We start from the raw sequence: 72,089 nt of genomic DNA, 5'->3' as shown, positions 1-72,089 counted from the left end.
AGAACCCTGTGTTCTAACAGTTGTTTTTTGTAAAATGACTTTTTGTCATCTATTCCTTTGAAAAAGAGGAGTTCTCTCTCACTTCAATTAGGGCAGAGGTGTGGGCTTTATAAGAAAGAATATAATGTTCTGAAGAAGTACTTCATCAAACAAAAGAAAGCTGTACTGAGGCAATGAATTTCGTTCTACTAAACCTAGCTGCCTTCGATGCTGTATCCTGCAATTACCAGAATGCTGCATGGAGAACACTACATTCTTAAAATCTGTGCTTATCTCTAGAAGAGTTATGTGCATAATGACCTTTCAATTTTCTCCTCAGTAAAAGTGCTCTAAAATTTAAACCAACTGAGTAGACTTTGGGTTGTTGAATGTATATTGTGGTCTCATTGTCATATTTAAGGCTGCTGCTGTTCTGATTGCAGATAACAAGAATATCACTCAAAAAATATTTCAATCAAAACAACAATATCAAGTTTTGAAAAGTATCATTTCATAGTCTTGAAAATAAACTGATTTCTAGCACTCTAAGTGAAAGACTTCCTTCCCAGTAGAGAGCTGGTTTTCTGAGTCTAAATCTGGCCTTGGTTTTTGCCTACCTCTCGCTTTAAAGCGCACTAACCAGTCAACCAGGGCTGCATTGGCCATTATGTCTACTTGCAAACTAGCAAATTCAACCTTTAACATAACAACACAGAGGAAAATGAAGTGGCATGCTGTGATTTTAAGGGGCTTTGGCCTCTTTTGTTCTGTGACCTTTGCCAGCTTTCACACCATAGAAGCCCCAACAGCCCTTTGTTCAAAGTCACATCAAATGTACAGAATGGCTTTACATTGTGATTTCCTTACCAGAGGAATCCAAAGGCATCAAGAAAAATGCTCATCGAGGCTTGGAACAGAAAGAAGTATTTATTTTTCCTGTGCCCTCATTTTGTGCAACTCAGCATCATGACAGGCGGGTTGGGCTTGCATAGGAAAGTCTCTGCTCTCTCTTGTCTCTATGAATCAAGAAGCCCAAACACACACCTAATACTTATCCTATTAAATATCAGCTACTTGTGGGAGGGGACACTGAAGATCACCTTTCTCACACACCTGACTAGCGCCAGACATGCAGGAGATACCACGAAATGCATCCTTGGCTCCCATGGGTGTCAGTTTTACACAAGGCTGTGGTCGCTGCAGATTATCCCATTACAGACACGGATACAAAATCTCTCAGGGAAGCCACAGGGCAAGGTGGAGAAAGCTCAGGGTGGACTAAAGAAACTTACATGACCTAATTTTCAGGAACGTGAGTGACAAAGTCAAACAGATTCAGACTGAGTTCACATCAGCTCAGCTAGCTCCTGCCTAGTGGATTCTGAGTAAATTCTTCATGAGTCTTTGTTTGTTGAAAAGGATTAAATTGAAAAACAGAGTTGGATGTGATAGGTGTGTTAGATGACTTAATCTACTCATTCTATATTATATTTTAAAAACACATTTCTTTGTACTATTAGTATATGTAGGGTTTTTTTTAATAAATTTTGAAAAGAAGACAGTGTTTTTGAAGAGCATGGTACCATGTTGCTTTCATTATAGGAAGAATCTGACACTATTCAAGTGACTATTATTATTAGAAGGGATATCTGCATTGTTTTTTTCATGCTACAACTCTCCATAGTTTGTATGAAATCATCTTCATATGAAAATGAAAAAAAAAATGTATGGCGTAAGGGACCCAATAACCCAACCAAGTTTCCAGTGTGTCAACTTGACTGTTAAGTTTTCCACTGTGTGCCTCTTTGCTCCTTGCATTCATTTAATGACATCCAATGTCCTTATAGATTTGGAAGCACAAAAAGGCAAACACCAGACATAATAGTATACACATGTTAATACCAACACTCAGGAGGCTGAGGCAGGAGGATCCTAGAGATCAGTCAGGGCCAGCACACTAATACAGAGATCCTGTCTCCATGAAACAACACACACACACATACACATAGAATATCTATGAAAATAATGAAGCCAAGATTGTCATTTCCCTCCGTGGTAGAAGCAAGGTTGTATATCTGCTTGAGACACTGACCTAGAAGAAACACTGCCCACGTGTTAAGCCTGGGAATGGCAGGATGTCAAAGGCTACACCTCTGTGGCCCACCAAAGAAGAGGGCAGCATTAGTGAAAAAGAGGAAGAAACACTAGAATTGGGACAAAGATGAAGTGTCCAGACAGCGCAGAGAAATTACTTCAATAAGCAGAAATTACACTGAGGAGTCTTCTAGAAAAAAAAAATGATGAAATGAAGGTAGCAATTTTGCAATGTACTTAGACACAAAATATAAGGGTTTCTGGCAACAGGGAAACTCTAAGGGCAGGGTGCAGCTCACGGAGGACAGCTCTTGAACTTGACTGTCCTGCCATTAGTCTTCCTCTTCACAGATACCATCCATTTCATTCAGAGCAGAACATCTTGCCAAGTATGCTCTTTAAATATTGATTTTTTTTTAGAACATTTCCTTGATTTGAAAGTTCACTACCGAGCCTGGCAGCAATCCAAATTCCTTCTTTCTGTGGTCGTTGTGGTGATTTATAGGGAGCTCTTCCTCCCAAAGACCAAGTAGAAGAAGACCAGATGGTAGAACGGTGCAAAGCTCACCACTGCTGACAGACAGGAAAGTGCCTTGGGGAGAGCCGTCCTGAACATTTGGTTTGACCCAAGAGATCCTCGTTGTGTACACAAAGACGTCTGGACATTTATGTTTCCTCTCCTTGTAGGGACCTTTGAAGACTAAGAAGAGAAAGCTAAGTGAACGCTGCATGAAATTAGTCTTCATGATGTGTGCACAGTTTAGAATGAATGCTTCTTATTTCTCTTGTCACACAGATGCACTGGTGTTAGCTTGAAGAAAATAAACCGCCAATGAGGAAGGCCCTAACTGCCTGCTTCCTGCCTTCTCGGTGGACTGAACGCAATCCTGACACATAACTAACACTAAATAAACACTGGCTATATGAATGAATACATACAGCACTAGAGAAATCACCTTAGCAAATGAATCAACTTCTTTTATCATCACCACCTGAGAGGCCCCTGGGTCAGAAGCCCTGAGAAATCTGAGGAGTAAGTTGTAACTCCTGTTTTCTGGCACCTCAACCTGAGTTCACAGCTCCAGCCAGAAGCAGGTGAATAAGCTGGTTTGTGATCAACCATGAAGAGAAATCAGGATTTCTGTGTGTGTGTGTGTGTGTGTGTGTGTGTGTGTGTGTGTGTGTGTGTGTGTGTGTGTGTGTGTGTGTATGCATGAGCACACACATGTGTTTGCGCAGGTGCATGTCCTTCTGAGTCTTTCCCTTTGATGTGGCCTCAGTGACCTTCCTGGTTTACATAATTCTCTTTAAAGACTACTGATGTGACAGCTGAGGAAAATATATCTAAAGCCTGAAGCAGTCTCCTTTTACCCGTGTTTCTAAAATATCTTTTGAAGTTTCATCTCATAACAGCGTTTTCCTCAGAAGTTGGTACATTTCCTATGGATTTTGAAATGACCCACAATTACATATGAAAGACTCTGGAAGACTACAGCTGTCATACCTCTTCCCTTGATCATCCCTTGTCTAAAAGTCCTCTACGGCCTGCAAAATTACTTCCCCGCATTGCCCACCATCCCTTCCTGCTGGGTGCCCCAGTTCCCTGGAACACAGGCCCATCCCGTGGTAGCTCTTCTGAAAAACACATTGGAGCCCCTCAATAAAACATGACAAGAAAATAGAACATTTAGTGGGAACCTGGGCAGGGTGGACAGACAGGTACATTTATGGGGACATGGAAAGCGAAGAGAGCCCTCACTCCAGAGTTGGATTGAAGCCAACTGAGAAACAAGAATTCCAGTACAGTGAACATTTGCTGACATGGAGTTGATATTCCTCTAATGTTTATGGACATTTTATGTTAAAGTAATAGTGAACAGGCTTAAGAACTGGTTGTACATGACCTTGGGTAAGGCCTCAGTCCCTTCCCCAGACCACACCTGAGGATCCCAAATAAGATATTAACTTTGCTTACGGTAAGATGTCCTACCTTGTTACATCCCTAGATTTTTACCTTATTGATTAGAATTCTATCAGATGCCTCAGAAACTACCCTGTAATCTTATTTAGATTCCTTGGTTGCCCTTTAAGATAGTAACCTTAAACTCCACCAGAATCCTCTCCATGACTGCTGTAAACAGCAATGCAGTAGTACACCTCTTCTCTGAGAACCCGTGCCCATGGTGTGTCTTCCTTTCTTCAGAGCACCTGCGTCTCTTAGCCCTGGTACTTAAAATGACATCAACGTATCTACTAAACCTCAGCTCTACTTTTTAAACTGCCTAGTCCTGAAATTCTTTTCAGCACTGAAGCCATAAATCCCACTTCGGCTTGAGTCAAGGTCCCTAAAAGTTTAAGGAAACACCTTGGGCTGCTGAAGATGACAATTAGCTGTTTCTCCTGTGCCTGTACCCACAGGTGAGGACAAAAACCACTAAAATTAGCTGAGGCCAGAAATGCAGGGAAGGCAATGCCTCTGGCATCACTCTCTAAAATGGCTGCCACCAAAACCAGAGACCAAGAACATCAGACAGTCATAGTGAACTGAAGGAGGTCAAAAAGTCCCATGATCACAAGCTCATTCTCCTGCCAACATGAGGTAAATAAAGGGTTTGGGGAGACCTACAACAAGTCCTTCACTCACTCCTTCAAAGACCAGGGTGGGAGGAAACAGGAGCAGCAGGAATTCAGCTCCGCAGCTTGAGAAATAGACACTGCTGAGAGTTTTGGTGTCCGTAGTCCTCGTCCCTCCCTCCATCCCTCCATCCCTCCATCCCTGACTCCATGCTGCCTCCACCTTTCCCCACCATCTCTTTTCTTATTCAGCTCTTGCAGCTCAGCAGAAGAAAGTCTGACTACGATCTCAAGAAATGTTACCCATTATTATTTGTTTAGTTGGCAACTCTGGAATCTTCTTTCTTTTAAGCAACTCCAAAATTCTGGTTGAAATGTTCTGATTGGTCAGTTTTCATCAGCTATGACAGGAAATAGAGCCAACAAAAAGAATGACTTTCCTGGCTTCAGTTACATGTCTATCAGCTACAACAAGGAAGAGGTTCCCCAAACACTGTTTTTAGGAGACAGCACAAAGTTCAGGCTATTTTGTCTCACCTACAGTCAGAAGCAATACCTGTAACGTTCACCATGTGCTATATATTTAGCCATTCACCAGAGAGTTCTAATGTGTGTACTTTGCAGCCTATGTATCCAATGTGTGGAAGGACACACACCTTCCAAACTTTTGTTTTTTTCACTTGTGCATAGAGATGAAAATAACTGAGGTCTTCCACCCGCTTGGGTGCAGAACCTATCCATGATGGACATGTACCATAAGAAATCTCCTTTGCTATAAGTCACAGAGATTTGTGGGCATTCTGATTTTGCAGCATTCCTTTGCCTGTTGCTGTGGTCTGGCTAAGTGCCTCCCAAAGATCATTTTGCTAAATGCTCAGTGCCCCAGAGTAATGCTAGTAATGCTACAGGGAAGTATAGAACCTAGTGGGAGGTCCTTAGGTTACTAATACTGTGCCCTTAAAGAGTGGGAGCCTTGTTTCTTTCTCTCCCTCTTGCTGCTGGAATCATAGTTTGCTGCACTGTACACTCTTTCTATGATGTGTCATTCTCATTAGAGACCCAGAGTTATAGGAACATTGTACTTGGACGGGAGCCTCACAACCACCAATCAAAATAAACGATTTGTTAGTTCCTCGTCCACTGAGGTACCTGTGCAGACTGAGGCTCCACCCCACCCCTCCACCACCCCCACCACCACCCCCGCATTTGCCACGGCCACTCTTTCTACAGAACCCACTCGGCTGCTAACGGTATCCTGGCTCAGCAGCCCCTCTCCAGTGTGAGCTGCGGCTTCTCTTCCTCATGACAAAACACGTCTGCTTCTTTGACCCTCTGTCAGAAGAGATTTTGAAATGCTTTTGAGGCCCTAAGAATGCTTTTATGTGTCAGAAAAGTTCTCAAGAAATACAGATCCTGAGTCCTGGGGCAGGAATGAGAACAGGTGTGTGAACACTGTTACTGGGTCTGGAGCTTTGCTTTGCCATGGGCCCTTTCAGACTTATTCCTCACCTAGACTCTTTCAGAGCCTCAGATGTGTCTCTCCCCTGAATGGCAAGTGGCTGCTTTCTGTGCTTGGTTTCCTCAATCCCTCTGGTCTCCCTGGATTTTTCCTGATGTTACACAGGGTGACAATTCTCGTGAGTGGAATTTCACAGAGAAATCTCTCATAAGCTAACTGTGAGGAGACCACAGTTCAGGTTTATCTTTTATGAAAGACTTGGTATCTAGGCAGGAGCTCTCAGCTGGGGATGTGTGAGGGGACAGAGGGGGCAGGGGGTGTCCTGGGTAATATTTTGCTTCTCTGCTGTGGAGAGCAGAGAGCAAGGTGAGGGCTAATCTTGGTTGTCATGGAAACTGCTTGTGACAGCTAATCTTGCTTGTCAACCTGACATGCTTGGGAAGAGACAATCTCAATATAATTACCCCCATCAGACTGGCTTGTGGGCATGTCTTTGGGGGGCATTTTCTTTATTGCTAACTGATAGAGGAGGACCCAGCCCAGCAGGGGCAGCACCACCCCTAGGCATGTGAACCTAGGCCATATAAAAAAGCTAGCTGAGGGCAAGGCAGGGAACAAGCAGATAAGGAGCATTCCCCTTCAGTTCCTGCTTCCAGGCTCCTGCCCGAGTTCCTTCCCTGGCTCCCTTCAGTGGTGGACAGCTAGCTAGAAGTGTGAGCCAAGTAAACCCTTGGCTCCCCCAAGAACCTTTTGTCACAGTGCTCATCGTGGCAACAGAAACCGAACTGGAGTGCCAGCTAAGCCCCCCTGCACTACTCACAACAGCTGCCGCACAGCGAGGGCCCTTGGCTTTCAAATGTCTCCAGTCCGGGAAAACCACGCCACAGATGAGCTTTAACTAGGAAGTTTTGTCTTTCATTGGAGACTCGCTACTCTGGGTCCTGCCTTGCTCCCCTTGTTAAAACACACCACCTCCCTCCTCTCACGGGAGACAATGCTTTTGGCATCCCCATAACACGGGAGGTGACACAAGAGAATGAGACGGGAATGTCACAGAACTAGCAAACAATTAGTTCTGTCGCAATAGCTGCCAGGACATTTGGGGCTGTCTTACATTTTATCTGTCATGTTCACTGATTAAAAGAGATTAATATTGAGTCCCTCATGAAGGAAGCCATAAATTATTCCTTTCCTCTCTTTAAAACTATCTGAGGCTTACAAGCTTAATCATAACATAGTCTCATCAATTTAGAAAGAATATCTGGGTCATAGTTTGTTGTTGTTACGAAAATGCTACAAAGACTTAAAAAAAAATAATGCATTGACCTCAAAGTCTAATACTCCTGAGATTAAGAACCAAGTGTCTTACTTTCTTAAATGGACGTTGAGCCAATAATATATGACAGTGTATAAACCAAATAATGCCTGTTGTCTTGGATCTAAAGAAACCATTGGCAGATCCGCAAACTCACAGCTTTCAGTCTGGGTTATAGACCAGCTCCTGTCTCCAAAAGCCACCTTGCCTGCTGAATTAGAGTGGCAGCCAGCTATTCTGTCTGCATGGGGTGAGAGCCACAACTAGGAGGCTGGCTTCAGTTTTTAGCTCTGTATCACAAAGCTTTAGGAAATCTTGACAAGTATTGTTAAGAAAGATAGATTACTTTTTTAAAAGACAATGTATGAGGGTTCCTCAATGCACACATAATTTACCAAAGTAAGTGCATTTTAGCTGGATGACGGTAGAGGGGTACCCAACCTTCCTATAAGACAAAGAGATGTTGCATTGATCACACACAGTGCCCTGACAGGGAAGGACCTCTGTGGTTCATTCACTCAGCATGTACATTTTAAGACTCTGCAACAGAATGCCAGCAACTCTGAGTCAGGCCTTTCTTACAGCAGAGTCCCATCCCAGGGGACTAAAGAGCTTAAAAAGTAGGGAAGATGCCATATTCTGACATAATACAGCTGTGTGTAAACAGGGAAGGGGCAAAGGTGACCGGGGCAGGAAGCCCAATGGCCTCTGAAAGTCAAAGGCACAGGTCACATGGCCTTAAAGCTTCTTGCAATGTCAAAGAAATAACTCCATCAGCAAAGTTCATTAATTTGTTTAGGAAATTGTTTTATTAATGTTGGAACATTACTAATGTTCAGTAAACTATTGAGTAATAATCACATAGATTATTTTAGTACCACATGTTAACTTAGCTTCTCTCTTACTCCAAAACAGGCCATGTTTTGTTTGTTTTGTTTTTTTTAACAAGAGCAAATAAATCAGGTGACATAACTTTAATAAATTAAAGGATTAAATAAATGCAAATGACATTCTACAATTGGTGTCCGTGGATTGGGAACTGATGGTGTGGACCAAAAAGATTTAATAATTACTAAAAATAAATGGTTCTTCACTTTTCATTTGTGAATAAAACAGTTTGTAAACTATTTCTTTCAAAAATCAAAGTTCCAGTTTTGTATATAAGTAATTATTTTGCTCTATTAAGTGATGATCTTTCTTTTTATGTGTAATATAATTTCTTACCTTCCTTGTTTTGCTGGAAAGCAAGCATTTTAACCATTAGAGACTGTAGACCAAGAGCTAAGTGATCCTCCCAGAACTGGTTATCTATGGGTCTGAGGGCCCACTGAAATTATAGGCAGAACTATTAAACAGGATAGTTTCAGCAGTTCCCCAAAGTGACCCAGAGCTCAAACCCTTTTAATGCTATTGTTATAACACAGAACACAAGTGAACGAAGTCATTACTACTCGAGGTATGCAGTATGAGTATTAATTCCTGTAACACCACACTGGAACATAGTAATATGCATGGTACATGCTAAATTTGATCTGTCTCCTTGGATGCCAGATGGCCTAGAATAAACATTGTGAATAGTAATAGTTAACTATGGAAAACAGAGTCAAACTCACTAAAAGAGCAAAACCTCTTTAAACATTTCAGGTACAAAATTTAGTTCTAATTTTGGACAATTTTCAGTAGAACTTGTCTCTTAAACTTGATGGCTAAAGATAGAACTTAAAGCTTACCATGGGGCTGTGATTGAGGATTTATACACTAAATGTCTGCTTATTGATTTCAACATTTGCATTGCCTAGCACAGTGGGTAAGATGATAGATTGCCAATCAACCATGTCAGGAAATTATCAAAAGTTTCTATTGACTTCTCCTCCTGAAAGTTCACAAAACTAAAATTAGTACCACACTTGATTATGACCATGTGAAACCTTCAGGATCCGTAAGTTGAGATTCCTTGTATTTGTAAGTAATGACATTTACCGGCATTCTCTCTTTCTATATCAGAATAGTGAGGAATCTAGACCAACCATTTGCCTAAAATGGAGCAAATTAAGTCACTTTCTTTCATTAAATGTTTATTCCGAGGGTAAGAGTTGGATAAATGCTAAATCCATGAAACCATTCTGTTATAAAATTTTATCAGTATGCCTTAAAAATTTGGTTAAGTGAACTTTTCAAAAAAATTAAAATAACTTTCAAACAGATATAAGTATACAACAGCAGTTAGAAGTTTATTAAAGCAAAATTTTCCAAAAGATAAAATTGATTCTTAGGCAGATATAAATATGTATAAAAATTTTTATTCAAATAACTACAGCATTACTACAATGATAAATTCATTTAAAAATATTTCCAAAGCCAAATATTTATACTCCATATTATAAGATAGTTGGAGTAGATATAAAACTGGTTAGTGCCCAACTTGGTAATAAATTTTAACTATTAAGGTTGTTTCTCCCACTAGAAAAAGAAATTGTATTTCTATGGAACAGGAATCTACATGATAATCTCTTCCCTAAAATCCTGTTCAAAAGCCATTCAGTAGAAAATTAAGCCCAACAACTATAAGAAAATGTCAAAATCACATTACGCTATTTCCAAATAAGTTTTTTGACAAGTCAAAATGTCTCTCACAAAGTGAAAGTTCTTATATTTTGATGGTCTGTTTTGTTTTCCTTTTGTTTTTGAGATACGGTCTGATTAGTCCAGGCTACTTCAAACTTGAAGTGGCTCCAATTCAACTCTTCAGTGCTGGGATTTGAAGTACATGCCATCATTCCCTCTATAAAACATCAGTGGAGAGCAGTCAATCTCTGCTCGCTATATTGTCCAGTGGGACTCCAATGGCTTGGGCTCAAGCCATCATGGTGCCACAGGCTACTGAATACCTTGGACTCCCCTAGCTTGATTCTTAACTATATTGCTTAATTTTTAACCAAAAAAAATATCAAATTCATTTTCATTTGATCCATATATAATTTCAGTATATTTTTCAGACTATCACATTAAATGTGACTTACTTAAGTCTGTGTTCAAATAGACATTAGGATTTCATGAGGCAATGTGCAAATAAATTTCTATCTAGATATTTTATTCATTACATGTAATGCAATGCATATTTAAAGGTACAGTAGAATAAACACATTATTATTCAAGTCCGGAGATATAAATATTTTAAGAATAAGTCTAGGATATTTTACACTTTGATCAGTTCCCTAAGTACTTAACAAACTTATTAAATATAAATAATAGGACGGAGACTTTAAACATACTGTAAGGCTCATGTCAACCATAGAAAGTTAACCAAAAATTAAATCTCTTCCTAAGATATATGGCATCTGTTAACTAATTTTTTTGCCAACCTTATAGTACAGTACTTATTAACACCAAGAGAAAGCATAGTGATCATGAATTATGATGTCAAATGCATGCATACATGATCCAGGCAGACATCTCAGCCTTAAAATTGTCTCTTTCTTCATTTGTCTCTTTTTTTCACACTCCTTCCAACAAACAAACATTGTTTGTTCTGTTTTCCAGTTTAAGCAGAATATTTGCTTATCCAAACAAAAGACAATATAAAGCAGACAGAGATTGGAGTGAACTGTTCCAGTGGAGAGGGGGAAGCTGCTGTATGTAGCCTTTGAAAATTCATGTATAAAAAAAGAAAAAAATGTAACTTTAATTTGTAACTTTTTATTACAGAGTCTAAGATACATTACATTTTTGTATCTGCTAAAAGAAAACATGGCACAGGAGAACAAGCTCTTGTTCATGAGCCAAGGTAAATTCTTCTATTTTAAATCTGTTATAACAGAGCAAATAAACCACATAATGGGATAATGCAAACCAAATCACAGTAGAATTTGAGCACATCTGAAATGCACAAAATATTCTCATCATTTCAACAAAGGAAGAATGCTACTTATTAAAATTCAAAAGTTGGCTTGCAACTATGATTCAAAACTAATATACCATTAATTACTCACTGTTTACAATACAAAATACATTGTTAAAAGGTGACTAGAGGACTGGTGAGGTGCTGGACTGTTGAAAGCACTCATTGCTCTTCCAAAAGACCTTAGTTCAGTTCCCAGAACCCAAGTCAGGTAGCTCACAACTGCCCAGAGATTCCCAAGCCCTCTTCTGGCTTTCATGGGTACTGCATACACATGCATGTGTATATACATGTAACACACAAATAAAAAGTAAAAATAATCCCTTGAAAGGAAAATTATAAAAGTAATTAGTGTTCTTGAGCCTTCCATTTAGTATTAAGCATGTTGAAATAACCAGGCAAAAAATATAGTCCAACCCACCTGTGGGAGTCCAGGCTGCTTCAAAGCAATGTAGCCTTAGACACATGAAAGCAAGCTTTTAAGATGCTCACAGTGCCTGAAATTGATACCAAAGTGTGGATGAAATGGTACATTTTCTAAAAATAAAAAAGTATTCATGTATGTATTAGGTCATCTTGACAAGGCATGAGACAACTTGGAAGAAATTCTTTTAATTCTAAGTCAAGTGGCAGGGGGCATTGCAAGTGCTTGAAAGGATAATTAAATGATGATTAACCAAATAAAACTCATAGACAGAAGACAACATGGGGACTCACCAGGGCCAGAGTCATACTCAGGTCACAGTGAAGAGAATGTGACAAAGGGAAAGGGAACACACATGATAATAAACACAGTGCTTGGAAATGAGCCTTGAAAAGCAGAAATGAGAGCGTCAAAGGAGACCTCTCTTTTGGGTCTGTCTTTTATTATAGTTAAAATACTATTAGCTTAAGTTGGTGTGTTTGTATCCATTAGAATCTACACAAATGTTTTCCATTTATGATGTAGCCTAGACTACTATGTTTTTTAAAGTTCACATTGTATTAAATTATTCTTCATCAGAATATAGAAAATGTGCATGTTAGGAACAACAACTGAAAAAAAAGAGAAGACAAATGCAATAAAAATTTATAACTTTTTATTTTTAAGTTTCCAAAGAAAGAAAAGGTCAGTAAACCAGTTTTTATGAAAGAAAGAATACATGTCAGACAGGATATTACTATGTCAACCAGACTGGCCTCAAACTTGGAATCTTCCTTCACAGCTTCCTGGGTGCTAGGAAGTCAGGTATTCATCACCATATCTGGCTAATCAGTCAGCTTTTAAATAAGGAGTAGGAGAGCTAAAAGTGAGAGAGAAATAATTTGTTCTAGATTTGAAGCCTCCCTCCATGTAAGTAGACTACATGATGACCTTGCAGATTTCCCAAGGGCAGGAAGATTCAGAGCATGAACATTGTATGTCTCAGTCCTTCCAACTCAACTAAAAGGTTGGCAGAGGGATTTGGAGAATTATTTGAGATTCAATTTTGCCCAACATATTGTCACATGTTCTCTAGTCATGTACTCTTCTTGAAAAGATTCAGTCACGTGGGTTGGGTTTCACCGAGACTTCTCATATTGATCTACATAATAAGTTTAATATCTGAACTTATTCCTAGATAACAACAGTTGAATCAGGTGAAACCTAATTATACAAAAGAAGTCTTCTATGATTAAAATAAAACTACAGAAATTATAGCATATCCTTTCTAAAATCATTAAAAGTGGACTGGGGTTATGGGCTTAGTCATACAGTACCTACCTAGCATGAATGAAGCCCTGAGTCTGATCTCCAGCACTGCTGGGCATGGTGGCACACATCTTTAATCCCAACACTTGGGAAATGGAGCATCTGAAGATCAAGGTCATCCTCATAAGGAGGTCAAAGCCAGCATGGACTACATGAGACCTTATAGTTATTTTTTTAAAAAGCCAACCAACCAACCAACCAATCAATAGGAACATTAATAGACCCCACAAAATAAATTTTCAAATAGTAACATCATGCCTTATAACTGTTTAGTTTTCTAACCACCAGACATAAATTGAATCAAAATTAAGAGAGCAAAGTGAACTGATATATCCATTGCTACATATGGATATTTCTATGCTGACAGTAAATTCTTAGAAGGAATGAATATGAGATTTTGGTAGATCAAAAATAACTGGTTGTTTATAGACGCTAGAAAATACAACCAGCAGTTTGTAAATGAATCTACTACCATGACTACTTAGAAGGGGTTTCAAGACTTTGGCTTTCACAGCCACATGCCTCAATTTCCTGGTAGAATTGCTTCTGGATAGGGTTGGGAAACTGTTGTAATGATCAACATCAGGGGAATGTCAATAAACTCTCTGCTAGGAGCTGGTCAGATCAGTTAAATGGCATGAGAATGATTTATTAGAAGAGTCAGTGCCTTTGGTTTATATTGCTCTGTCAAATATCATGAAAATGCTTTAACATTAGTGGGAATAATAATTGGAGCCATTGTGTAATAACAATGCTGAGACACACATGTCAGAATGTTAGGCAAAAAACACCATCAGACGTTTTGCAAGCAATATGCTATCCCGAAACTTCTTGAATCTGCATACCTTCAAGTGATGCAAACTTTCTAAACTCTGTTTATGATATGCATCAGGTCAGTTTTGTATATTCAACTATGCTGCTTCACTCCTAGAAACACTTAAGGTTGATCTACTTCATTTAAGAAAAACCAAAGGTCACACATGTATAGCCCTCAAGGCAGAAGACAGTCCTATGTCATTCTTTCATAGGTAATACTTTGACGCCATGTGCATTGATGTAGGTGACAAGGATTCTGGCTCTCTGCTCTACCACATCAATGAGCTTCTCGATGCCTTGCCTGCCTCCTTGACTTTCCCAGTAAACCTTATCAAGGAACAGAGACTGAAGGAGCTTCTGCCGTAAGTGCTGGCTCTTCAAAACAGAAACTGCAGAGTCGGGAAACCTGAAACGATAACACAGTGTTTCACTTAGCAATTGCTCAAAACTGTTATTATTCCTTCCCCCAGGTGCCCTGCCTTCATTAATCTGGCATAAATCACACTAGCAAATAGGACCTTGAGAATGAAATGTTTTTGTCACCGACAAGCAGACACTTCTCCTAAAAATAAAATGCAAGAAAAATGTGTAATTTCGTACTTAAAGGTTGCTACAGACCGGCAAAGAGAGGCACAGAATTGAGATCACATCAGGTCTGAAGAAGTATTTCCTTTCATCTTAAGCTCCATGTGCCCTACAGAAAGTCTTTTATCTGTTTCCATTGGTAACGAGGTGGTTTGGTGAAAGGAAATGTGAGAGTGGAGTATTCTCCCTGAGCAAAACTCGGAGTTTAAAGTGCAATGATCTCAGCCGGGCAGTGGTGCTGCACGCCTTTAATCCCAGCATTCAGGAGGCAGAGCCAGGTGGATCTCTGTGAATTCAAGGCCAGTCTGGGCTACCAAGTGAGTTCCAGGAAAGGCACAAAGCTACACAGGGAAACCCTGTCTCGGGAAAAAAAAAAAAAAAGTGCAATGATCTCAAACTTGTAATAGAACAAAAGAGAAATTATTATTTTTAAAGAAAACTCAATTAGAGAAGAACTCCCTCTGATTCAGATTATACTTTTAGAACTTGAATGACTGCCAATGCTCTTTTTTTCTTTTCTTTTATGGTTTTATTTTTTTATTTTAGATTATAATATAATCATTTCACCTTCCCTTTCTTCCCTTCAAATTCCTATAATCCCTTCATGATCTCTTTCAAATTCATAGCTTCTTTTTCATTGTTATTACATAATATGTATATGTACATACATGCACACACACACACACACACACACACACACACACACACACACACACACACACATATGGTTTTCAAGACAGGGTTTCCGTGTATAGTTTTGGTGCCTGTCCTGGATCTCACTCTGTAGACCAGGCTGGCCTCGAACTCACAGAGATCCTTAGAGTACTGTGATTGGGAGATGGTGGTCCTTCAAGGAGGTGAGGCATAGTAGAGGGTGGGGTCAATGGGGCAGGCCTTGCAAAGGATACTAGAACTCTACCCTTTACTCCTCTCTCTTTCAATTCCTGGCCATGTACTGAAAAGGACCTCTCCAACCTTGATTATAAAAGTCCTGTTCATAAAAATAAAAAAAAAAATTAAAAACCCATTACTCTACTATTGGTTTTTGTTTTATTTTGTTTTGTTTTTTTACATTACACTGGTTAATGAGATGGAAATGATTAATGGAAATGTGGTGGCATTTAGTACCACTAAAGGATCAAACAAACAGTCCAGGTGACTATGGTCTGAAATCTCTAAGGCTGTGAACCATGATATATCTCCCCATTTTGTAAGGTGATCACCTCAGATGTTAGTTACAGTCATGGGAAGCTGGCAACTGTTTTCAAAAAAATTCAGTGAAAGTAAACTTTTGGAGCAAGGACATTCCATGACATCTCACTGGACATCCTGAGGTCACTTAAGAAGGATCTGGCTAAATCGCCTTGAGAGAGTTCACTGAACTTGCTTCTTTCCATGTAGAAGGACTCGAGCCAAATTCCAGCACACACAGAGTCTAGCAGTGTGGACAGAAATCTTAGGAAATGTCTGGTTGAAATCATAGGTTATATTCTGCCACTCCCCCAGCTTGGCCTCATCTAGCTCTCATTAAAATGCTGCTAAATGCACCCTATAATCACTGGGGTTCAAGAGTAACTTTCAAATGAATTCAGTTGTACCTCAAACACTGCATGGCAAGAACATACACTCCAAGAACATACACTCCAAGACAAACTTGGAGACAAGACATGGGATGCATGGACACTAGGAACCCAAGGTCAGGAATTCTGAGGGTGCTAGAAGACCAAAGGTCACAGCACTGAACATACTTATTAAATCTCAGAAATGTGAAGTTAAATAAGGCTTATTGTATATTCCAGGCTCCCCAAAGACATGTACCGTGAAGTCCTGTGGGCTATGAATTAACTAAGCAGCGTTTTTGTATGAAGTATTAATATCCGTAATTGTAACTTCTATAGCCCTTCAACTAATTTAGCTGAGGCAGAACGCATGAAAGGCAAGTATTAAAACCACCAGGCTCTTCAGCCCTGTTCATAAAAGAAAACAACCCATTACTCTACTATTGGTTTTTACATTGTATTGGTAATGGAAATATTCTATGTGTGACTCTGAACTTAGCAAAGACTTCACTTTTGCTTCTTAATGTGTGAAATACATATTCAAAGAAGGTTTAACCTTAAACCCATTACTCCTCATAATGAAGTTAAGGTTTAATCTTCTTTGAAAGAATAAATAAAAGTGTTCATATCTATGTGAATGTTTAAGATAGATAGATGCATGCCCCTGGCACTCTCAATTCTACAAAGAAATTTTAAGTCCTTGTAGTATCAATTCAGCAAGTGACATCTTGGGAATGTCATTTTTCCTATGCATAAATTCTCCTTGGCTTAGGCATTTAAAAGGGAGAACCTACCACGTATTCTGCCTTCAATTCACAGAGACAGGAAGAGCATCAACAGGGGAAGGAGGGATGTGGCAAACAACCTCTCGGGACTCTCAAAACCCATAGGAAGAGGGTGCTTTTTAGTATTGAGAGTGTATATAAAATCCACATTATCTAAGAACCAAGTCAAGGGGAAACAATTGAGAGGTGCTGCAGAGGATCATCAGCAAGTTCTACACTTTTTGTTGTCTTCTTCTGGGTTTGCCTTTGTTTGAGCTCTGGGTATGGAACACCCTGAGCCACACACCTGCCAGCCTAGTAAGAGTAACAGCATTGGAACACAAATACAAGTATCTGCAAGAAAAAGCAGTGGGTGCGGGCTTGGAAAAGCTGAGCTCTACCATGAACTTCAGACTTACTGGGATGTTTCCCGGACATTGCTCAACTCTGAGGGAGCTACCTCTATCTTATGGACTCTGAAGCTTCCAATCTAACCTCATTAGGGGATCTTATTCCTGACTAAAATGGGTAGCAAACGAGGGTGGCTCCACTTACTGTGGAAAGTTATTCACGGCTTACAAAACTGAGGTAGAACTGATAAATCTTTGTAGCCCAGCTCCTGCTACTCAAGAGTCTGAACCTCCTCTATGCACAAATGCATGAGATCAGTGTGCCATGAGACTAAATGTGTTTTCACTTCCGCAGCACAGAACTATCTTCCTTAACTTCACAGCAGCCTCCTCTTGACTCTGTATCCTTTCTAAGTCCTACCAAATGTCTCCTAAATGGTTTCGGTCACTTCTGAGTTTTGGGTCCATATTGAGTACAGCTGTACTTCATTGACTAGCCTCCTGCAGCTCCTCCTCTGTTTAAGACCCAGCCCCAGAGTCTATGTCTACTATAAAGATTTGTGAGTACTCCAAAGTCCTCCTCCCAAGCTTAAAGGGTCTGCTGTCCTCTGGTGCCCTGCTCTTCAGAGAGCTCTTCTCCCACTGTATTCATTTATAGCAGTTATTTGGGTTTATCATGAATCTGACTCCCTGCCATGCTTATTAGTTCTATTGACAGGCCAAATAGTTTATTATGGATTTTGACATCTCTATTGTTCCTCCCATGTCCAATCCTGGGCACTAATAACAGAGCCTCTGCCACCTGATTATCCCTACTCCTGGCAGCCCTGAATCTGTCCAACCTTACCTACACGGGTTTTCACAATGAAGGGTGATCAAGGCAGTGAAGGCAGAAAATGGTAGGAGCTGTGCAGGCATTGTAGACTGTTGATAGGTGCACTGGCTGCTCTTGGAGGGTTATTTTACTTCCTTAGGTCCCTCCCACACCCATAATTTCTTTGGAAATCTATCTAACATAAGGTGTGAGTTTTCATGGAACATTACTAGTTGTTTAACATATATGTGATCATCCAAAATGTCACTTCACTAGAAAATTTACTCTTTATTCTGGGTGTAACAGCTCCTTCCTATAATCCTTGCCCTCTGAAAGCTGAAGCAGGAGGATGACTGCAAGTTTAAGGTCAGTTTAGAAGACAAAAGTGTGTAGCCTGAGCTACACAGAGAATTCCAGAACAGTCCAGGCTAAAGAATGAGATGGGACTTCCACAACAAACAAAAACTTACTCTCTGATGCCTTCTAGCAATTTGAAGTTTAGGTTGTCTTCACTTCTATCGAAGAAGCCCTTGTTGTTTACAAAGACCAAATGCCTTGGGTCCTTCTTTCGCTGGACAATGTGTGCTAAAGTCACAGAATTTTGGTCATCACAGTTTGGCCTCAGTCCATTCTGTGTACAGGTATCTTCCTTTCGAGGTCTGAATCCACAGCAATTGGTATCTAAGCGATTGTAAATCTGAAAATGGAAATGAAAACAAAATCCAAAATGCTGAGTAAAACCTTGGGAAAGCCAGAACATTTCCAAAGAATGGGAGCTTTCTGAACAGCTGGGCTGCCAGAATCCCAGCAGGCCAGGCTGACTTAATTAAAAGCAACTGTTAGAATAAGTCCACAGTTCAAAGCCCTCTGACTCAGATGTAGTCCTAAGCATTTCCAGCTTCTGCTAACAGCTCCAATGTCAGACCATCCAACTCAGGCGTCTCCACCCTTGGTATCCACAGTTCCCACGGAATCACATTCAAGCATGTAGCCAGCAGAATCTCTAACTCTTCAGGAGAGGAGAGACAGCGTCATACTTCTACAGACCCAGGGGGCTAGCTCTTGTTTTCTCCCTGGAGCTGGGCTCTACAGATTCTGATTACTTTGTTGGCTATAAAATCTATTATACTGGACTTCAGTATTGCAGTAGCTAGCTGGAAATAAGATAGAAAAGTCTGTAGGAGGTATGAGATCCAATAATGAAGCATCAGCTAAATTCTGAATATGTGACAAAGACTTTGGAAGCTTGTTATAATGCAGATGACTAGAATAGAAAGTGGAAAGATTGATTCAAACATTGTTCAGTGTCACTTCTTTTGACCAGAACAGATGAGGTTGTTACATAGAAGAACCCTGTCTCAAACAACAACAAAATGAAATGATCAATAAATATGTCCTTAAGAGTTAAATTCCAACTGTGTAGTCTAGTACTGAAAAACATTTCATTTCCCCTACAAATTTTAACACAATTGAACATGAACACATGGTGGTAATAATGAAGAGTGGTCTCCAGCCAGCATAACCCTGGCTAACAGTTTTGCAGAATGTAGTCCCTAGTCGGTTGACCTCATTGCCTTTGGACTTGTGGGAAGGCAGAGGAAGCTGAGAACCAAAGATAGGAAGAACAGTTATGAGGGTCCAAATCCTTTCTATGGCCTAACCTGATTACTTAAAAACTCCTACTAAACAGCACCTCTTAAAGATTCCAATTCCTCCCAGCAGTGTTACAAGCTGGGGACCAAGCCTTCAGTGCATGGGAATGTGGGGGAGAATTATGATCCAAACTGTAAGAAAAGCCATGAATATTCAATGTATTCATGTTTGATCATAAGCTCTCATAAATTCAGGCCCTGTCAGCATCTCTGAAAGTAATATATTTTATAGCTTTTATTTTTAAACCCCATGAAAGCATGAGCAATTAGAAGTGGGAAAAAATGACATAGGACATCTTTTTATTGCCTTCCCCAAGTTTGACTGTTTCCTACAGTATGTTTCAAAGTGTCCTATATAATTTAATTTTGAGTCATGAGACATTCTGATGATTTCACCAATTCCCTGACAGCCTGTTGTACCAGGCAGTTCTGACCAACATCACAAATGGTATGTGTGTACGTCCAGTTCATCTCCTAGGGATGTTGCCACTGATGCCATTCAGATTCATACTTGTACTTGGTGAGTACATTACCATGTGCTGAGTGTATATGTATATATTCCTAGAGGTATAACAGTCAGACTTCGAGGCCCCAAAGAATTTGCTTTTCTCTGTTTCCCTTGTTCTCTGACTAAAGTATGTCTTTCTATTTTTGTACTTGTTTAGCAATGGCCTATTAAATCATGCCCTCTTACTCTTCTCAGAGTTTTGTCATAATTTTCCTTCTGAGTCCCCATTCACTATACCAAGTAGCATTTGGCCACCATAACCCAACTCCTTAAAGTCAGCACCATTTGCCTGGCAGCTGGTATAGGTATATGCTAAATACAGTTCTGCATATTTTTAAGATGGCTCACCAATTTTTAAGCCTAATAAAGCACATCTCACACAACTATGAACCCCAGATGCAAAAGAAACACTTAAGTATTGCATAGAAAACCACTCACAGTGCCCATCTGCATCTCTCTGTTTTTAAGTGGATACCCTACAAAGAAGCCCGTTGAAGGGTAAATGTTTTCAGGTAAGCAATAATGATGTTTATCACTATTAGTGTTTGAGTTCTTATCAGTTCATTAATTTACTTATTTTATGTGGATACATGTGGTGGGTGTGTGTTTGTATGACAACCTCCACACATGTAGGGCAGAGGACAACCTTCAGATACAGTCTCTATCCTTGCACCATGCGGGTACCAGAGAGAAAACTCAGGTCATCAAGTTTGGCAGAAGGCACCTTTTCCAGGCCAGCCATGTTGCTGGCCCTGACTGAATTCATGCTTTCTTAAACTTTAAAACAAGGAAAATTATTTTTGCAAAAATAATCTACTGCTGAAGAGGACTGCCAATCATCATTTTCCATAAAAGTATTCTTTCCTTCTTTAGAAAAATACATCTTTTCAATGTTTACCTAACTAAAATTACACTCAGAAAAATCCAGGTGTTCCAGCCAATTTTTTGAAGAGATAGGATAGATATTTTTAGATATATTTTCTTCAAAAGCTTTTCCCTCTTAATTCCATTTTCCTTTAGTAGCAATAGTTTTGTCTGTAGGAAAAAAATATATCTTCTGAGTGATTTATAACTTCTGCTATAGCACCAAACCAAGGGAGCCTCTGTCTAGCTGCATGCCTCCCCAAGAGCCATTAGACATCTGCTGAGCACCAGCTCCTTTCTATACAAAGGGACAACACCCATCCAGCTCTGTGTTCAAAATTAGGTCCATCAAGGACTTGGGTTAGTTTATTCCTCTCTTCATTGTCTTCAAAGTAACACGATTAAACAACTAATCGCACACAATGTCTCAGCAAAGCAGTAGAAACTAAGTGAGGAGACTGAGCCAACTCCTCTGGGGTCCCTCTTGTCACAAAGGACAGAACTCAGGATTCCAATGCAGAAGTCCAAGACATCACCATGCTCTCATCCAAACTGATTGGATCTTCCAGGCATTGGCTCCCAGAAAAGGAAGAAAAAATAAAAGCATTTGTTTACATTTGCATAAAATGTTAAATGGTTCACTATTCGATCAATAATATTGATTACTATAAGAGTTTCAGAAGAAGTACAAAGAACTTCAGCCCAGAACTGCAAGGGGAAAATGCATGAAGGAGAGCTCATAAGATTTGAGTTTAAAGAGCCAGGCAGCATTAGCTGGAGAAGTATTTCATTTCACTCATGGACAAACGTGTTCTACGAAAGTGCTATGGATATTTCTAAAAGTGCTCACTGGCACTGTTTGCATTGGTGTTGCGGACTGATGTGAGGTGGCCTGGGTCCTTGACACACCCTGTACAGCGCAGTTAGAGTGCACCACTGGAAATGATGGGAAGATGAAAGCCAGCAGAGCCAGTGGAAGTTAGAGCGCTGAGCCCACACGGAAAATCTGAAAATAGATTTATCTGAAAACTTCCCCATTTTCTCACATTGAACTGGAATAACAGGAGAAGGCCAGTGAGCAGGGCATCGGGGGCAATCATTAAAAGAATGAGAACCAAAACAGAGCATGCTGGGAAGCTGAAGGCAGAGTATAATGAGGATGTTCTCACCAACATAGACAGCAAACTCCCATCATCCAACTGCTAAAACCTAAACAAGCTAAATCAGATAGACCTGTATATTGGCATCCAACTATTTTTCCTTCTTCGTTCTAAACTGGTCCGCATGAGCATATGTGTACAGGTGTGCATGTATGTATTTTTTGTTTAATAAGTCGGTATCTAAACATTCTTTTTGGAGGGGGTATGCATAATTTGTTAATTTGTGTGTGCACATATGTATGTGGTACACATGTTCTTACGTGTAGGAGCACGTGAAAGCTAGAGATTGGCTTCAAGTGTCTTTCCCTGTCACGCTCCCTGTTAGTGTTTGACAAAGGTCTCTAACTAAACTTGGAGGTCATTGATTGCAGTGGGGTCTAGCTGACTGGCTGAAGACCCTTCTGTCCCTGCCCTGTACCTCCTTCACTGGGGTGCACATGCACCATCACACCTGGAGTTACAGATACACACCCATCACCATGCCTAGGGTGACAGGTACACACCTACCACCATGCTAAGGGTAACAGGTACACACCCACCTCCATGCCTGGCTTTTATATGGTGCTAGGGATCCAGATCCAGGCCTCATGATGGATTGTACAGCAAACACTGGAAGAACCAAGCTATCTCCCCAGCTCCTATCTTAAAATCCTTACCATCTTTATTTGAACTATTTGGTTTAGGTTTTGGCTTTTTGAGGCAGAGTCTCTACGTAACCTTGGATGTTCTGTGACTTGCTAAGTAGATAAGACCCACCCACCTCTGTCTTCCAAATGCTAGGATTAAAGGTGTAAGCCACCACACCTGGCTCAATCTGTTTGTTTTTGACATTTAGAAACTGCCATCTTTTGAAAGAAAACACCAAATTTAAGAGGGGGGAAAAGCATAAATATTCAAGAAAATATGTATATAGATAAACAGCAGTTTGGCACAGTAATTTACCCGAAGGCTAGCATGTGGTGGGCAGTCAGTGAATGGCTCTTGATGACTGAGCTCTGCTCAGTGTTGTAACTCGCTTTGGATGTGACTGTGTACAGACCCCCACCAAAGCTGTGCCTTGTACAGCAGCGGTGGCATGTCAAGACAGGAGTTTACAAAAGTACCACCAGAATCAAGCCACCAAGCTGCCTCCGCACCTGCTGCTTGCTTGTGGGTAGTGTCTTTCGGTGGGTTTAACTGCACTAGCCATGGATCATGAATTCTCTATCTGGTAGAAAATCTGCCGTAATGCCTGGCATGTCATCAGCATAAAAGCAGGTAAAATGGAAGCGGCAAAGAAAATTCTTTCTTTTCTCTGACTGGCAGTTTTCTGGCAGATTTCCTCCTACTTTTCAATGATTTACTTGAATATCTCATTTGCTTGTCAAAGATACAGGCAGGAAACGGGTCTTCCTTTCAACAATTATCGTGAAATATTTCAAAAGGCAAAGAGACATAGAATCAAATTGGCTAGCACCACTCCAGGCATGGGAAGACACAAAACACTGGAGCTTAAATAGTTGTCAGAGCAACTCACAAGGGGAAATGCACTCTGGAGTTGTGTCCCATATAAACCTGGGTGCATTTGCAGTGCTAAGAATGGAATCTGAGTGGGGTCCCTGCAGTCTAATGAGTGTGTGCGGAAACACTGGACCATGGGAAGGGCGATCGTAGACAAGCACCACAGTATCCGTGGTGCTTGTTAACAACACACATACAGAGAGAGAGAGAGAGAGAGAGAGAGAGAGAGAGAGGGAGGGAGGGAGGGAGGGAGGGAGGGAGGGAGGGAGGGAGGGAGGGAGAGAGAGAGAGAGAGAGAGAGAGAGAGAGAGAGAGAAAGGGGGAGGGAGAGGGAGGGAGGGAGGGGGGAGGAGAGGGAGGGAGGGAGAGAATGTGTTCTCCCTCACCTGCACCTATGCCACTTGGGAACTGTGTCTTCTTGTGAAGCGATAACTTTCACTTGTGCTCCATGCCGCCTTGACAGCAAGTATCCGTTAGATTAGTAAGCGTGTACCTGTGACTAGCGGGGCAGTTGAGGAATGATGAGAAATGTGAAAAGGGTCTTCCGTGTCTAACATCTAACAAAGAGCACAGGCTCTTCATGCCTCCACCTTTGTAAGAAACAGCTCCTCTAATCCACCTCCACCCCAGAATTCCACATTTAAATTGTTATCAGTGTGCACCAATTCACGGACGGATCTCTAGTGTCTCCCATGTTACAGATGACAAGGAAAGGCGTAGTAGTATTTCTCTGTTCAGTGTTCAATGCTGTGATGCATTTAGACCATTGGATGCAATGTTTTAAGTTGCATTGCACCACAGGAAGGCTCTGGATAGAGGCACCAGGCAACCAACAGACTATTTTAAGGAATGAAATTCACTTTCTATAATTTGAATAGGCAGAGCCGAGTAAAAATAACCTCTGCTAGAGACACACCCACCTTCCTGCAATGACTTTTAAAAGGCTCGCAAACTAACAGACAGAAAAAGACAAGTATTTTTGTGTCTTGTAAAGTTTTAGTTTGCAGACTGAATTTATATTAAGCAGAGAAAATCTAACACAGAAAGGAGGGGGCTGAAGAAAGGGCTCATCGATTAAAAGTGCTGCTGTTTACCCAGGACTCGGGTTCAATTCCCAGAGCCCACACAGTGGCTCACAACCATTTGTAACTCTAGTCTCAGGAGATCCAATACCTTTTTTTAAATTTGTTTGGTGTTTTTGGTTTTGGGTTTTTGGTTTTTTTGAGACAGGGTTTCTCTGTGTAGTTTTTGTGCCTTTCCTGGAACTCTGTAGACCAGGCTGACCTCAAACTCACAGAGATCCGCTTGGCTCTGCCTCCCGAGTGCTGGGATTAAAGGAGTGCACCACCACCACCGCCTGGCCCAATACCTGCTTCTATCTTCCCTGGGTACCAAGCACATAGGTGGTACACATACATGTAATTGAAACACTCATATGCTTAAAATAAATAACATTTTTTAAATTAAAAATAAACAAACAAAATGAGAATGAACAACCTAAAATTTTTTCTTAGGAATTTACAATAAGCAAAGAAATTTAAACTAGAAATAAAATATTTCTAATTTAAGAAAAATCTTCTTAAAATACATTCCTCTAATGAGATGAGATGGCACATTAGCCTACAAAAACTCGGATAATCAAGGAGCTAAAACTCCTGCTGGTTTACAACTGAAGGAGTAATGCCCCTGAAAACTGGTCTCTTGTACAGTGGCGTTTGTTCATATTTAATATTTACATAGAATTCCTCTCAAGTTTATTTTTCTCAATAATAGGAATTTTTCAAAAGAAAATTGACAAGAATAAAGATCAGCCCTGTGACAATGCTCAGATACCATTCTGATCATGGCTAGAATTGATGTGACAAGTCCAACAGCTGGCTAGACTCATATTCTTAATGGAACTCAATTAAAACACTAACTAAGGCTGACAAATTGGTTGTTTGCTAGTCTTTCAAAAATATTTTGGTTTTGCTTTCTGAGTTGACCTTGCTTTCAAAGTTATTTTTACATCCACTATATATAGATTCTCCCATTCTAAGATGGATTCATTTCTGTGCTTCTTATAAATTAAAGCCTTATATATAACCAGCTAAAAATTTTCAAAACATTGTAAGGCTTGTTACATTATAAATGTTTTAATCATTGAGACAATCTGAACTAGTATGTGGGGTTTGGAGTCCAGTTGTTACATATAAATGACAAGAACTGTTCCAAGAGGGTAACTCAGCTGCCCAGGAAGAGAAACAGGAGCTGATTTTCACAGCAGCCGGCCATGGCATCTCATACTAGAAAGGCCAATGCGCTTACTGCCATGGATGTTACAGCCTCTTGAGCTAAGCATGGCTGATTCTGCACATCTTACCAATGTACTTCCTATCTTATAAAGATTGTGTACTTAATAATTGTTTATTAATGGAAAAAATGAAGACTGACTCTGCATGAGTCCATACACCTGATATGAACAATAAATACTAAACACAATGACCTGGTGATGAAGCCAGACTTCCATGTTTCCCCCTCTATTGTCTTACACATGTCTCAACACAACAGTTGAGCTTTGAAATAGAATACATGAGATTTCTTCTTGTCTTATCGCTCAAAGTATTTAAAAAGTATGTACTTACAGGCAGACATTTAATAAAGTATCACTTCACCAAGGCCATTCTTGAGAAAATCTGGCATTTACTCTGTGTTTTCCCAAGATGTTCAGAGGGATACAAAGTAGGGCTATTACTAGTGGATTGCTGCCTACCTTGACTCATGCTAAGACATCAACAAATCCATGTGGGGGTCCTCTTTCCCTCTTGGCCTGTCAGCCATCAGACTGAAAGGGGAAAAAGGCAGAAGGGGCAACAGAAAGCTTTATATGTGGCCCATGAGCACAGAGACAGCTCAACTTTCTTCCAGAGTGTAAGGAACATATAGATTTGGGGATCCTGGGGACAAACCCTAATTTTTATTAAGTGGCACGGTCCTATCACAAGGCTTAGTATGTGGCAGTAGGATCCTATAGCCGAACTCCTAGCACAAATCTTCCAGCAGAAATCTGTGCCAAAGTTCAAGCTAAAGATGAATCAACCATCTGGTTTAGAGACAGACATCTGGTTTAGAGACAGCTTTCAGATAAGGTCAGTCCTCCAGGCCCAGGGACATTCTCCAGATAAGGGCAGGTAGAGGCAGGAAGTTCTGCTGGAGGGAGGGAGGGAGTCCCATACTGTCTAACTATTGAGATAAGCTGCCAGACCATAGGGAGGCTGCAACCTCTGACCAGACAGCAATGTCTTCCAACAAATTCACTTACTAGTGTGAATATTAACACAGTGAAAAGTGGCAAAGAGAGAAAAAAACAAGTCTCAGTATTATGAAAATACTTTTGACTTCATGGTTCCTTGAAAAGCCTATAAAACCCTTTGCCCCAGACCAAATCCCATTTGATTTGATCCCATCACAGTAATGGTTTTTGAAGCTCCATCTATCTTTTAGTGAATGATGTCTGTAAACAACATTAACATGGAGTGCGTGAGACAAATAGAATCTTTACCTCACTTTCATAATGGATCAACCAGCCCCTGGTTAACCCTTAAACCTGTCTCTGAGTCTACATCCTCAGTAGTCAATAATGAAGCATGAAAGTTTTTAAATAATTATACGGTAGTATGTATGTAAATATATGCATAACACTATATGTACTACAGTGGATCTATAGGAATATCTGGGAGAATGGGCAGGGCATACAGATATCCATCAGTCTCAATGAGAGTTCAGAGTTTTTAATTTGCTTCACAACAGATTCACCCAGAAGTCCAACTCACAAAACTCCAGTTTCCCTGAAACGTGTTAGTTAAGTAAGTGGGTTTCAGAAAAGTGCAATGGCATTAGAAAGAAAGCAAAAGCTAACTCACAGAATGTGTTAAAAAGCCTTTGAATCTCAAATGTCATGTATTAAATAACAGGCTTTCTCAAACTCATCATCTTTCCATCATCCCTGTGCATAACTAGACACATGATTGAAACATTCTAACTATGCATTATTAATTTCAGCACTATCTGGAAAGTTCACAACAACTGTGAAAATAAATTTTAAAAAAGTTGCATGTAACTAATCAATATGTTCTTCACTCCTCACTAACAATAAAACTAGAACTGACCAAGAAGTATTTAGTTGGTTATCATTGTTTTGACCAGATATTTCTCTCTTGTGCTCAAATACAAAAGCAAGCACTTGGGTCAACCAACCTCCTAGTTTAGAGAAAGCAAAGACAGGAGTTTCTTGGAATGAATGCTAGATATGTGCAAAACCGTGTACAAAGTTCTGCTACCATATGACCCAGTAACCCTAGTCCTGAGTACATAGCCAAAAAAGATGAAATCAGTGTCCACTGGGCATCTACATCCCAGACTCACTGCCATACTCTGCATGACAGCCAAACCAGGGAATTATATTAGGTGTCTGTGTGAATGAATGGAGAATGAAATCATGAGTCACACATGGAGTATTGTTTATAGAAAAGAGTAAAATCTTGTTATTTCAGACAACATGGACAAAACTGGAGGACATCATAGTACATGAAATAATTCCAGCATAGAAAGAGAAATAGCACATGCCTCACTGATCTCTGGAAACTTAAAGCACTGATGTCATGGAAACTGTACATAGACTAGTATGCTGTGGATATCACTCTGTATAAATAAACACTGATTGGCCGGTAGCCAGACAGGAAGTATAGGCAGGACTAACAGAGAGGAGAATTGAGGGAACAGGAAGGCAGAGGGGGAGACTGCCTGGAGCCACCACCAGGACAAGCAAGATGCAAGGTACCAGTAAGCCACAAGCCACGGGGCAAAGTATAGATTAATAGAAATGGGCTAAATATAAGAGTAAGAGCTAGACAATGATAGGCCTGAGCTAATGGCCAAGCAGTTTAAATAATGTAAGCATCTGTGTGTTTATTTTATAAGTGGGCTAAAGGACTGCCAGGACTTGGTGGGACCCGGAGAGAAAAGTTCTCCAGCTGCACTAGTATTTGCCAGACACTGGAAGAGTAGGAAAGGGATGATGGAAGATGACTAATGGGCACAGGGTTACAGTTTAGTAGAAGGAATAATGAATTGTTCTGTAGTGCAGTAATGCAACTGGGGTGGACAACAATTAATCGCCTATTTCAAAAGAACTATCAGAGAAGATTTTTGAACATTCAAAAATTAGAGATGATTGGAGATACCTCATTCCAGCATAAATTATATATACATGCTGAAATACTACAGTGTCAGATAAATATGGACAGTAAAATATTTTTAATATTTAGTAGAAAAATAAATTAACAGTCTTCAATATTTCATGTTGGGAGCAGACGTCTCGGGAAGCTATGCACTCCTTAACAAAAGGCATAATTTTTGAGGCACAAATTATTCTTCTAGAAAGTGGACTAAGGCAGACATGGTGGCACCAACATAGAATCCCAGCATACAGGAGAACAGTCAAGGACAGGGATCATGAGTTTGAGGCCAGCCTCTGAAAGCCTGTCTAAAAACTTAAAAAGGTGGGGGTGGGAGGAAGACTGGCTAGTATCCAGAGAAGTAGATATTGGCTGCAGAGGCCTGCTGTTGGCTCATAAGCCAAGTGTGAGTCGATGTAGTTAAAGACCACTCCTCTTCCTCTCCCCATTTCTCGTTTCCAGAATAAAACAATTAAATAGTTTACATAATGTGAAGTGAGAGAATGTGGTTTCTAAACCTCAAGTCTTTAGCAGAAGATGAGGTCAAAACCCAGAAGAGAGAATCACCATAGCTCAATGAACACATAATTGCTTTTCTCTCCTGTTGTATCCTTGAAGAGAACTTTATCACCAGAAGTAGGTTCCATTTAAGGTCCATAAGGTGGAAAGCATTTGCCTCTTGAATTAGAGACCCTGCAATTCCACTGTCTCCTTCCTCCCATCCTGCGGTCCTGAGAAAACATAATTCTCAGAGGACAGCATGTCAATCTCTGCCAAGGAAGACTCTATAGACCTTCCAATGAGACGCAGTTTGAAGGCATGGAATCTAAAGGAGCTGTCCTGTTCAAAGGAGATATATCAAAGAATGGTCAAAGATGAAGATGCGAGGATCAACCCAAAGACACCTGGGGTGGAAACCCTCAGAGAAACAGAGCATGGAAATGATGTTCTGACAGTGTCAAGAGGCAAGCCCTTAAACCTCATATGATAACTGAGGCCAACAGGAAATTAGAGAAATTCCTCAATAGAAATGCATTAACTTTCATCAAAACCTGCTGTGGACATCACTCTGTATAAATAAAATGCTGATTGGCCAGTAGCAAGGAGGAAGTAGGTGGGACAAGCAAAGAAGAGAATTCTGGAAACCGGAAGGCTGAGTCAGGAGACGCTGCCAGCTGCAGTCATGAGTACCAACATGTAAGATACTGGATAGCAAGAAGCCTGCCACAGCCATACAGTTTGTAAGCAATGTAAGTCTCTGTGTGTTTACTCAGTTGGGTCTGAGCAGCTGTGGGACTGGTGGGTGAGAGAGATTTGTCCTGACCATGGGCCAGGCAGGACCGGAGAAAACTTCAGCTACAAAAACCTTTCAATGGTTCTCTAAATATCTGTAATTTTCCAATTTGGTTTATAAAGTAAATTAAGAAGTGCTGAAATGCACTAACAGGAATAGAATAGCTGATTTAAAAAAAAAAGTATTCAAGTCAAACACCTAAAATGCAAAACAAAGCTTTCATGTATTGTTAAAATGGTCATACACAGTGAATGCATCAAGATATGATTTCAGGGCTGGAGAGATGGCTCAATGGTTAAGAGCACTCACTGGCTGTTGCTGCAGAGAATCCATATTATAGGATTCTGTTCTCCACACCCACATGACAGCTCATCACCATTTTTAACTCCAGTTCCAGGGAGACACGGTGCCCTTTTCTGACCTTCACAGACACCCGTACACATAAAAATAAAATTAGAAGAAAAAAGAATCTGGTTTCAATCTAGAGAATATTTCCTGACCCATGCCTTGTTCTTTTTTGGCTAGTTCATTGGTTGGTTTGGGGGTTTTGATTTGTTTGTTTGTTTGTTTGCTTGCTTGCTTGCTTGCTTGCTTGATTTTCAAGACAGTGTTTCTCTATGTAGTCCTGGCTGTCCTGAAACTTGCTCTATAGACCAGGCTAGCCTTGAACTCAGAGATCTTCCTGCCTCTGCTTCCTGAGTGCTGGCTTGACCTGTTCTCAAGAATACATCCTCCCTACCTTCCACCACATCCTCTGTCACTCCTTAATTGTTAAAGGTACTGAAGCAGGATGGTACAGAAACCTGAATTTGCAGTAGGCCAACTTTATGAAGATGCACAAATATCCACTTACTACATATGAATGCAGGGATACACTCATGTAGAGGGGTTTCCAGTTAGAAAGACACATGTTGGTTTCATGAGGGCGATCACATCTGGGAGAAGTTGCAAGAGTGGGGGATGAGGAAAGGGCAAGAGTCAAGTCTTCAAAGGAAAGACTGAAAAGAAATCAGCAAAGAATTGACAAGTTCGTTCCAAAAGAGGGAATGCTGTGTCCTGTTTATGGTAGGCCCTGTGCTTCTGGATTTATAACTAACAGAGACCCCCATTGAAGAGAATCCAAGAGGGAAAGGCTGACTTGTTTTAGATTCTACAGATTGAGGGCCCAGCAATTGCCAAACACATCAAGAGATGCTCTCTGTAATCCTCCTGTCTGTTTAAAACTGATAGCCCATCCCCTGGGACCTACATATCAGGCCCAAGGAAACTGGCTTTACATGATCATGTAAATAGAAAGGAAAAATAAAATAAATAAACAAAAAAATAAGAAGATGTAGGCTTGGAGTATTGGAGTTTACATATTTAAAGATCCCAACTGACCACATGGCCAAGCTTTATTGAAATCCAGTTTTCAAACAAATTGAAACATATATATATATATATTACAAAACCTTTGGTATATGACAGAAATTATTAATAATTTGAGGTATGCTAATATGCTCATGTTTTATCTTCTAGTTATACACACTAAAATACTTACAAATGAAATAATACAATGCCCATGACTTCCTTCAAATTAATGTAGGAACAGGAAATGAGTAGAGTTAAAGAGGGAACAAGATTGTTGTGAACTGGGAATTATGGACAGATACACAGAGATTCATTTTACTACCTTACCTAGTTTTGCATACTTTTGGTGGTTTTTAGGTTAATCACTTTGCTTACGTGTTTATTTACTTTGGTCCTGAGGATAGGTGCTAGGTCCTCACACATGCTAAGCATGTCCTCCATCACTCAGCTATAAGCCTGGCTTCCATAATAATTTTGAAAGCACTAAGGCCTTTAAACTTAATTATCCAACCAAATGGAAGTCCTTACAGATATATTATAGTTTCCTGAGAGGTAGATTCAGTGATGATTTGCACAGTAAATGGTAACTAAAGAGGACTATCAAGGTGATCAGTGGGAGCCCTGGAGGGCATCTGACTCATTAAGGAATGAGTCTGCTTAAGGCGGCATTGACAGGAAGAAGAGAAGGTTTGGGGAGTCTTTTGAGAAAGTGTCAAAATTTGCTGTTGCTTGACTGTAAGACACTGAGCAGAGGAAGGCTAAAAGATGACTCAGAATGCACAAACCTGGCAGATTTAACTCAGCTGTATAATGAGGAAAAACAGGTAAAACAGGTCAAGAGAAGTCATTATGGAGGAGTTGATAAAAATACCCTCAGGCAGTATGAGAACTTAAGGGACCAACTGCTAAGGAGCACAAATTCTTTAGCTAGGCAGGCATAAAAATAATAACTAGTCAAATGTGTGACTTACTTATAAATACACTGTAGTGAGGTAACTGAGTAAAGTGAATCAGCTGAGTGTGAAGGAGGCCGACCTGTAGCCCCACACTCAGGAGGCTGACATAGGAGAACTGAAGGTTTAAGGCCAGTGTGGGTACATAGCAAGACCCTGTCTCCAACAAGAAAAGAATAAAGTCAATTCTTAGAACTAATGTAAAATAGCCTTCCTTAATAGCAGTAATTTTTACACAGTTTATCCATTTCATCTAATGCCAAAAACCTGTTTCTTGTTCCTTTAAGTAATCTAAGTAATCCTTCATTTATATCACTCCCAATGTCTCTGTTCCACTAAATAGTAAAAAGGGAGAAACATCACAGATGCCCAATAAACAGCAAGGCTTCTGGGCAGTCTACCCAATTACCATCAACAATACTGGATATTACAAAGAAATTGCAGTGTCACAAGATAATATGAAAAGGAAGGGAGATCTTCTTGGGAAGGCTTGTCAAATAAGGTAACATCAGTATCGTCCTAAACCCAGCCATGAAGTGTATTAAGAGACATCGAAAATGCTGAAATAATGTCTCTTGAATTTCACTGATGAAATGAGACAGTTTTATAAAACTAAAATTCTATAATAACCATGATACTCACCAGTGTTTAGCATGTCTATCCTTGTGAAGTTTGACATTGATCAGTTTTTTTAAATGTTTTCTTTTTTTTCTAAAGAAACAAGATCACCCCTACCCCCATTCTCCCACTCTAATCCCCCCATGTGCCCTCCAACATGTCCCCATTACAACTTCTCATGTGTTTGCTTGTCAATCACCCATTAGGTCCAATGAGTGGTGCTAATGTGACTGTGGGTATTTGCTCATCCACTGGAGTATAGGAAACCTACCAGTTGCCACACTCTCAAAAACCGATGATTCTTCCTTACCAAAAACCTATTGCTTGCTCATAAGCTTCTCAGTAAGGCATGGGGCCTGGAGAACACATCACACATCTATAAACCTTGGCCATTTTTAATGTTTAGAAAAGCTTAGTCCCTACATCCTTTACCTGAGCAAGTGACCTGCAGCCAAGGAAATCACTCAGATCACCTCAGACTTCCCATAAGAATTGGAATGCTGTCTCAACAAACAATAAGAAGCAGAAAGACGCACTTCTGCCGCCCCTTTGTTCTTCTCCCTCTTCACTTACTAGGTCCAAGCCAATTCATCATGTTAATTAACCACTATCACTAAATCCCAGACTTTCTCTGCTGTTTGGTCCCAAGACATTATCTGAGGCCATCATCCCTCATTATTTTCTGTCAAATAAATGAGGAACTGCACCATTTGTTTGAACTTCAAATAAATACACAGCCAGGGGTCATTTAAATTGATAATGTTCCAATTCTGAAAAACAATAAGGACAAGTCAAATTGTGTGAAATCACCGTGTTTGGAACACTGGACTACCCTATCTCCTGCCACTGGAATGCTCACAAGTCTTCTTCACTGACTCTAGAGAGCTGCCAGAGCGAGCCTTGGCCTCTGAGAAAGAGGGAGAGGAAAGGATGTTGGGGAATCCTTTATCATCAATCAAGGGGCCATAAGCAGAATCTTTGTCTAGCAGAGAATGTGAAAGATAGTAAGTTCTTCTTTACATAGAAGATAGTTGGGGGTGGGGGCTGGAAAGAAAGCTCACTGGGTAAAGTGCTTGCACATACATGAGTACCTGAGTTCAGGTCCCAGCGCCCACATTAAAAGCCAGGCAGCACACACTTGTAATCCCAGTGCTGGCAGGCAAAGACAGGAAAATCCCAGTGGCTCACTACCCAGCCAGTGAACATCTGATCTCCACATACAAGGGCATGCACACCCACATACAGATGTATACACACACACACACACACACACACACACACACACACACACACACACACATACACACAAGATGGTTGACATTTTTGCTTTTATCACACAACTAAGTGGGAAAATAAACAAGCCATGAAGATCAAAGCAAAGGGAATGAGATGGAATTCATCCCAGAGCAAATTCCTTAGGCACCAGATGAGGAGAGGAAAGGTAACTGGAGCAGACAGCTGTCAGGACAAGGAATACTGTGGCTCACTGTTGACTTTGTGACCATAGGTTCATGACTCACAGTCATCTAAGAGAAAACTTCCTTTGGAAAACAGGAACTGCTTCACAGGAAATGCTTCAGGCACCATTTTCCCATTCAAGGAAACTTTTCACACTTTGAGCTCATTGCTAAGATTCTTCTTCATTAAAATGTCTTCCTACGGAGTCTTACTTTTCTAGAATAAATGTCAAACTCCCTAACTTCATTCTCGATCCAACCATTTGAGAATAATCCATAGCTTCCAGTTTCTTTCCATAAGACTTATTACGGTGCCTGAAACATTCCACCACGGTTATCCTTCTCTCATATTAAACTGTGCAACCCTTGAGGCAGGAGATGGTCTCCTTCACCTTTTTTATGCATCCCACCAAACCTTCTCTGTGTTGAGGACAAAGAAGAGCTTGAGAAAGTCTATTTCAGTGCAAAGAAATATGTTATACTTTTTGGTGATGGTGAAAGCAATATCTCTGAGCACACAACTGTTGTCCCCTTAAGGCAAGTATCCATTCATCACTCATCCAACAAATAGTCTCAGAAAATGTCAGCCCATGAAACAATAAAAAATGCTAGACATTTTTTATTCATTCGATTCTTCCATTTAAATGTTTTCCCTAATGTAGCACAAATCTCTGAAGGTCTTATTAATAAAAATCAAACCTGGAGCCAGTTATTGGGGTGAATGCTGGAAGATCAGAGCAGCAGAACAAGCCACAGCTACCTCACCTTGCCAATTCCTCAGCTGATCCTGTTTGCTCAGACTGGAAGCCTCTGAGTCCTCATCCAAATGGATCTCAGTTGAACTGCTGCTCAAAAGCCTAAAAGCTTAACCAGGCTCTAGTTCCTCATCCTCACACCTTAAATACCTTTCTGCTTCCTGCCATCATTTCCTGGGATTAAAGGCTCTTGTTACCATGCCTGGCTGTTTCCAGTGTGGCCTTGAACTCATGGAGATCCAAGTGGATCTCTGCCTTTGGAATGCTAGGATTAAAGGTGTGTGGTTCACCATTTTCTGGCCTCTAAGTCTATCTAGTGGCTGTTCTGTTCTCTGACCCCAGATAAGTTTATTAGGGTACACAATATTTTGGGGAACATAATATCACCACACCCTAACTCCCTTCCTTTGACAGCATTACTCATTTTCTGTGCTACAAGTAGTTTTTCTTCCCCTTGTAACAATCCTAATTTGACCTTCGGATTTAATATTTTAATATAACTGGACAGTTTTCCTTGACCGAAAACAGGGCCCCAGGTACTGCGGCATTTCCAAACATTTGACTGCTAACAGAATGGTTACAAGTCCAGTAAGACAGGAACTTGCCCTTGAAAAAAATCAGAGTTTATAAGAAAAGACAGAGTAGTCAAAAAAAATTAAACCCTAATAAGAAAAGACCTTGAAGAGAAGTATAGCAGTCCATAAGCATTCAAAGAAATTAAGTTATTTGGTAAATGACTTGCAATTTAGTGATGGAGAGATTGGTTTACTTAACTCTTATTTACATCTATGGATTTCTAGGTGTTCAATTTGCATAATTAATGAATAATACTTACTGACTATGTATCAGGTATTATTCTAAATACACAAAGGTATATATAAAAGTAATTTCTTCTTTCTTTTAGTCCTCTAAACAGTGTCCTATTTTACAGATGGAGAAGCCAAAGAGAAGGAAACTTAAGTGATTTCTCAAGGCTAAGAACCGACTAGTGGCATGGTTGATGATCATCTTCTGCAAACTAATTCATTCTCAGTTTCTAACCATTAGAGTCTCCTAAGTCAGGAAACAGGGTTCCCATGTGCTGAAATTGTTCCTGTTATTTTATCTAATCTTTTGAGAGAAATTGGGCCAAACCATAGAAACACAAAATGTTCTCTAGAATACTTGGTTTGTTATCCCCATGGTGATGAATTTTGGTCTGTGCAGTTCATACCCCCACACTTCAAGAAGAAAAGATTGCTTGTGGCTCTTTTGTACTTTACAGAGTCAGGAATATGGTCCGGCCTCTCTGAATGTAGATTTGTTAATTGGGTGAAACAAATGAACACTGTTATGTAGAGAATAACAACTGTTCTGTGTTCCCTGGCTCTTGCTCTGGCTTCACAGAGCAAGTAACTGTCATTTGCTCCAGGCATAACACATCTAAAATCGTTCACAAAAATCCACTCACTACATTCCCAAGCACCACTTTGATAGGGCATATTTCTGATTAAAAACCAACCTCCATGTTACTGAATAGAAAAATTTTACACAAAAATATCAAATGACACTCATGAAACTGGCCAGTTTATACAGACTTTGTTAAACATAAACCCCTTCAATTTCTATGAACAATTTATGATGGTAAATATAAGAAGTAAAAGAATCAATTATAGATGATCTTACATTAAATGGTATGAGAAGAATCAAAAGGAAAATGTTACAGTAGCTTGGATCTGGAATGGCTCAGAAGGGCCCATTTGTTGAAGGATTGGTCCCAGGACTGTGCTATTGGGAGGTGATGAAACTTTAAACACATCAAGTTGGAGGACTAGTCTTCAGTGCACTGGAGATGGTATAGCATATAGCTTTTGTCTCCAGGCAAAACATGAACATCTGGTAGTCATTGTGGAGCTAAGATAACTTTGGCCCCTTAGTCATGATAAAGTAATAAGCAAAACAGCATAAGGATAGCTCAACCTCTGGTGATAGTAATGGCTCTATTTACACTCCTTAGTAGAAGAGAGAGAGAAAAAAAAATTTGACTTGGGATTCCAGGCTTTTGTGAAACCATTTCCTTCTAATTGAAATATTCCCTCCTGGAGGGGAGACAATGGCTTCTAAGAATCAGGAAGCTAATGAGACCTACTAGACAGAGGAAACTCATGAAACTTACAGTACCCAAAGGTACCCTCCCAAGGCTGTAACAATGGTTGGAGAATGAGAATACTCTTTGGTGGAACTGCCTGAGAGTTGACATTGAGTTCCAGTGATGCTGCTTTCGTGAGCTCATCACCCATCGGAGTGTGGGCTTTTTAGTGATGCAGCTGCCTTTGGATTGACCGTGGTCCTGTAAGCAACTCAAATAAATTAATTGGCTTGGCAAGCTAGACTTGAATGAAATCATCAGTCTGTCACTGATGCCCTACCTGAGACAAATAGGCATTTGTTTGCATCTATCCAGGAATAGTCACGCAACACAACTGGCACCCAAACAAAGACCCACATAACCAAAGAAAAGTTGGAATGAACATTGTACATCAATTGTATTTTTCCTGTGGGGATGGTATCCTGCCTTTCTACAGTGGCAAATGCATTAACCCTGCTATGGGATAAGACATGTTTGCATCTGATACAGGAGGGTTAGTAAATTGTAACCTTTCATATCCCAGTTATGAATAATCCAAGGACCTAAGGTGTTAGACAATCTGGAACAGTGCTCCAAGTTTGTTTTCTCGCATTACTGAAGCTTAAAAATATGAACTCTCATGAGAACATGCAAAGCAGAATCAAGCTTTACTCGGAAGAATTACAGAAAAGGAGAAATTGAGAAAAATTCAGAGAAACTCTCAAGAGCGGGAGAGATTTCCATGAGAGGAAAAAGATGTCAAACTTCCTTGTCTAGGATTTTTATAGGGTGAAAACTGGACAATTGGTGAGGTAAAGGCTGTGAGACTGATTTGCTCTCTGGGCTATATTGGGCCAACTCAGTAGAATGCCCACACACTCAACAAGTTTTCCTGCCAACCAGGGAGGTGATCATGAGCCTAAACACGATCTCAACATGCACCAAACACCCAGCTAGGTGTGGTTAAAGTCCCTCTCTGCCATCTCTGACTTGTGCTGGCAGATACTAGTTTTGACTGTCTGCTAACTATTAACTGGCTGCTGTTGCTGCCTCTGACATTGCAATGACTCAAATGTTGTAAATGTTTTAAGCTCTCCTTGTTCTCACATTTACATGATCTGCTTATGACTCTATCATGGCAGAGTTAACTCCCTCAGAGCTTTATATTTAACGCCTTACCTATGGGGTCTGCTGGGGTGGTCACTTAAGTAGAAGGTTCTCATTAGAAGCCAAGCTCACTTCCAATTTAGACGAGTAAAATTAGCTGCATTTCAGAGCAAGCCTAGCTGGAAGGGCAATAGTGTTTCCCATTTGTTCCTCAAAAACTTCCGGCAGGGGACACCAGCCTGCTGTCACTGGCCCAAAGCCCCACTCCTCCTCTTATCTGGTCCCACTTGCTGTCTCATACCCCACTCACAGCTTTAACTCTACAGTCTGTTCTCACTGTTCAATACGTTATGCCCTTGCAGCTCTTACCTTGGGCCCTTTTCTTTTGCCAGATATTGGAAGGCAGTCCCTGAATCCCAACCCAGGTTGAGCCATACAAGAGTGGAGCATCCTTGGGGAAACTCAAGGTGACCCCCCTCTCTCTGTGTGGTACAGAGCAGCGTGCCTTCACCAGTGAGATGTACATACTATGTGAGTACAAGCAGGAACCCAAATTGACTGATGGACCAGAGAATATATCACAGTCTCTGAAAGTAACACATACGGTTTAGGATCCTAAGTGGCTGTGGTGTCAGATGCATGGAGGGGACAATGAAACGTGTACCTGAGGCTTCGCGATCTGCCCTGACAAAGAAAGACTTTCAAGGAAAGGAATTGTTCATGTTATCCTTCATATTAGCCTCCAGTTTGGAAGACAAATGAAAAAGGGAGGATGAGAAAGAAGTGGTGGCTTGCCATTTCTTACAGACACAAAAGGAAAGAGAATAAAAAAATTTCTAATTGGTTAAACATCCATTCCTGAGATCAAAAACATGGAACTCATGAGTAGAATCAGTCAGTATGGAGGGAGAAAGTGAGAAATAAATGATGTATGATGTGGGGGAGCCCAAAACAGCTTGACCACACAGCTGCCATGACAGGCTAAGGGACTCAGACACAGCTTCTGTGACAGGCTTACTGGCAGGCAACACCCGGATCCAGGAAATGCCATACACTGACTCCACCCAGAGATGGGCCAGCATCTAAGGGGAAGCAGTTGACATCCCAAACATTCCAACCCTTAGATAAGGTTAGATAAGATGGCCAGATGTTCCTGAGCCTAGTACACACCTATTTCCCTTTTATAGACACCCCTAGACAAATGTCAGCCAATCAGGACCCTGGAAATTCTCTCACCCCAACTTCTGCTATGATAAAAACCCTAACCTGCCCAAGCCCAGGGCTCTCTGGTCTCACCACTGTGTCAGACAAACAGAGACTAAGCTCCAAGACTGAAATAAAGGCTCTTTGCTTTTACATGTGGGATTTGGTCTCCATGGTGGTGTTTTGGGGGTCTCTGCGATCTAGGCATAACATATAACTCTCAGTGTCAGTGAGACCCTTAGTACAGAAGAAGAGAAAATCCATGACTCAGGAGCACTGATGAAGGATTATATAAGAAACTATGATGATGAGGAAATTCCATATCTAAACTGCTTGAACTGTGAAAAGCATCATTTAAACAAGAAATAAAAGAAGCCCTGATAACCTGGTTTATGAGGCAGTGGGACATGGGATATGAGAGTGAATGGGATAAGTCTGAGTCCCAAAGATGTGGAGATACTGGGTAACTGCTCAAACACCCTTGAGACAATACAATGAAAATGTGTACCCAGTGAACTGGCTCAAATAGTCCATTAGGGATATGTGGTTATAGCTAGCTGGGGTCACCACGAGTATCAGGGACTAGAAGACAAGAGGAACATCATTACTAAGGAGACTGGGAGTGAGGGAGAGGACATTCTGTGCCTGCTCACCAAGCCTAATGAGATGGGTTTGCTGAATAACTAAGGAAGAAATTAATTCCCAAAGGGCTTTTGTTACTTTACTGAGCCACAGGTGGGATATGATCTTGATGACGTAGAAGAGGTTATGGTAGATCTGAATGACTTAAACATTTAAACTGGAAATTACACAAAGGGGTGTGTCCAGGACACCCACTATCCAATGTGACAAGGTTTGTGTAAAGACAGAGTTCCTAGGATAGATTTAAACACCAAATGCTGTGTAGTGAGCCTCAGGAAAGCTTTAATGACTAACCATCAGTTCACCAAAGACATAAAAGAAAGAATAGAAGACAGAATGGTACAGTTAAAAAGGATTGTTTGTCCTAGAAGTGGGCAATTATTCCCCCAGAATATTCTGTGTATATTTCTCCCCTACAAGAAAGTATACTGGGGGTAGAGACTGTAGTCCCAGCCCAGGATTCCTTCAGCATCCAAATATGGCTGAAAGAGTGATAATGGCCATGGCATTGGACCAGAGTCTGTGCCTGAACAGCTGGTGAGAGCACAGCCATGACCCAGGCTTAGCCAAGCAGTGCAAGGCAGCCCAGAGGAAACCATCTAGGGTGGAGAGATGCGTAGTGATCTCATGGTAGTGCCCCAGGATGAGGAAGCAAGACAGGTTATGTAGAACAAGTGGACTGAAGAAGGCTAAATATGGCTCTGCCTCCCATTCACTCTATTCTATTCCACATTGACATTTAATTGATCCTTTAATGCTTTTTAAAAGGACCTCCCTACATTTGGAAAAGTATAACTTTAGCTGTTAAATCCAAAGACCAATTGGCACTTGCTTAAAGTGGACAGGCCTGAAGACACCCTGCCCTCTCTAAAAAAGGTTTCATTACATAATGCCCTCAAGTGTCTTGGGTATGCTACAAATTTGGAAACACATCTAAAGGAAAAGTGAAAACAGATGTTAAAGATGCTGAGTGAAGGCACTCATCTGAGTGGGAAAAGGCACTCGCAGAATCCATAAGTTATTGAATAAAAATCTTGGTGCCAGGAATAGGTTACCCATATTCCAACTATCTCTCTGTTGCTGTGATAAAGACACTCTGATCAAATGCAATTTAGTAGAGGAAAGGGTATGTCTCATCTTACCTTTCCAGGTCACAATCCATTATTGGGAGAAGTCAAGGAAAGAACTCAGTGCAGAACCATGGAGGATTCTGCTTGCCAGCTCACTCTATGGATCAGTCTCAGGCTCCCTATTTAGCTAGCTTTCTTGACTCAGGACCACCTTATATCCATTAACAATCAAGACAATCCCTCATAGACCACCTGATAAAGAAAATTACTCAACTGGGACTCTTTGCAGGTGAACCTAAGCTGTGTGAAGTTGACAGTTACATCTAAGTACTGGCCCCTGACTTCTCACAAACCACAGAGTCTTTTTTCCTGCTGTTGGTTAATGCTGAGCTGGAGAGTAAGTCTCTATTGCTGAAGACATTGCACATTTTGGTCTTTGGATATTGCAAATTCAAGCTGGAACTAAGATGAAAACTCCCTTCATAATGCCTGGCTTTTACAGTACTGGAAGTCCTATGCAGGTCATTTGGGGAGAATTGTCACCAAACACCCTGCTCAGTTATGGACTCTACATACTGCACTACCAACATCCCAAGCAAAATGTGTCAAATTGCCTTCTAAACATTTGTGTTTATACCACAGATTGCTGCTGCTGTTGTCAGGTGTGACCTAGGGGGAAATTTCTCTTTGTTGCCATGAGTGGTTGATATATGACTCATTCCTGGTCAACCTGCTGAGAATATATGACTGGTGTTTCTGTGCATAGTGACTCAATGCTTAACCACAAATAGAAGAACATTCCAAGACATCTATATTGCCCCCACCAAAAACTCAGGGAATATCATGAAAAGATGGCAGAAAGGGTAGCAGAGCTGGAGGAAGAGCACATTATTAGGCAAGTATCTCCTCTAGATTGTAATATCCACTCCTGTGGGGAGTGAGACAGGATTGGAAGCTAATGAGACCCACAAGACTCAAGGAACTCAGAAAGGTAGGAGTCACAAGGCCTCTCCCTGAGATCATGTAAATAGTAAACAATCTCTAGAGAAAGGAAAGACTCTTCTGTGGATGGAACTGTCTACAAGTCACAAAGGGAGCTGGGATGCAGCTTTCATGAGTCCTGATGCATCCTGGGCTGGGCTTTTTAGTGATACAGCTGACCTTGCATTATACATGTTCCTTTGAGGCTTCATCCATGCATCTATAAGTAAGCCCAATAAATCATTGGTTTGTAAAGTTAGACTTGGGCAGAACTGATTCTTCAGTCTGTCACTGATGCCCTAGATGGAGTGAACAGAATTTGTTCATGTCTCCCCAGGAAAAGTCAAACAATACTGTTATTACCCACTTGTGTGCCCAAGCCACATATGATCTTGAGAGGTACTAGAATATACAAGAAGCAGACACTTCACTGAAGGCTGAACTTCATAATTCATGATGGGATGGCACTTTTTGGTGATGTAGCAGTGTTTGCCACCATTGTAAGTGACCACCCCACCCCCCCATTTGCCTATGAGCTCACTGAACACATTGGCTCACCAAGTCGGCTTTGGATGGATCATTTCTCTGATATATCACAGGTGACAAATGTTCATTCATCTCTCCTGAGGAAACATAAACCGGAAGTTGTGGGAGGCTGGCCCCTCTGTTCTTTCTCATTTATTTACTGTTCATGACATAAATAGGTTTGTTCCACTGCAATCTACCATGTCACAGGCCCAGAGTAATGGGCCAACCAACCACAGCAGGACACATTGAAAACTGTGAACCATGATGTCTTTTCTTTTTATAAGTTGATTGTCTCAGCTCTTTGTTTATGTCACAGAGAGCCAACAAGTGCAGACATTTAATAAGGTCTCCTTTTCATAATATGCGAAGTTTCGGTCAATAAGGAAAGTTTTAAAATGGCAATAATTTGAACAAGAGATTTACTGAAACCAAATTAAATACCTGGATATATAATATCTTCAATCTTACACACAATGTAAAATAAAAAAAATACAAGTAAGAACTTATCATCCTCCATCTGATTGGCAGAAACATCATGGTGGCTTCTACTACCCAAAGTGGGAAAGAAGATAGAAGCTGGTACTATCAGACCAAACAAATAAAATGGTAAAATGGTGCACTATCTTAAGGAAATCAGTCACTTGCCTCTTTACTGTTAGAAATAAATAATGAAAAATAAAGAAAATATGTAAGCCCTCCCAACTGATGCCATTTACATATGTATGCATACGTGTGTGTGTGTGTGTGTGTGTATGTATGTATGTATGTAAATTCTAATTAAATTGACCATTGATAAATGGAATTTTTGAGTTTTAAACTTAAAACTGAGTTTTAGACTTGTGATCCGGAGTAAAGAGCTCCCATTTGGTGTATCAGTCTGAGAGACTTCTGGAAAAGCCTTGCCCAAAGTGCTTCCTCAAGAATTATCAAGGAGGAAAACCTTCCTACCACAGGCAGAGGGAGCAACAGCATCGACTACAGAAGCAGGTAGAGCCGCATCCTGCAAACCCACAACCTCCACCATAAGTGATCTTAGCTCGTATAGTTTGAAGGGGTTAGAAGGAGTCATCTAAGTAAGAAAGGACAAAGAACTGAGCTAAGGCAGGGGCCAATGACTGATTCCTTCAATAAAGCAAATCAAGAGACATCAAGATGTTTGTCACTATGAATGTGGCCCTCACAGAACCACACAGCTGGCTCCTAGACTTCTCACTTGGAACCGTGGCTGAAGACGGTACTATTTCCTGTACAAGGGATGAAGTTAGCCATTGCTACGGGCCTGATTCTTAAGACACAACTCCTGGTCTGACTCCAGGGACTAGTGAACATTGCCCATGTGACCCTGGCAAGAATACCGAACTTATGCTTGCCTCAGCTTCCTCGTCTCTACACTAGGAATGACAGTCATGCCTAGCTCCTAATTTGCTATCTTAGAGCCTAGAACCAGAGTGCCTAGAACCAGACTGGCACAAAGCAAGTGCTCCATGAGTAGTAGGTTAATTATTATTTCAAGGTATATGGAATATGTATGCATGTTTAAAATTCACAGCGATGATTTCCTAGGCTCACATTCATCCTCATGACAGCCAACAATGTCCCTATGGGGATAAAAGTCAACAAATACTTGTGAAAAGGAGTCCTTCCCTTTTCTGACTTCCTATGTCCACAGGCAGGAAGCCCCAATACTCGCTTGAACAAAGGCTCTGATTTGAATGGCATATTTAAGATGATTAAATACCATGGAACACTGTCATTCCATGTTCCTCTCATGCATTTCTACTGCCTTCTATTTTTACTTCTCCTCACTGTTTTGGGGCACATGTTCTCCCTGTTTTGACCTCAGAACAATCAGAACTAATATTCAGCCAGCCACTCTGATATGGCTCTTGCTTTCATTTTATATACTACATTTTCCTAACTATTCCACTTCCAGAGAAAACAAAAACAAAAAAAATTTAGAGTGTGGTATTAGTGACAATTACCTCTTACAACTTTTATAATAAAATGAGCATGGTGTGTGTGTGTGTGTGTGTGTGTGTGTGTGTGTGTGTGTGTGTGTGTGTGTATTCTTCTTGGATGGATAATAAAATGGAGCTTAGGACAGAATGAAATTTACTTGAGGGTTTCAGAGTTAAAATACATAACACTAGATAATCATGACAGAGATTTGTCCTTTATTTTCTGTAGATAAGTTCTGTTTATCAGCTACAAGCTTCAAGATCATTTCTTTTTGAAAGACAATTCTCCATGGCATTTCTGTACATCACACCAATCTAGAGCTGCAGTTTTGTGTTCTGTCTTGTCTGTTTTTGCCCTTGTGGTGGTAAGGATTGACTCAGGTTTTCACACATGCTACAGAATACTCTGTCATGGAGCTGTCTTTATAGCCCTCATGGTGCACTAATTGTTATGCTTGTTAATGTAGTAAACTGTTTTGGATGATAATAATGTGCATTACTCTGGGATAGATGGAATATTTGTTTGGTTGCCAAAATACTAAAACCACATACCCTTCCAAGACAAATATTAGTCAAGTTTGCTAACAGACAATAGTAAGACTGGAGATTCCAAGGTTAAGGTTCTTCATCAGAGACATAAACACATTATCAGAAGCATGTGGTGATATTGTGTTCCCCAAAATATTGTGCACCCTAATAAATTTATCTGGGGTCAGAGAACAGAATAGCCACTAGATAGATATAGAGGCCAGAAAATGATGGCACACATGCCTTTAATCCTAGCATTCCAGAGGCAGAGATCCATCTGGATCTCTGTGAGTTTAAAGCCACACTGGAAATAGCCAGGCATGATGACTTACGCCTTTAATCCCAGGAAGTGATGGCAGAAAGTTATATAAGGCATAAGGACCAGGAACTAGAACTGGTTAAGCTTATAGGCTTTTGAGCAGCTGAGAGGCATCCAGTCTGAGGATACAGGATCACCTGAGGAATTGGCAAGGTGAGGAAGCTGTGACTTGTTCTGCTTCTCTGATCTTCCAGCGTTGACACCAATACCAGGCCTCCGGGTTTGTTTTTTATTAATAAGACCTTTTAAGATTCGTGCTACAGAAGCACTCACCAGAACACTGCCATATCACCCCAATATAAGCTCTCAGACTACATATAGTTTCCATGCCTCAATTCTCTTACATGCAGAATGGAGAAAGGATGCCTACTTCACAGCCATCATAGGTTAATTAAGTTTACAAATGAGATAATACATACATAATACACAATCCGTCCATACCTCATAGCTAGACTCAAATATTGTTCAAGATAGCAGTACCAGGTGACTTTTGGCTGCCTCTCCCCTCCATTAAATGGCCCACATACTGGCTTAGTCTTCACTAGCCACTCTGCATCACTGACACCAAGGGCCATTCTCTACATCAACAGTGTTCATCCTCCAGACAATGACTTGGCTAGCTTTCTCTCTACTCTTTTGTTTTTAAAATAGAGTATCACATACACCTCACTGGACTTGAAATCTCTATGTAGCCTAGGAGGACTCGGTCTACATTTCTGTTCCTTTCTATTTCCTTCCTTCTAGTCATACACACATACATAAAAGGAATTTAAAAAAAAAGGAGGATGTTCTTACAAGTGTTCTAAAATGGTTCTAAATTCTTCCCCAATTACCATTTAACAGATGCTAACAGAAAACCAGTTTGTGTAACATGGGATAAGGGAGAAGGCAGTAGCCAGAATGAAGTGAAGGTAAGACATGGGATCTTTACTGGAAGAAGAATTATAGTAGGCATAAAAAGCAATCCAAGAATTACTCAGTTATATAAAGGTATTATTCTTAAATGTTGAATCTTTATAGAAGTATTGTTGAAAAAACAAACAAACAAACAAACACTGGAGACAGGCATGGTAGTGTGTACCATTAATACCAGCACTTATGAGGCAGAGGCAAGCAGATTTCTCCACATTCAAAGCCATGCTGGTCTACATAGTGTGTTCCAGGCCAGCCAGGGCTACACAGTGAAATCCCCTGAGAGAGGGGAAGTGGGTATTGGAAAGAAAATAAGGAAAATGGTGGTTGTAGCAGTGCGGTCACATGAGTGTTGGAACACAGCTAGGGAATATGCAAAGAAGATAAACTTTTAGCATCACCAAGCCCCAGTGAGTCTGAGCTCTCATTCTTAGTAATTGTCAGAACTTGAATGAGATGCCCATTCTCACCAAGCTTTAGTTGGCCTCCGGAATATGTTAAGACACAACCCCACAATGCTATACATGGTAGCCATGATGAGAGGGAGCATTGCAGACTAGCCAGTAGATTACTTCTTCAGAAAGTAATTTTAAAAATAATATTCATAATCATTTCCCAGAAGAATATGAAATTTCATAGTAGGTGTGCTGCACTTGGCCAGATACAGCCCTTCTAGAGCTTAAACTACAACTTTGTAGAAACTCTAGCTGCTAAAGATTCTATTGAGACCTTACAATGCTATCAGTCCTAGATAACCACTTAGGGGACTGGATAAACTTACCTGCAACAAAAAATCGAAGAGAGCCATCTTGGACCATTCATGGTGATGGATTTCAGTGCAGCCCCACTCAGGTCTAGGAACCCGGCCATTCAGCCAGCACTTCTGTTTGAGCAACTGCTGATAAGTTCCCCAGGTGATCTTAATGGAAGAATGGCTATCATTGCTTGCAGATGCCAGAGATGAGTCCCAGAGAACAATGGGACGAGGGCGGCCATCTACAGAATCAGAAAAGCAAACAGATCTCTTAGCATGCTGCCCTATTGAGTGGGCAAGTGTCCTTGGGAAGGTCACTTACTCTTTCTTACCTCACCCTCACCTGTCCAATGTGGGACACGTATTAAACAACACAGGTCTTCACAAGTTTTAATATTTTTATATCAATGATACTCCTGGTCAGTTGTAAGTCTTATAAAGTGGAAAGTTATTATAGACAATGAAAAGAAAATTTAACAAGATTTATGGATGTGGCAGGAACAGACTACTAACCACTCACTCAAGCCTTCTTTGGTTAGCATGGTTTTATTCCACATCTAAAAGCAGCCACCACAAGAAAGGAAGGAATCCAGACATTTATAATTGTCTGTTCAGGGTCTAAGCAAGAGCGGTCTCTGTTTGTAATAACAGCTGTCTGATTTTTGGAGGCTACACCATGATGCTGGGGGTGGGGAGAATTTTTAGAAGTCCCAAATTTCAAAGAGAAATTGGATGCTTTACATCAGTGACTGGAGTCTCCAAAGAAGGAAAGCAAGAAAAAGAAGTGTTTTTGTTTCTGTTTTTCTTTTCTGATAGGAAACGTGCAAGCACAACCATGCTCTTGGAAAGGGATCATACAGACGTCACACATAACCTCATAAGGCAACTTTAAGCAAATGTCACTGTTTCAACTGTCTGTGCATAGATGATATTTTTTAAAATGTCACTCAAGTTGTTTGGATCTCAGTCACTGGAGAGAAAGGCAGTTTTTATCATTGCTAAAATAAATAAAGTATGGTCAGGCCCAGCGGAGTCATCATCAACAGGAAAGACCATGATGGAATCCACTGAACAACGTTTCAGGCTTAAAACAGAACTGTCGCCAGCAAGTCCCCATTTCAGCCAAATAAAGTCACAGAGATGGCGATGGGCAGGCAGATTTGCTTATAACTCAAAAGTCTGTGCGGTACTCTTGAAGAAAACAGCTTAACTATAAACCTCTAAAAAGCCCCTTTAACTCATTCTGAGCAAGCCTGAACAATAGAGCCCTAAGGAATTCTGACCGGAATGTCCAGACATGCCCTGGGAATTTCTGAAAGCCCTTTGAAACGGGCTCGGATGTTCGGAATCTACAACTTGCTTTGCCCAGCTAGCAACTCAACCTTTCTTGCCTGTGTCTCACAGCATTCTTATCTGCAGGAAACAGGCAGCTGCTTGACCTGTTCTGAAGCTGGTGGCACACCAGTAAGTACATGAACTTACTCAGTCTTTCTAATTGCCCCCATCCCAGCCTGTTCCAAAGAAAATTTGTTCTCCATTTCGCCAACAGTGTAGGGCAGAGCATGAGGAAGGTCTTCAGCTTACACAGAATACGGCACAGTTAAGAGAAGAAAGGAACCTCAAGCTGACCCAAAGGATCATCATTTTTACCATTACATTCCTCCTTTCTATTTCTTTTTACTAAGCAACTGGGCTCCTGAGGCCTAATTACATTCTAAGATAGAAGAAGATCAAGACAAACTGTGACTACCCCAAATACTGTGCTGATATTTTTTTTAAGAGAACTAAATCCATGCAAGATCTGTCTATCATGTGAAGAAGACAAATCAGGCCTGTGTCACCAAATATGAACAGAAAATGTCACACCGCTTTCAGAGGCAAACACACAGGACACCTGATCGGCGAGAGTCTGTAAGCCAGTGTCCTTGACACTGTGACTCAGAAACAGCACTTTTCGCCTCAGAGCAAGGAAGTGTTCAAAGGGAACTAAAGTCCAACACTGCATGTCACAGCACAGTCCCTACAAAGGACAGGCAGGCAGCAGCTTCCTGTACAACCCCAGCCCTGGGAGGAGCAAGAAGAAGTCACAGAAACCTTCTAGGCTATCTCCTCATCTTTAAGAGTGCCCATGCCTTACTATAAAACTAACTAAATAAAAGAGGTCTCGTCATTTCTGGCAATGAAGCAAATTCTACACGAGAATGTATAGCTAAGAAAAACGCACTCACCCGCAGCCCACAAACCACCAGGTTTTGTTTTCTAAACTTTCCTGCCCCTCTCACTCTTACCTGAATAAATAAAAAGCTTTAGACATTCGGGAAGAGAACGTGGTTAACTCGTGGCTGAAGCTTACAGAACCCAACAGAGCTTTTGCTCTCTGGTCTATGACTTCGTGGCTTTGTAACGCTGGGCAGGGAACAAAGCCTCTCCAAGCCCACCTCCTCCTGCAACATGGGAGCAACTGTGTGCCTTTGTAAAGTGACTTCGCTGCCATTAAATAAGACTGTGCATTAAAAAGAAAGATCTTTCCTCAAACTTTTATCACTTCTATCTGGTGCAAACATTGAAAATCCCTTCCTAGAAATTTGTGGACATATTAAGTATATAATTGTTGTCTGCAGCCACCCACTGTGTAAGATCGGCATGATAGAGATAGGTCTACCCTGATTTGAACATTATACCTCACTAACAGGTATATTTTTTAGGTTGACATATATAAATTAAATGAAAGAAAAAATAAAGCAAATAAATAAAATCACCATCCTAGTGTTTAGCATAAACACATAACCAAGAAATGGTTTATAGCAGCTTTTCTACATATGAGCCTTCGACAGCCTCATAGTGCACCAGCCTTCAGCCAACCTTTGGTGTTTACTGACTTACTACTCTATGTCATGCAGGGTTTTAGAGACTGGAGCTAAATTATAAACAAATAGGTATCAACTTTTATTTTTGCTCTCATGAAACTTAAATTTTTCCAGAATAAAGAAGCAGAAATTACACAAAGGAAAAAAAAATGGACCATTTCATATATACAGACCCTAATAATTATTTCACCAAATACTATAGCACAACTGCCTATCTTACAATTAAATATTTAAGTAGCACATCTGCAATTGTATTACAGTAATAAAGCCCAGTGGCTGCACACTGCGCCAAGAGCACCGAGTAAACACTTGGAGTGTGGATAGCCTCATGGTCTCCACCGCAGCCATTCAGTTATCTGTTGGCTCGGTGTCACCGTGGCACAAAAGAGTGGCAGACAGTAAAAGGACAATTGGTTGTGACTAAGCCAATACGGTTTTATTGTAAACACTAAAGTGTGGATTCCATTTGATTTTCAAGTGTGGTAGTAATATTATCAATGTTTTTATTATTTTTCAGGCATATAAAATGTAGGCAACACCATATAGAATTGCAGAAATCAGTTCATGAAATCAAATTAGGTAGCGGGCCATTTTAGCCACAAGCTGTAACTCTTACTTGCCCATGGGTTGCCCATTTCTCTTCTATAGGTCACCAAATTCTTTGATGGTTTTTTTTTTTGGGGGGGTTGTTTGTGTTTGTTGTTTGTTTGTTTGTTTGTTTGTTTGTTTGAAGCATGGCCACACTATGCAGCCCTGACTGGCTTAGAGCCTGTTACGCAGATCAGACTGGCCTCAAACCTACGGAGATTGCCTGCCTCTGTTTCCCAAGTGCTGGGATTAAGTGCACATCACCACAACTCATGGCTTCTTCCCATCCCCCAGCTGCAGGTTTTCAGCTGTAGCCACAGCTGGAAGTGAACCTTCCTCTCGTTTCAGCCCCCTGAGTGCTGAGATTACGGGCGCACACCATACTTGGTCACTTAATATACTTTCTATTGCGATCATTAAGAAGTCATCCTCGGGCTGGAGAGATGGCTCAGCCATTAAAGGCTAGGCTCACAACCAAAAATATAAGAAGTCATCCTCTAACTGCCAAAGGTGGTTCAGCAAACAGATAAGCACAACTGGTTTTTCTCCACAGCTGGGCATGTTTCCTCAGCAAAACATAAAGACCTTCTTTCCTTTCCTGTCAGGGAAAGGGATTCCCAGAGAAAAGAGAAAGCTAGTGATCTGCGGCTCCCTAGTTGGTGAGTGGAGCACGGGGCCTTTCCCATCTTTGAAGTTTAGTCCTCCCACTGTACCTGAGTGTGTGTGACCCTCACAGGGAAGAATATCTGTCAGTGGAGCGGCAGATCCCAGAGCAGGGAGTGCCATTGAGGGGAGAGTTGCACTTTATATAAAATATAGCTTTGAAGGGGAGTAAAGGAACATGGATAGACCTGAGTGATGACGGGGAAATGGTCTCTGAAAACAGGAGCCCGGTTAAAGGCAATCGCCCTGAAGTGTTTTCGAGATGAGCGGTGTTCATCTCCTCCCATTCAGATTTGTCAAAATGATACAGTGCTGTGCTCTCCGGAGAAATCTTAATGGTGAAGAGATAAAATTCTAACTGTCAGAGCGGTGGGAAAGCAGCCTTTGACGGATGTGAGGATGTCCGTGTGAATTAAAGGTTACACAGCTGTCTTAAAAATGAGGTTGCCAGTAAAACTCCTTTCTTCCAATATCTGAATCTCTCCTCAGAATTTTGATGTTCTCTTAAGTCATTTATTTTATTTTATTTTATTTTTTACTCAACAGCACAAAGAAGATATTCTTTGGGGAAGATGGACATGAAAATTAACCAAGAATGCATGCTCTGAACAATCTCCTTTGTCTACATATATTAAATTCCCTTCACTTTAAACACTGTCGGACTGGTTTTGCTACACTGTAGGGGCAGGCCAAGCATGCTGGTGGAGTGTGAATGTCTGCCTGTATTTATCACCAGGCAAGAATAAGCAAAAGTGTTCTGAGCTGTGAATCAAAAGCCCTTTCTATCGCATGGGCCAAGGTCCAAGACTCCTTGTGAATGAGACTAAAAGGAAGTAACAGTCCAACTCAGAGCCTTTCACTAAGCATAACTCTACAGATCCAGGAAAGAAAACATGGGCTAGTCCAAGCCAGGGCAGCATCTTCACTGGAGGAAACGAATTCCATGGGCTCCATCACAAGCACCAGCAAGTCACCAACAGAAAGCTTTATACTACAGGTTGCCCAGTGCAGAAAAGCAGTAAGGTGTTTGTGCCTGCTGCTCCAATGGTCATGTCAAAAGAGTCTAGGTATGAAGATTCGTTAAGTCCTATCAACTCCATTATCCTTCAAGTGCCTGGCACAGCAGGGTTTGGAGCTGGAAAGATGGCTCGCTCATTTAGCTCTTTTTTTTTTAATGTTTTATTTATTTTTATTTTATATACATTGGTGTTCTACCTGCATGTATGTCTGTGTGAGGGTGTCAAATCCCCTGGAACTGGAATTACAAACAGTTGTGAGCTTCTTGTGGGTGCTGGGAATTGAACCCAGGTCCTTTGGAAAATCAGCCAATGCTCTTAACCACTGAGCCATCTCTCCAGCCCCGTCATTTAGCTCTTGCTGCTCCTTTGGAGGACTAGAACCCAGTTCCTATCACCTACATCTGGCAGCTCACAAACTCTTACAACTCCAGCTCCCAGGAATCTTCCTTCTTCTGGTCTCCAAGGGTACCGGCACATATGTGTCATACAAACATAGGGACACAAGATTACACATAATAAAAATTAAAACTTCATCTTTTCAAAAATTATAGATGGGTGCTGGGTGTGGTGGTGCCCACCTCAGTCCAACATACAGAAATAGAGGTTAAGGCATTTTGAGGTCATGACAGCCTGGTTTGTATTACTGTTTTAAAGACAGACTGAGCTGCATGAAAGAGACATTATCTCAAAATACTAAAGAATGGGGTTTGAGCTCACTAGTAGATCTCTTGCCTAGCATGCCAAGAGTACTGCTAACTCTCTCTCTCTCTCTCTCTCTCTCTCTCTCTCTCTCTCTCTCTCTGTGTGTGTGTGTGTGTGTGTGTGTGTGTGTGTCTGTCTGTCTGTCTGTCTGTCTCTGTCCATCTGTCTCTGACTCTGTGTGTGTGTGTGTGTCTGTCTGTCTGTCTCTAATGTAGGAAGATACTAACCTACCCAAGATGCACAGAAAGAACGTTCTCAACCCATCTTTTAAGACTGTGTAAACCCAGCAAAACAAACGCCGGCACTGCTGAATCTTAAAAGGAAACAAATCTTCATCCAGTTTTATAAGGTTTCTTCATTTGAAAGGAGAAAGGGTAGAGACATAAGATTACATAGCTTCCGTATGTATAGATGCTACAAAACTAGCCAAGTGGTGGGTTGGGGGACTGGAAATAGATTTCTATGTCAATTAAAACATAGGAAGACATCGTCATACATCTATTAGAATGTCTGTTACTACTATGAAAACCAAGTGCTGGCAAAGGCCTGGAGAAAAGAGAAACTTCAGGCGCTGTTGGTGAACACGAAAATGAATACAGCCACTGTGGAAAACTGTATGCAGAGTCCTCAGAGGACTGAGAGGGGAATGTAACCCATCAACCCCACTCGTAGATACTGTCCAAGGAATGAATCAGAATCTCCCATGTTCCCTGAAGCATCATCCACTACAGCCAAAGAGTGGAGGTAGCCTGCAAGACTGCCGTCCTGTGCTACCACACTCCAAGACAGAATACTATTCCATCTACACGAGAAGAAATGCTGTCACATGGGACAACATGAATAAAACAGGGGACCTTGTGCTAAGCCAGATAAGCAGAAAGACAAAGACAGATACTGTGCGATCCCATATGTAGACTCTAAATTATTTGGACTCGTTGAAAAGGATAAACTGTTTGCTGCTAGAGTCTATTGAGAAGAGAAGGACTACTTGAGGGGCCATGTTGACAAAAAAAAAAAAAAGAATTTGAAGTTTCAGTTAGATGGGACAAAGAAGATTCAATAATCTCATGGGGGGGAGAGGGAGGACGGCTCAATGGATAAGGTACATGTTGTACAAGTTCTGGGTGTGGCTGCAGGAGCTTGCAGCCTCGGTGCTGTGGGTGGGGGCAGGGGTGGGGACAGAGATAGGGAGCGCCAGCTAATCTAGCCAAAACAATGAGTGTCAGACTCGGTGAGAAACACTGTCTCTGAAGAGCACAGTGGAAAGCAAGAGAGGAAGACACAAAGTATGTGAGCACGTGGGTGAGAGCACACCCATGTGCCTACACATGAGAGAGAGAAAGGGAGCATTTTTAAAAGTGATGATCGGTTGCACAGAATGGTGACTAAAATAAGAATGCATTGTGTATTGCAAAACTGCTTTTAAAACTGGGGGGGTGGGTGGACCGCAAAGCTAAAATGATTTTATTATGAAGAAACACCAAGTATCTGAAGTGATGGATTTAATTAGCCTGATTGAAGCAGGCCCCTTCAAAGCAGCAAATTATAACCCATAAGCATACACAGTTATCACCTAAAACTAAAATTAAAGAGGCATTAGATTTCTAGGTAATTTAGACCTCTTCTGCAAGAAAAAAAAAAAAAAACACATGTCTGTGTATTCAGGTAACTATCACTCACTTCACAGCTCGTTTTCTCTGGGTTGAACAGAGCTCGGTTCATCCCACTGTTTCATCAAGCATTAACTGCTCAGGGAAGTGTGGAGCCTAGGAACAGAGAAGAATGCCTATGACTTGTCCATCGTGACCTGCCTAAGTGATCTGAACCATCAACTTTTAAAATTACCCATAGTTCGGAAGCTTGCCTATGGAGCTACCCTGAGAGTCTCTACACAAAGGGAAACCTCTAGATTCTTCCTGTCACGATGTTTATTTTAAAATGCAGAAATCAGGCTGGGTGTGGTGGCACACACCTTTATCCCAGCACTTGGGAGGCAGAGGCAGATGGATCTCTGTGAGCTTGAGGCTAGACTGGTCTACATAGTGAGTTTCAGGACAACCAGGGCTATGTAGAGAGACCCTGTCTCAAAAAAGAAAGAAAGAAAGAAAGAAAGAAAGAAAGAAAGAAAGAAAGAAAGAAAGAAAGAAAGAAAGAAAGAAAGGAAGGAAGGAAGGAAGGAAGGAAGGAAGGAAGGAAGGAAGGAAGGAAGGAAGGAAGGAAGGAAGGAAGAAAGAAAGAAAGAAAGAAAGAAAGAAAGAAAGAAAGAAAGAAAGAAAGAAAGAAAGAAAGAAAGAAAGAAAGAAAGAAAGGGGAACCAACCTAGGCATTCTACATATGTGTAACAGTTGTGTAGCTTGGCCTGTATGTAAGGCTCCTAGCAGTGAGATCAGGACCTGTCCCTGGCACTTAGCTGGCTTTTGGGAACCTATTCCTCATGCTCAGTCTTGCCTCAACTTGATGTGCCATGCTGTTCAAGCTCATGGGAGGCCTGCCCCTTTCTGAATGGAGACAGAGGAGGAGTGGATGGGGAGGGGGAAGAGATGGGAGTTGGGTGGGGAGGGGACAAGAGGAGAGGAGGGAGAGGAAACTGTGGTAGGTATGTAAAATAAATGAAAAAATTGTTTAACAAAATGCAGAATCAAATTGGCTTCTGAGGGTGGTGATGATGTGGTAAGGGTGGCAGGCTCTACAAACAATCACAGTTTGGAGGTGATGCCCTCCTTACCTTTGGGTAACCTAGTCTGGGGAGTCTTAGGTTCAAGCTGTCAAAGGAGACATGAGTTCCTGACAAGAGTAACCTTGGAAGATAAGTCCAACCACGTCACTCCCTTCTCTAAACCTGTGCTGAAGACGAAGCTCGGGATCCTGACAGGATAAAGAAATAACTGCCCCTCTAAGAAGACATGCCTTGCTTCATCCCCCCAATCCGCAAGATCCAGTTCAAAACGATTTGCATTTTCCTGAGTACACACTGCCTTCAGGAGCCTTTCAGGCTGTCTGCCTTCCTACACCCAACCGAGCTCCTACTCCACCCACAGTGACATGTAAGAGACAGTTTGGGGCCAGCAGACAGCTCAGTGGGTTAAAGCACCCCTAGTGCATGCCAGATGACCTGAGCCTGAGCCTTGGATCACACTGTGAAAGAAGAGAACCAACTCCTGAAAGTCATCCTCTGATACACACCCACACACAACTGAATCAATGCAAAAAACAATTGTGATATACTAATGATTTGTTTCATAATCTCCCAAAGTTCTTGAATAACTCTTACGTCCTAAGTCCTAGCTAACAGACTCAGAATAAAAATGTAGCTGCCATGAGACCCTGGGAAACTTCCATTTCAATGGCTCCCTGCAAATGAATGAGGATTAGACAGAAGCTTGAGAAACAGTTCTAGGGATGTACAAAGATTTCCATGTCCTCATTCTGTCCACCTGGTACTTGACTCACACATCCATGATGCTAGAGAACTCAGGAACAAGAAAGGTGGAGTGGAAAACACACACACACACACACATACACACACACACACACACACACACACACACACACACACACACACCCCTACTGACCTCAGTCCACTGATATGAGATGAACTGTGAAGGCATCAGGGCTACACTCAGGACAGACAAGAAAATAAGGCTATTGAAAGGAGGTTGCCATCTGGATGGCTGAGGAATGTGGGTGCCATCACTGGAGGTCCTTCTGTGACATAACTGACCACAGAGGTCACAAGGCAGGATGATGAAGGATGAGGCTAATGAATCCTCCCCACTCACATCTGTAGTTCAACTTCACTAAGCATCATCTGGGATCCATGTTATCTTTTAAGCTTCAGTTTTCCCCACAGGAAATCTGTACCATGAGAATAGCATGTGCATGAGACTCTTTTAGGACTTAATGAGCTAGTGAATGGAAAGTGTTCTCATTCCAAAAATTAGAGACATCCCCTGCCAGTTACAGTACTTGCTTTGAATTAATTGTAGGTGCCCATTTACTGATCTCAAGTAAAAATCTAGGGATCTAGAAAGCATACCACAAGATGCTAAATCAGGTCAGAAACTAAATGAAAACAAAAGGTCACATTTATAGGTATGCAGTAGGCACTATAATAAATATTTGAGTATAAAAATATTGAATTATTATATTTATAGATATCAACTATATATATTATATATGTTGATCAATTATGTATCATTTATATCTATCGATTTGATATATATGTTGAATCAATTGTAATATGAAGGCCAGATTAAATGTTATTATAAATATCATTATTCTAATCTTCACCATCATTATTATGGTAATAAAAAAAGGTTCAGTAAGTGATTGAATCAAGAATCAAACTCAGGCAGTATATACTGCCAGAATATACACTCAGCTACACCACTATTTGATTTAGAAATCCTACTCCCTTCCCCTGTTCTGGGACCATGCTTCACAGACAAAATCAAATGCCAATAGATTGAGCTGATTACAGCCCAATTGTGCTGACATCCCAAGCACTGCCCTTTAACTAAGGTAAGGAAGGCTATCTGGTCCTACTGAACCTGTGCAGCCCCTCCACCAACCCAGAGCTGTAACACATTCAGGTCATACAGAGAGAGGTCCTGACCTTGAGCTCAGGGGGATGCCTCATGAAGCCTGAAATCAGTGGCAGTAAGAGTTACTCTCACAAGATTCCATGATATCAGATCCACAAGGACAATCACCCTAAACTATGTTGTATAGGGGTACAGCCCCAAAGACTGGAAGAGGGACTGGTATAAAGCAGGTGCTCAACAAACATTTATTAAAGCAATAGAGATAAATATGATCCTAGAGAAGGGGTAGAATTGCATGGAGTTGAAGCACATGTTTACAGTGTGAATACCATGGCAACCATTCACTACCACTTCTGTCCTAGCCCAGTATGAGATAAAGGAAGAAATTCTGGATGCATAAGAGAAGGTTGCCAGGTCTCCAGTATGTCTGGGAAGGTATGTAGTAGGCAAACACTGCAGCCAGCCAGTGATGCTTGGGAAGGATGCTCAGTAAACTTTTGTTCCCAAATGAATGCAAGTATTAAGCTGGTCAGCTCAATTTGATTGCTAAAGAAATAGCCTTGGGGCTTTTCTGATAAAGAACACAATGTGCTTTTGAGCAAAAAATTTAAGAATAAAACATGATTATACACTCCCTAAATGAATATTTTAAGAAAGTTTGCAGACATGTTGGAAGTCAGAACCACTGTGTTTCCAAATTGTGGAGGAGTTCTCAAAACTCCAAGGAATGGATTCCATCTCTACCTGACCCCTGCAACAACAGAAAAAAGTAAAGCTGCCATCCCTCCACCCTGGCAGATAGATACACTATCAGCTAGGACTCCCCAGGCTGATCCAGGAAACTTGAGAAGACAGGAAAATAAAAATCACACAATGTATTTCTCCTGCTCTGTAATGAGAAGGGGCAACACAAGTTGGGAAAGAGTGAGTACCTGGGGATACACGATGAATTTAGATGGAAGTGTGTGGGGTGCCTGCAGTTTGTCATCTAAGCAGCTTACTGCACAGAATTTTTTGGAACTAGCCTACCTTAATTCAGTATGACAGCCCCATGGCAGTAAAACAGCATCCTAAAAATAAAGCATACATAATGCATCTTCCATGCTGGGTATGAAAAATAGCTAGATGCTTAAATGATACCCAAATGGTGTTCCTGAGACCCATTCTCAGTAATGTGTAGACTCCTGGGAAGCTTTGGCGAAGCTGCTAATTCAGAGGTCACAGAGGGCACTGGGTTTCCATTCATTCATTCATTCATTCATTCATCCATCCATTCATTCATTTGAGGGGAGAACACACACATACCAGGGCTCTTGTTGAAGTTAAAAGACAACTTTCAGAGGTTGTTTCTCTCCTTCCACTGTGTGATTTCCAGAGATCAAATTCAGGTCATCAGGCCTAACAGCAAATGCCTTTACCTACCTGCTAAGCCACCTTGCCCAGCCCTGGGTTTCCTCTTTAAAATGTATTGACTTTCACATGGTCACTGTCTGCTTTGTCTTAGCCTACATGAATATTTTTAAATACTTTTTTCAAAAAGTCATCTGAATATATCAACACAACACCACGAAGTATCTGGTGACCTTTGTAATAACTTGAGAGTCTTGTGTAAGAAAAGAGAGGCAGAAAGCAAATTAACATGTTCAAGCATATTTTCATATGCATATGTTCACACTAAACAAGCAAATCTGTTGAATATTAGAATTTTACTTGCATTTAAAAATAAGTATAGCAGTGCTCAGAGTGAACATCAATACTTCTTCCCTTGAGCAAAGACATTGTCAGAGTTGTATTGTTGAAGTGAAAAAGAAAATAAATGTGTTGATATAGTAGCACAATCAGAAACTATCATGCTAAAACGTGTACAGTTTGGTCATTATCCTATAACTGTCCCAGATAGAATTTAAAACACAGTGTTGACTTACAGAAGAAACCTGGGGAAGAATTAGCCTGTGAAGAATCAGGAACAAGTTCCATCTCCACGAGTCACTAGCCATGTGGCTTGGAGAAAAATTCATAACCTTATATAGATTCAGAATTTCCCTGCTTAAAATCAAAGTAATAGGGGCTGGGAGTGTGGCTTTTCTGTCCTTATACGGGGTTTCCCACATGCATCATGACGCCAGGTGCATGGTTGTAAGTTGTCTTATGTACATGGCTAACAACTCCATTATATACTGCATATCGTCTGGCACTAGGTCTTTATAGATGACCAGTTGAATGTTACTGAAAAAAATATAATTTTATATTTCTTTTTTTTTTTTTTTTTTTTACAAAACCAAGTTGAGGTTTATTAAGGAAATGACAGAAGGACATACCCAAGGGTGGGTGTCGGTTTCTCAAGACGTTGGGAAGACCCTCAGGATTTTAGATAACTGATTTCATAGACAAACTTTAACAAAGGAAAGTATTATTCATGAATTAAGGTAGAGAAAAGCAAGGAATTCCAGGAATGGGAGGGGATTTTCCCCAACAGGGGTTTCTACCCTTTTCTGTCCTTATATGTGATTTCCCACATCTGTCAAGGTGTCAGATGCAGTAAGATGCATTCACAAAGATGTTGCTGTTAGGCATCACACAGTGCCTGTAGCACATGTGATATCTCATCTATTATATTTATTTCCAATTCTATATAACAGATGTTACTGATACTTTATTTGATTCGTTTGTTTGTGGTACTTAGGACTGAATCAAGGGCATTGTGCACGTTAGGCAAGTACACAGCTGCCGATATCTTAATAATGAAGTGACGGACACTTATGGGTCATCCCAGTTGGCCATGTTGGTCCTAACAAGTGTTACATGGTCTACCAGCCATCAGCCATTGCAGTTTTCTCTTTTCCCCTAGGTATGTCTAGCCAAACTCTCTCTTCCCTCAGAGGTTTATACCTTCTTAATCTTATGGGGTTAAAGAGGATCCAAAAACTGGATCTTTTTTAAAAAGTCCCTGGATGCTTTATCTTTGGACTTCCCTCAAAGAGAATCATAGAGCAGGAGTCTGTGCCCATGATAATGACTTATATGGTGGCACATTGCTGTCATTCCCTACCTAATTACAAACATGCCCATACATACTCTCTTCTTTTTCTAGAATAGCTTTGCAGCATTTCAGAACATGGGTGGTTATAAATGCTGGCAAGTCCACTGATTTCAAATGTGTATTTTTATGTCCAAAGAGATTCATTTAAAATGTGTCATTCTACATCCAAGAGCTGGTCCAGAAGTAAGCTGAGCTAATAACTCTGTAATGACTGAATCTCTATTAATTTTATCAATTTTTAAAATTGTGAAGACAGGGCTGGAGAGATGGTTAAGAGCACATATTACCCTTGTGAAAGACCAGTTCCATTTCCAGCACCCATGCCAAGCAGTTCAAAATCATAGGTACCTCCAGCTCCAGGGGATCCAGTGCCCTGCTCTGGATGCTTGAGGGCACTACACCTACATCCATAAGCCAATACTCAGATGCACCTATGCATATAATTTAATTTTTTTAATCTCGAAAAAAAATATACTGAAGATAGTCCGTTTATTGATAGTCCCTGTACCATGGCTCAAGTTAACTTACAACTTTTCAACTTTAGGATGATGACATAAGAGTCTTTGATAGAAAGCATATTCTGAATTCTGAGTTTTGATCTCTCCTTGGACTAGTGATATCTGATAATGTTTTCTAGAAAGGGAAGGTGGTAACATTAAGCCCAGGTTAGCCACCTGACTGTGAAGGTAAATGAAGGTAGACAATCAACACTTGCTAGCATACTATATTGCAGGCATTATTTGGATATTGTGTTTTACATCCCATCATGTGAATGAAACACACATCTCTCTGTGTGTATGAGCTTTCATTACAAAATAGACTTTGTGGTAGATGATTTTACCCAGCTATTGGCTAATGCAAATGTTCCTGGGAGCTACCTAATCATGCTTAAGATGGGAATGATAGCCATATTAAGTGTGTCTTCTAATTCCAGTACATAAAATTATTGTAAGGAGAAATGTATCTGTAATTTGGACCCTCTTATCATTGGACTGAATCAATAGGGAGCTTCAGCTGAGAGACGAAAAGTAGACAAATCATTCAGGTTTCTCCTTTGCATCTCCCTAGGAATGTCACACATCCCTTTTATATTCTTTTATATTCATGTGGTTTTTTTTTTTTTTTTGGTTTTTTGAGACAGGGTTTCTCTGTGTAGCTTTGCGCCTTTCCTGGGACTCAATTGGTAGCCCAGGCTGGCCTCGAACTCACAGAGATCCGCCTGGCTCTGCCTCCCGAGTGCTGGGATTAAAGGCGTGCGCCACCACTGCCCAGCTATTCATGTGCTTTTAATCAAAGTACTATTTACTCCAGGCTTTAATCTCCATATCCTTCAATTTCATATCAAGGAGTTCCAAAGTCCTGTGACTTGAGTGCACCTCTGAAAATTTTTATGTGGACTTAATGTGATAATGGAGACTCAGTTCTTAAAACAAAATGATGCTTGGTAAGAAGCGACATTCAGTGAGTCTCAGTTGTGGTGGCAGTAGCTGTTTTCTTGGAAAAGAGGTCTCCCCAGTCTGCATGTGTGTGTGAGTGTTGGTCACCTGTGATAACTGCATTAAATAACATGTTTATAACTGCTAAGAATGTGGGTAGAGAGCCGGGCGTTGGTGGCGCACGCCTTTAATCCCAGCACTTGGGAGGCGGAGGCAGGCGGATCTCTGTGAGTTCGAGGCCAGCCTGGGCTACCAAGTGAGCTCCAGGAAAGGCGCAAAGCTACACAGAGAAACCCTGTCTCGAAAAACCAAAAAAAAAAAAAAAAAAAAAAAAGAATGTGGGTAGAAAAAAGACAGACCACATGACTCCTTAAAGGATTTGTTTAGAGAAACTGGTTGGTGGAAATGGGAAAGACTTGGAAATTCAGGATAAAAATATGGAGAAAAAGGAGCTTGAATTCTTTATGCTCTCAATAGTTCATTCTCCTTTTTTAACCCTAAAAAGCCTTACTTTTTCTTTCATCTCAAATTAAGGTTTTAAAAAATGCCAACTGCATAAGTTTCTTGGAAAGAGTTCATGAGATAACCCAAACAGCTATACTTAACTGCACTACAGACAAGTTGCCTTCATTGTACTAGATGTAAATGTAATTTTCATAATCACAATTAAAAGTTAAAGAATAGAAACAACATTTAGGATAGATTATGTATGAGATGGGCTAACTACCTACTCTCTCCTCCATATAAAAAGATGTATTTCTAGACCAAAACATATTGTCTAAACAAACACTATTGCTCCTCCTACAGAAAACCCATCATCAAATCATGCTAGCATAATGCCAACACATCATGCTGATTGTACTCAGCACAGTACATCTATAAACCTTACTATTTGTACTGTGAGGATATTACCATGAACATTTGTTATTAGCCTCCATAAAGAACTTTTTAAGAGGCCTCTAGATGAACCCCAGTCCAGATCTAATATAAAAATACTAATACTTGTCCTTACATTAGAAGCTGGAGGCAGATACAGATTTACTATTTAGCATCAAAGGAACAAGGCAAGAAGGAATTCCTGCATTCATCTGACATGTTCATTGAGTATCTGCAGTATATTATACACTCCAATAAGATCCAGGAATACAATAAAGAATACAGGAAATATTATTGCCTCCCAGACATAGGAAGGGAATGATGGCACAAAATGAATGAGCCAGATCTCCTTCAGAGCTCAGACCTGTGCATGTAAAACTAAGTTTGAGCTAAGAGAAGAATGGGAGGTCCTGACAGGGGAAATTCATACTCAGTGGAAATCAGGAGAACAAAGTAACATAGAAAGCGGAATCCTGAGAGTGTCCATTGCATGCCAGAACTGGTCTCTTCATGCTGCCTGCCTCACTGCAACAACTCACATGTATGAGGTGATGTGCAGCTCCATGTGAGTCATTTCAGAGGCTCCCGAGGAAGCTGGCCTGACTTCATGACTAAAAACTCACAGGGAGAAGAGACTGAAGAGAAAACAAAGCAAGCGCCGGAGCCATTTGATATGAAATCCTAGGAATTTAACTCATCACACTGAGCCGCGACTGTGACCCTACTGATTTATTTCAACTGCCGCTTAGGTATGAATGGAGAGGGGACCATGCCAGGGATTTCTTCAAACTGAATCTTAGTTTGGAGATATGCTAGGAACCCAAGGCACAGAACCAAATATCCAAGAAGAATCCTGGCACAAATTAGGCAGAGTCAAGAGAGCAAGAGTTTTATTGCTAGTTTTTTTCGTAAGAGAAAATGACCTTTGAGGGTTGAAGGCTCAGAGCAACTCAATGGACTTGGTACTTCATGTACTTAGTGTAATAACAGCAGTAGCCAACACTTATTGAAGGTTTAGTTTGTGCCATGAACTGTTTTCCATGTGTGAGCTACCAGCAACTTCATGAAGTGGGCAATATTGCCATTTCATAGCTGAGGTAAGAGAGAGAGAGAGAGAGAGAGAGAGAGAGAGAGAGAGAGAGAGAGAGAGAGAGAGAGAGAGAGAGAGAGAGAGACTATAACATTTCAGCCTGGATTTATTTTGTAACGTATGGATTATTCTACATTCCAATACAAGTCACTAACTGAGTATACTTCAGATTCCAACCCTGACATGGCATCCTTATTCAGAGAGTGTCCTGTATGTAGCATGATCATTCCCAGAGACCAGAACTGTGACCTTGTACTTCAGTCAGTGGCCACATGCCCCAGACACTACCTTTGTGCTCCAGGAAAACACAATTTTGAAAATTACGCCATAAACAATGAAGTTTGAAGACGTCACGTGGCTACATTCTAAGTACATCAATGATTTCACCTTATTTTCTTTATTTATTAAATATAGAGAGGCTGAGTCCATCAGTGACAGAGAAAGTAAAAGACTTGGCTCTTACGTGGTCAGTTCTGTCTGAACCTCTGGCAAAGATTCTCTTTACAATGGAAAGATAATTCAGTTTCCTCTTACTCTTTTTTTTTTAATTGAATCTTTATTGTATGTGAAGTGTTTGTCTTCATGTGTGCAAATGTACCCCATGCATGCCTGGTGCCTGCAGAGGTCAGAAGGCACTGCTGGATCCCCTTGAACTGGAGTTACCGGCGGTTGAGAGCCGCCATGTGTGTGTGAAGAACAAAACTCCACCTCGGTCCTTTGCAAGAGCATGGAGTGCTCTTAACCACTGAGCCATCTCTCTAGCCCCCTCTTACTCTTTAAATCGTCCTTGGAAGGAAGTTTCCATAGAAACCTAATAATATGCAGAACTGTGAGCAAATTCTGTACCTCCACCCTGGCTTCTTGTCATCAGGCAAATTGTCATTGGCTTTAATTAGATTTAATATTTAATATGCCACAGAAAAGCTCAGCAAGGGAAATGGACAGCAGAGACTGCACAGTGTGTGTGGGCTTACCCTCACATGCCCAGCACAGCCATGCGCTAGAACTCTAACATCACCAGACTGGGAGAAGGAATGCCACGCATATGGAAAGACGACGCTACTGCTGCTGCTGCTGTCCAAAAGGGAAACGTGGGTGGGGGAAAATCATTTAGAGAGAGTGAGGGAAAAGAGAAAATGATCCCAAATCTCCAACAGCTGCAAATAAGTGAATCTGTTACCTTGGATGAACTCTGATTTCCTGCTCACAGATGGCAGGGTCCTGTTGAGACCCAGAATCCTGTCCAGGTGGAAGGCAAACACTTCACTCATGTCCAGGGGCTGCTTGAGTAGCCCACAGGGGCTAGGCCCGCAGCCAGGCACAGAGCCCGAGGTCCTCCCTTCCAACACCAGCAAGCGGGCACCACTCTTAGAGAAGGATGGCAGGATGCTAACCACCTCACCATCAGCCAGCAGGCGCATTATGCGGATGTCTTCTTTGCTCAGCCATGAGGGGGCGCTCTCACTGTAAATCCTGATGTTGCTCTCTCGCGTCCCAGGCTGCCGCAAATTTGAACCCCCAGTTCTGATTCCAGGACCACGCAGCACCCTCCAGGGTCGTTCCCCAACCTTTGTCAGGTAACCCTGAACATAGGCAGGTACTTCGGCATCTGCTGCCGGTACAGCATCCTGCAGTATAAAGGATGGTTTAACCAGCACCTCCTGATCAGGGGCTACAGATGCCACTGCATACTTCTTCCTGCGCTTGGGTTTCACCGTGCCACGGATATTGGCAGGCTTGCTGCGCTTGGAGCGCAGGGTAATGTACACCACGTTGGGTTGCAGGGTGCTCCCATTGCCCTGCGACTCTGGAGGGGCCAGGGTACCATCCAAGGGGATCTCCGGGAAGGGTACCTTGAAGTTGTCGCGGCTGTGGGGTGGCCCCCTGTCCGTGGCCTGCCCATGCTGGAAAGAGGCCCTGCCAACCTGGCTCACCAGGAAGCCCAGGTAGATGGCACAGGCAGTGCCCAGTAAGAGGTTCCGTCTGGTCCTGGGACGCCGGCTGCTCCAGAGTTTACACAGTCGAGGGACGCACAGGGAGCAGACAAACCAGTTTATGAGCTGCCCCGGCTTGTCTGGACAGGTCATTTCTCTGCCGCTTCCACATGCTGAACGGAGTTTAAAGTCTGCAGCTCGTTTCTGGTGACATGATTCATGGCTTCCTGAATCCAGCCGTCCAGTCCGCTTCGGAATCTAAGTCGTCTCCAATGGGCAGAGGTGAAAGAGAAGGGTCGCTGCTGGCGCTGGGAACACTTGGGGCACCGGCCACCACGAGCCTTTTAAGCGCCTATCAGCCTTCCTCAGGAGACAGAAAGGCTGACTCTGGGGATGAATGGAAACAAAGTTGACTGAGTCACCATCTCAACCCATTTCAGTTCCTCTGCAGGAGGAAAGAGGGGAGTAACCCTTTCCTTCCATAAATACTACCAAGTTTGGTGTAAAAGTTTAAAACATGGAAACAAGCTAGGTGTGTGAGTCCGATGTCACTTTTAAGTAATGAAAACAAGCTGCAAAGAGCATTTGATGGTTTACCTGACTGTGGAGCATTAAAATGTCATCAACGCCGGCTCCCCTGCACACACCCATTGTGTGATTCAGAAATAACTCAAGACAAGTAATAAACACATTTAAAATTCTTACAAGTACCCTAATTTTTATAAGACATGGATTCACTACTTAGGCAAAAACACCAAGTAGTGAGTTCACATTTAAACATATGCTCTTTAAATGAAATGCCCCAGGTTGTCTCCACAATGTATTTTATTATCTTACATTGGTATTTAACTGCCTTTAATGTCTGTACAGCTTGGAAAGAGAGACAGTTATTCTCTCTCTCTCTCTCTCTCTCTCTCTCTCTCTCTCTCTCTCTTACACACACACAACAACCACAACAACACAAATCCAATTAATGTTTATTTCTTTTCTTTCCACTAAAGAGAGCAGAAAGTAAGAAAAGAATCTCCACATTTTTTCCCCTACATTTTTCCATAGAGGAAGAAACTGGTTTACAAAGAAAAACAACACTTTACTTACACGCTCAGCTCCAGGAAGAATGGAATCCCTGATTCTAATGCACAGAACTTGGAAAGGCTGCGGCATGTGAGGAGAGCATATTTCATGGTCAAGAGTGCTCCACCTTTCAAACATCTCAGCTCAGCCCTAAAAGCTGCCGCCTTCTGACAGGAAGCCCCAGGGATTTGTAAACTGGCTGCCGCACGGCTTTCAGACACGGGAGGGTCTTTAAAAAAAAATGACTACAAAAAATAAAAAGTAAAATTTAATTCTGAGTTCTCAAAACACTGTCCGGAGTCAGTTTTCATTCAAACAACTTTCTGCCTCTTTCGACCCCTGGGTGCCCTCTAGTGTCTCACTCGCTAACTAGCACACAAGTGTCAGCCCTGGGAAGTGAAGTGGTCTCAAGTGTTTGCAGAGGTTGGTGGAGACCCCACTGCCAAATAAATGCCCTGTAAAGTGAGGAGTGCCGCTGACCTCCGCCTGACCCTATGGAGGTGGGGACCAGACACCCAGAGAACCGGGCCTGCAACTTACCTGACATCTGGGCTGTTTGCGGACTAACCGTTGTCTCCCACCAATTGTGGGAAGACACGGCCAGGAAGTGAAGACAAAGAGAAGATGGGGGTAACGGGAAATGAGGAGGAAAATGGAAAGCTTGAGATAAGAGTCGGGGAGGTGGGATGGCACTTGTGGTGTGCAACTGCCCCCAGCAACCGTACGCAGAAAGCAGCCTGGACGCCTTCTGATTGGAGGCCTTTTAAAAACAGGTTAGTGATTGGCCTGGGTCATTTGCATGTCCTGCCACAAAGGCAAGAGCGGATGACCTTGGGGTCTCACTGGGCTCCTTTTTCTTTGCTTCTGCAGCATATAGAGTCAAGCAAGAAGCCACCAACAGGACAGGGGTGGTTTTCCCTGTCAGGAAAAAGGTTGGGATGTCCGGGAGTGAGGAGATTAGAATATGATGCTTTTTAATCCTAAAAATACCGTGTTACAATGCCAAAAATATAAATAAAAAAGCCAAGAATTTCTCATGCTCAAACTTTTCTTCCTCTTTAGAAGTTCTGGTACTTGTTTAAAAGAGATAAAACATTTCAGGACTGAAAGTACCCTTGAAGTTTTGACAGGCTTCAGCTAAACTTCATGAGACTTCAGGCACTGAAGTCATTTTCTTTATGCTCCCAAATTCTTAAAACACATACTCCATGAACATGGATTTACTTTCTAGAGACTACCTCAGAACTTTCTGACAGGGGCCTATGGTTGAGCTGCTTTTTATAGCTATCTTATGCTTTTCACATATTCAAAAGATTAATTGTCCTAGGTCTCGACAAATGAAAGCCATGGGCTGAGATGTAGCTTACTGAAGGAAGACTTGCCCGACATGTGGGCGATCTTTAGTCCTGTTTTCAACAGCATAAGATATTAAATTAAAAAGTTAAAAATAAATGCTTGGCAGCAGCCTCTTCCAGACATCTTAAAGGCAACTTTACGGGTGCCTGGGAAACAGATAAAGGTTGTGTTTGCTGATAAGTTTGGCTGACTCCGCTCTTCCCTCAAAAGAGTGGTCATTACTGGGAAAGAACAATTCCTCCTCCTCCTTCTGTCGCTCTGGGGGTTAAGCACGTGGTCAGCATAGGACAGGCTAGAAAGGAAGCCAGCATGGCTCTCCCCAGTCACTCGCTCTGTTGTGTCCTGGTACTTATCTAATCCTTTATATCTCCTTCCACAGACAACAGCATTCATCCCGAGAGCTTCCTGCTGTGGTTAAAGGAGACAGAATTGTTGGAAGGACCACCTGGAATAGTTGGTGATACCTTTGTTTTTATCTCCTCCTGTCCACACCCCACTGAATTTCTCAAAGAATCTTCTCCTGAGGCTTGCTGTGCCAAGGCAATGCTGTTATTATAGAATTTGGAACAAGCACAAGAAGTTATTTATGTTGTAAAAAATAAAACCAATACAGTAGATGAGGCTCATGAGATGTAATTAGGAATCAGTCAGTGTATCATTCATTCCACTGTCTATGAGACCTGATCTGGGCCTTATCACTTTCTTCAACGCCCCCCCCACCCCCGCGTGAGACTGCAGGTGGGCTCTAGGACTCCTCTAGCTACACTGGAGGTGGAAGGGTAGGGGTTTAAAGCTTGTCAGTCATCGTCAGTCCTAGATGTATCTAACGTAACTTCTTAAACTGTTTGATTCTATAACATAGTCCAAATCTCTTGATTTCATTTCAGACTTGAATCATGTTCCCTCTGCAGAAGCTATCCTGGCCTCTCAAAAAGTCTGATGAGGAGATGGACACAGTAACACATACATGCCTACAATCTCAGCACTCCGGAGGCTGAGGAGAATAAATTAGAGGCCAGCTTGGGCTACCTAGCAAGAACTTATCTCAAATTAAAGACACACACACACACACACACACACACACACACACACACACACACACACAAGCAAAACAAAACCTATAGCCAGGAACTGGGACCACATCTCATTGACAGAGAGCACTTGCCAAGTGTTCATGAGACAACCTTCACACACAGATACACAAAAGAAAAAAAAAATCTACAAAAACAAACAAAAAAAAAAAGCCAAGAGATCCATCTGGGATTTTGTTTTGTTTTGTATTTTGGTTTTTTGTTTTTCCTGTCTGTATAATGAGTTCATTCTGGATCCATCTACCTTCTCACTGCATGCTGAGCCTGGGTCTAGCAATCCCAGTGTTCCAGGGAAGCTAAAACCGATTAAGAGCAAAAGGAGGCTCCTGGCCTTTCCACAGGAAAGACATGTCTTGCCATCACCCATGTAGCCTCATCTCCCCAGGAACGTGGCAGCACCTCTTTAAGCTGTGTGTTAGAATGGCCCTGCTGTATTAACAGAAATGTCTGCGTGAACAAGTCCTACCATAACAGACAAAATATACGCAGCAGCCAGGTGCTATAACACATTCCTTTAATCCCAGCAATCAGGAGGTAGAGGCAGTGGGATCTCTATGAGTTCAAAACCAGCCTTGTCTACATGGCAAGTTCCAGGACAACCAGACCTACACAACTTTCCCCTAATGGATAGTAGCCAACTTAACAGATGTGAAATAAGAATGACTTATAAGATTGTTATTTTACCTCTTAATATTTAGATGACTTAAGAACATTAGAATAATTAGCATTTGCTTCAATTCAGAGTTATCATAGAGATTTATATAGATCTATTTACTTATTTATTATGTATGAGTGTTTTGCCTGCATTTATATATGTGCACCATATGTGTATGCTGTCCATGGAGGTCAGGAAACAGTTCAGATCCTCTGGAACTGAAGTTACAGATGGATGTGAGTGCCCATGTAGGCACTGGAAACTGAACCTGGGTTGTACTGGAAACTGAACCTGGGTCCCACACAGGAGCAGTTAGTACTTTTATCCACTGAGCCAACCCCCCAGCCCCATCAGGAAAAAAGGAAGAATCTGGTAAATTAACTGAAGGCTATCTAAACCATTACCAAAATACTCAAGGAATCTAAATAACTAAATAAGTCTATTTCAGAGGTGGCACTGAGTCCTCAATGTGCTGCCCCGCCCCTCCAGGCAGACCACATGTGGGGAAGAATCAGTCCCTGCATACTGGCCCCAGGACATCCTCAGTTTAGACAGAAGCACACTGCAGTAGATCTGCATCTTCAAAAGTAGATAAAGACTGGTCAAAGCTGCTGGCTCAACACTTGAGCCCCTAGCAAGAAATGAGACCAGAATTGCAAATCATCTCCTCTTAACTCGGGCACCGTTTATATAATGGAAAATACACTGTGGGACTGTATTTGAAGGAAGGAAGGCCCCCCAGCTCTGCTGGACTACGTTTGGCACGCTGGAAATGCTTCAGAATTATAAATAAACACCATACAAGTGCAGGAAACAAAACGGCGGAATCCTAGTATTTTGAGAGCTTCCATGCCACCTTCTGTGATTCAAATATGTGCAGCGGATCTGATATGTGGACGTGTAACTGTGCCTACATGTGTTATGAACCCGTGAGAACACTAGATTAGGAAAGACAGTATGGGGTATCACAAACCTTGCTCACCCACCCAGTCTCACTTTGCAGCCCTAATAGAGTCATGGGAGATACAACTATAGGGAGACACTGATGGAGGTACTGCTGTGTATTCTGAGATGTAATGAGATACAAGCAACACGTTTCGGGTTTGAGCTGAGGAGATACGACGCAGGATCTGAGGGCTCTCTCCGGTGCTGATCAGGCGCTTCTAGATGCTGTCTACTTTGGGAGATAGCAGGGCAGCATCCATGGGGCGGATCACATGATACTGTAGGAGATAGCAGCAGCTGCAAGAAACAGTGGTGATTTGCCCTTAAGCAGCGGCACAGCCAGGAAACATGAATGAGCTAAGCTTATGTGTAGTAACCAGAACTGACAGGGTTATAAGCATATGAGTGACAAGATTTGACACCCCTGAGATGCAATTAAGAGCTTCATTGAGGGGTGCCCCTGGACTTACCTCATGCAGGAGAGTGACAGTCCGCAATTCAAGTCATTCCTGCTGAAGAGTGCTTGGTGAGATTTGGGAAACCAGACTGAAAGGGAGGTTGGCCCCTTGGAATCAGTATCCGACACACCCAGACACCAAATTCTCAGCACAAAGGAGACTTATTACCCCCAGAGGGGCAGGGGGTCCAGGGGAGACTGCAAAGGCAGCAGCAGCCAGGGCAAGCAAGACCAGCAAGAGAGCAAGAGAGGATGTTTCTGCAGTGGGTTTTTAAGGGGGAAGGTGGGGGAAGAGTCTGTGCTAGGGTGAGTTGGTAAATCCTGATTGGACATACTAGCCAAATAAAGAATTTTGATTGGTGGACCTTGGTGTTTCG

The 72,089-nt window shown here is 41.4% G+C and overlaps 1 protein-coding gene across 2 annotated transcripts; it reads right to left on the bottom strand.

Annotated features, from left to right (window-relative positions):
- Nucleotides 1-12,381: 12,381 nt before the first annotated feature.
- Nucleotides 12,382-67,879, bottom strand: Gask1b (golgi associated kinase 1B). 2 transcript variants are annotated; one of them, XM_006981095.4, is made up of 5 exons: nt 67,749-67,879; nt 65,381-66,521; nt 47,403-47,617; nt 18,410-18,636; nt 12,382-14,273 (listed from the first exon to the last, which is right to left on the bottom strand). In XM_006981095.4, exons 2-5 carry the CDS (start codon nt 66,285-66,287, stop codon nt 14,066-14,068), a joined length of 1,557 nt encoding a protein of 518 aa, XP_006981157.1. In that variant the 5' UTR covers nt 66,288-66,521; nt 67,749-67,879; the 3' UTR covers nt 12,382-14,065. The 2 variants fall into 2 exon arrangements, with proteins under 2 accessions (XP_006981157.1, XP_076430401.1); XM_076574286.1 differs by lacking the exon at nt 67,749-67,879 and adding an exon at nt 67,219-67,358.
- Nucleotides 67,880-72,089: the final 4,210 nt, after the last annotated feature.

The sequence above is a fragment of the Peromyscus maniculatus genome, chromosome 6, assembly GCF_049852395.1.
Source record: "Peromyscus maniculatus bairdii isolate BWxNUB_F1_BW_parent chromosome 6, HU_Pman_BW_mat_3.1, whole genome shotgun sequence".
NCBI lineage: Eukaryota > Metazoa > Chordata > Mammalia > Rodentia > Cricetidae > Peromyscus > Peromyscus maniculatus.
Note: the sequence above shows the minus strand (reverse complement) of the source record. Positions and strands in the feature narration are given on the sequence as shown.

Excerpts from the sequence above, each read along its gene's own strand:
- Gask1b (XM_006981095.4), bottom strand. The coding sequence starts at position 66,287 with ATGACCTGTCCAGACAAGCCGGGGCAGCTCATAAACTGGTTTGTCTGC. Across the intron at positions 47,618-65,380 it reads GAAATCAGAGTTCATCCAAG|ATGGCCGCCCTCGTCCCATT; the intron begins GTAACAGATTCA and ends CTGATTCTGTAG. Across the intron at positions 14,274-18,409 it reads TTGCTAGAAGGCATCAGAGA|GTTTCCCGACTCTGCAGTTT; the intron begins GTAAGTTTTTGT and ends TTATCGTTTCAG.